At 33.0% G+C, this 72,089-nt stretch overlaps 3 protein-coding genes across 6 annotated transcripts; 1 reads left to right on the top strand and 2 right to left on the bottom strand.

Annotated features, from left to right (window-relative positions):
- Positions 1 to 40,906: 40,906 nt before the first annotated feature.
- Positions 40,907 to 45,076, bottom strand: LOC131634856 (serine/arginine-rich splicing factor SC35-like). Of its 4 annotated transcripts, none has more exons than XR_009293684.1 (10): positions 44,891 to 45,076; positions 44,725 to 44,803; positions 44,559 to 44,638; positions 44,407 to 44,473; positions 43,475 to 43,546; positions 42,584 to 42,838; positions 42,274 to 42,490; positions 42,094 to 42,166; positions 41,360 to 41,781; positions 40,907 to 41,215 (listed from the first exon to the last, which is right to left on the bottom strand). XR_009293684.1 is itself a non-coding variant. In XM_058905480.1 (8 exons), the coding sequence occupies exons 1-8, from the start codon at positions 44,964 to 44,966 to the stop codon at positions 42,161 to 42,163; spliced, it is 852 nt and encodes a 283-aa protein (XP_058761463.1). In that variant the 5' UTR covers positions 44,967 to 45,075; the 3' UTR covers positions 41,918 to 42,160. The 4 variants fall into 4 exon arrangements, 1 of the variants encoding a protein (XP_058761463.1); XR_009293685.1 differs by having other exon boundaries at positions 40,907 to 41,198; XR_009293683.1 differs by having other exon boundaries at positions 40,907 to 41,781.
- A 6,992-nt stretch (positions 45,077 to 52,068) lies between these two features.
- On the top strand, positions 52,069 to 59,626 carry LOC131634869 (potassium transporter 7-like). Its single transcript, XM_058905494.1, has 10 exons — positions 52,069 to 52,599; positions 53,775 to 54,003; positions 54,121 to 54,369; positions 54,565 to 54,615; positions 54,926 to 55,186; positions 56,941 to 56,993; positions 57,092 to 57,206; positions 57,291 to 57,545; positions 57,899 to 58,421; positions 58,707 to 59,626. The coding sequence occupies exons 1-10, from the start codon at positions 52,321 to 52,323 to the stop codon at positions 59,239 to 59,241; spliced, it is 2,550 nt and encodes an 849-aa protein (XP_058761477.1). The 5' UTR covers positions 52,069 to 52,320; the 3' UTR covers positions 59,242 to 59,626.
- A 199-nt stretch (positions 59,627 to 59,825) lies between these two features.
- LOC131634870 (alternative oxidase 3, mitochondrial-like) lies at positions 59,826 to 61,652 on the bottom strand. Its single transcript, XM_058905495.1, has 4 exons — positions 61,101 to 61,652; positions 60,880 to 61,008; positions 60,243 to 60,731; positions 59,826 to 60,053 (listed from the first exon to the last, which is right to left on the bottom strand). Exons 1-4 carry the CDS (start codon positions 61,401 to 61,403, stop codon positions 59,994 to 59,996), a joined length of 981 nt encoding a protein of 326 aa, XP_058761478.1. The 5' UTR covers positions 61,404 to 61,652; the 3' UTR covers positions 59,826 to 59,993.
- Positions 61,653 to 72,089: the final 10,437 nt, after the last annotated feature.

Below are 72,089 nucleotides of genomic sequence, written 5' to 3'. Positions count from 1 at the left end.
GCTTCAAAGTTGGTATCTTTTGAAAACTTCACTTAAAACTTCATTTTCTTCAAAGTTCATGGATCTTTTTCACCCATTTCCTTAAAGGTCTTGAAGAAACTTTCAACTAGGGTTTTGAAGTGTGTAATATGAGCTTTCCAAAATGTCCAAGAGCATGAAAAAATGTGGAGTGTAGCTATGGTTTTGAATTTTGACATTAGTGAACTTTTCACTTGAAATTTCAAGCCATTTTCACTAAGTTATGAACCATTTTGCCAAATGATCCAAGTAATGATGCATAGAAGCAATAATTGAATGATATTTTCTGATTTGAAGATCAGAATGGAAGAGGATAAGAAGCTTGAGTTTTAACCATGGTTTGGTCACTTTTAACCATATGCATTTAATGGTAAGATTCCTTTCTATCTCTTAAGTGCCAAATCACCAATTCTTGATCAACTTGCAAAGGTCTGAGTTCAGAATCCATGGCCTATAAATAGAGATCAAAATCACTTCCAAAAACACACCAAAACCTCACAATTATAGGTTTTCTCTCTTCTTTCTTGAATTGCAAGTTTCATAGTTTTCAAAGAGGTAGAAAACTCAACCTCCAAACCCTTGAAGTTATGGCCAAAGTGATGGTTCTAACATCTCATAAACATCATTTGGGATATGTTTGAATCATTCACACACCCCAAAAACACCTCAAACTCAGAATCATCATCTCACCTCCATATGAACATAGAATGAGCCTTATCATGCCAAAATCCATTCAAGCTCAATTCTATCCAAACTAACACTTCCAGCACCTCATATATGTCACATATGAACTATCCCAACACTCATCATCAATCAAAAACTTCAGAATCATCAAGCTCGATTCACACTTGGTTCTACTGCAGATCGGGTTCCATACTTTGATCCAGATGTTTTCAATTCACTCCAAGCATCCAGACACCTTCCATAATCATCATTGAAGCTATCCAGATCATCAGAAAGCATCTGTAACACCTCTATTGCAGAATTCGATTCTCACTTTTGCCGTTTTTGAAGGTAAGCTACTTGAACTTCAAACTCTATGAATCATGCATCATAAATGAAATATGAACATACCATCTTGTTTCTGCACCTATGAGGATCATTAACCCTCAATCAATTGCTACTTATCTTGCACATACACGATTTCATGATCAATCTCAGAATTAGGGTTCTTCGTGTTCATCACAAAATTGATCACCTTAGAGCAAAAATAAATGAATTATGAGGGCACCATCATGATCCTTGTAAAAAACCGAGTGAGATAGACCCTTCACTTGATCAATTTGGTTCAGTTTTCAGAAATTTCAAAATCAAATTGGGGACGTGTTCTTGGCGCCATTTTCTGTTCAGAAATTTCAAATGTTCGTTTTTAAATATAATTAAATGGATGCGTTATACTTACAAGTTGCGCGCGCAGCCCAGTTGGCAAGTGTTTTGGCTGGTGAGAGAGAGAGCGTGGGTTCAAACCCTTGTGGAGACAAAACATTTTTTTTAACACTATTTTTCTTTATTTTCTTCACAAACTTCATTTAATTAATTAACTAACCAAACTAATTCATTTTTTCTTCATTTTTTATACACTCCTCATTTAATATATATATATTTTATGAACATCCAAAAAAATCACAAAAAAAATGTTTATTTAATACTTTTTAATTAGGTTTAAAATGACTTGTTTCTAAGTGTTTTAAATACTTTAAAATATTATTTTCTTCATTTGATTTTTAACATAATCACTTGTAAATATTTTTTGTGATCAAACCCTAATCACTTAGGTCTTAATTAAAATTTGTTTTTAATTAAGTTGAGTTCTTTCAAATTCAAACCATTTTAAAACAAGCGATCACGGTTTTCTTTATAAACCATTTCTTTTTGATTTTTCTTTTCAAAAGAAACTATTGATTAAAACTTTTGATTGATCAATTGATTTTTCAAACGATGTGGGGCCTCTCGAATATTAGAGAGTATAAGTCCCTTTCCTTTTTTCTTTGTACAGTTTTTCTTTAAACAGAAAATTTCTTTCAAAACAAAACTTTCAAACAGTTTTTCAAACGACGAAACAACGCGTCTGTTAATAACAATCAACCATGTTTTATAAAATAAAACAGGGGCCTCCACATAGGTATAAGTCCCATTCCCGTACATGAAATTAGGTATTTCATTGTACATTCACCTTTTTGTACATACCTCGATCAGTTTATATTTAATTTTTAATAACTAATCAAAAATGAAGGTTTTCTTTAAATCTTCCCAAAAATACCATGGGCCTCCACATAGGTATAAGTCCCAAGCCCTTTTGTGAATACCTGTTTACATAGCTTTGAATAAATTCAAGTGGACCTCTCCTCGAGTATAAGTCCCGAGCCCCCGTGTATACAAATGGATCATGCTTACAGGTATATTTCCTTCATAAACTCCATTATATACACACCCTTTGTTATATATATAATTGTTCATACCTGTTCATGTTTGTTCATACTTGTTCATGTTTGTTCATATGTGTGATATGTGTGCTTGTTCAACTTAGTACAACACTAGGTTCCCCATAGCCTCCTATTGGGCTTCGTGCAAAGAATCTCCCTAGTTTAGGTTAGGACATAGAGTATGGTTTCCCGGTGAAATCGCTCTAAGAGCTCAAACCAACTATACCATGCCTCCCCTTGGGCTTTGTACAAACGAGTGACCCTCCCATAGCCTCCTCTTGGGCTTACAATGCAAGGACCCTCGATTGTCCCTCCCATAGCCTCCTCTTGGGCTTACAATGCAAGGACCCTCGGATAGCCTCCTCTTGGGCTTCGTACAAGGACCCACGGGCTTCTTATAAGCATCCCCAATATCCAAAACAAATACCCTAGGAGATTAGACATTTTTCATCTCTATGATAGGAGTATCTCTTCTATATCATCACAAACAATCAATCAATCAATCAAACCTTTTTTTTGCCACAAGGCTGGCTAATCAATCAAACCTTTTTGCCACCATACTGGCTGATTAATCAAAGTTTTTGTCACAAGGCTGACTTCATTGAAAATTTTTGCCACAAGGCTGGCTGATTAATCAAAACTTTTTGTCACAAGGCTGATGTTGAAAGAGTATTGTGGTGTACTTTTCGTTTATATCGTATCCACAGGGATTATTGCGATATCACCGCCGTTCTATAGCCTATTTTGTCTTGAGTTAAGGTTACTTTAGTTTTAAGTTTGCAAAAGATCATTCAATTTTAGTAGCAAAGAGTAAATTAATGAAAGTTCTAAGTTAAAGAGAATGTATCAAGATTCGATTTCATCGACCTAAGTTTGTATGTTTCCTTATAAATATATGCTTATGAACTTGCTAACGATCAATATAATTACGTACCGACACCTATATCGTCCGTGTCCGCAACGATATAGCTAGATTTACCGTATTGTTTAACCGACAATTTCTCCACCGTTTAAACAATACAAATAACGTTTTAAAACCGATACTTAGTAAACATCAAACTCTAAATCCATGTCTGCAAATTATAGTTTGAAAGATGATGAGTTAGGTCTAGATACAAACATTGATGTCTCAAACATTTATACCAAAGAAAAGCTTTAATAAACAAACTAAACCATCTATATTGATCATCACTTGTTCATACACATATATTCACAAGAAAAACATACAAAAGGCTAGGAAGATTACATCTTATCTTGATACAAAAGGGATTTAGCTATCCATGAGAATGGTAGCTTGCACAAGAAGGAAAGGATGAAGATCAACAAGCATCAAAGGCGATTAATCGACGATCAAGGCTTCCAATCTTCAACTCTATGTTTGCTACAGTAGACAAGTGTTCTTAAGCTCTCAAAATCAACCACACACCACAAAATATCTGAAAATCTCTTTATATAGTTTTTCTGAAATCTGTCCAGGGCGCGTCGCGCCCTCCAGCGCGCTACGCGCCATTACACTTATAAAATATAAACCGCCCATGCGCGCGACGCGCGCAGGTCTCTGGATGAAGCTTCAAAATCTCTTGCCCAGGGCGCGACGCGCCCACATGCCCGCGCGACGCGCGCATACTTCTGCCAGGCACTCTCTTGTCAAGCTCAAAACAAGCTCCAAACATCCCAAAATTGGCCAAAACCTACACAATCAAAACTAAAAACACAAATTAACATAAAATGAAAGCTAAAAATTGTAAACTATAAATAATTATCTAAAAGTTCAAAGAATTAAAAGCATACTCGATAAAATCGGTTCAAAGGTGCCACTAATTAAACTAAATATTAACAATATTTGGCACCTAACAACTCTCCTCAACTTAAACTCTTGTTTGTCCTCAAACAAAACAATGATAAATTACCGGGAACACAAAATTTCACAAATGAAACAATCAAGCAGAAACAAGAACAATTGAGTGGTTCAAATTCCAACAGTACAGAAAGATCAATCCTTACCAGTTTCCATCGAAGCACCATGATAACAATGCTAATCCTCATATACAAATTTTATGTCAAATAATTCCACAAGCAAAAGAAGTTCAAAAATGAATCACACTTACGCACTTCCCTCAGAGAGAACAAAAATGGAGGATCCTAACACTCACCAGACAATGACGCAAACATACCGAATTAATTATGAACTCATCTAAGCACAGAATAAATAAAAAGTATATAAGCATGAATCACTAAGGACTTTCGGGTTGTAGCTTGGCTTGGTTAACAACGAAGTGTCATATCTCACGGCCATTGAATCGAAAGGGTCAATACCTAAGAGAGCATTCAAATACACTTACATCCACACCTCTTTATCAACAAATCATACAATATTATTGCTCAAGAGTTCACCTTTTTATTTTAAAGGACTAGCTATATACAAAGCTTTTTTTTTTTCTTTTTCTTTTTCTTTTTCTCTTTCTTTCTTTTTTTTTTCTTGAGCAATCACTTATTTACTTCTCATTACCAATACAACCAAAATTTTTTTTTATTCTCCCCAACTTGAATATTACCACCACATAATCACGAATGCTCTCTATTCTAAGGCGAAAAGGAATCATTCCTAACCACAATTAATGGTGCTCTTCAAGGTTGAAAGAAAATCATCAAGATTCAGATCAAAAATCGGCAAATATAGACAAGGAATTGATACCGATTGAATCTTGGCAAAAACGGCTCAAAATGGTTATCAAATGCACACACACTCACCGGGTAGGTTATATATGGTAGAGAAGTTATACTCGTAATGCAGAACAAAACGCCTTGATCACTTTCATGCTTAACACAATTTAATAATAAATGCAAGATTAATCATAATAAAAACGAGTTAAAACGCACATTGCTGGTATCCAGCACAATTTATTATATATCTACACAGTGGAAAGTCTCCTCACAACTACAGCTAGGCTAAAATGATTCATAATTGAACTAATTTTATCAACAGAAATTAATGACAACTAATTTGTACAATTTAAAAGCATCAGAATCAACGGTACTTGATAAACAAAACGATAAAGGATGTACCTTGCACGTACAGTTTTCAACTTATATCATCACCACTCAAATTGTGTTGCATCACCCAAATTCATCGTGACAACAAAAAGTCGTGTTCCAGCTAATTAATCATCAGGACAACTCATTAAAAACATTAAACTAAAATAAAACTTCTTAAAAATAAATAAATGCAAAAATAAAATAAACTGAACTTAAATAAAGCAAAAACCACACCAAATGGTGTTAACTATCCAAAGGCGTAAACTTAGCCTTTCAAAGTACCTCATCCACCAGGATGGAACAAAATTAAAAACAAAGTAGAAATTGTTCTAACATAAAACTAAAAACAATAAAAATAAAGCGATAAAAATAAAGCAGAAGAACTACTCCGCATCGGAAGTATCCTCTTCATCATCAGCCATCCCCTCCTCAGGATCTAGCCTGCCCTCAGGCCATGAAGCATAAGCAGATAAATCATCCCGGGTACCAACAGGCTGCTGCAGAGAAAGCTGCCGGATAGAATCCTGCAAAAACATAAATGCTCTCTGATGCGCCATATGCATCTGATAGTTCCAATCACTTGCATCACCATACTGAGGACCAGCAGGCGGTGCAGCAGCAACCGGAACAGCTTGAGAAGCATCGGGAAGGTCAGATGCACTTTGAGCAGCACCGAAAGGACGACCTCCAGGTAAACAGTACCTGTTAGCAAAAATATCATCTATAACACCATCCATGGGGATCATGCCACCAGATGGGAACCGGACACCAGCCTTCCTACACAAACCCATTATTAAACCAGGAAAAATCAACCTACATTTCACCCCATCTCCATGAAGAGTCCCATTCAGGGCGACTCTTTTCAGCTCATTTGCCACGATCCGAGATACGTCAATGTTATCACCTTTCAAGATACCCTGAACCAGACCTGCCGTATCAATGGTGAGGGGGGAAGTGTGACTCCGTGGCCTAATGTTGTAAAGGACCACCGAAGTCACCAACTGAGCCTCCTCCGTCAACTGACTACGAGTAAAAGTCTTTGGCAGCCCAGCTTTAGTCAGAGTATAGGTGAAACCAGTCCTGCAAATCCTCTCCCTAATACTCTCCACGTCCCAGTTTCCTCTATTCAACCTGGGATGGTACTGGCACTCTTCTACCAAAGCAAGAGGGTTATCCAAAAAATCAAAAATAGCCTCTTTGCTAAAATCAATGGCCTTACCTCTCACCCATGTTTTAAACGGGTAAGCTTCAGTACCTGACCAACCGCTCGGAGGCAAGGCGTTTGCGTAGAATTCTCTGACAATATCCACCTGATAGAATTTTGGTGGAGTGAACAACTTGTCCCAGCATGTTTCAGACAAAGCAGTCCACGCCCTTTGGAAAAGGCCGTGGTCAATAGGAACCACAGTGCGTTCACTCCACACAACTCGGCTTTCGAGCTCATGGTACCTCGCCTCTTGCTCCGGACCTAGAAACTTCGTCCGATCAAACCTGCCAGCTTGTGAGGAAGATCCCTCACCAGAACCAGTCTTCTTTCTCTTCAAAAAGGGTGCCATTCCTGCACAATTTCAAATCAAACCAAAACACACAAAAATTGAAACAAAGTTAGCATAACCTCTATTTTAATAGCCTACATCAATCCACATTCATCATCAATCACAAAACAGACCCTATACAAATTCACAGAATGCATAAAAAAAAATTCAAAGTTTAACCCAGGGCGCGACGCGCGCTGAACAGGGCGCGACGCGCGCTCTGCGAAACCCAGAAAAATTCCTTCAAAAACTATAAAACAGAAGAGGAGACAAGCTTCTCCTCCCTTCCAAAGGTTCCAGAAAGCAAAAGATACAGCAAACGATTGTTTTCTACCCTAGTTTTTCAAAATTATTCAAAATATTCCTAAATCTAAAAACCTAACAACTAAAACTAGTTTAATGGAAAGAAAGGAGAAAAAGAACATACCTCAGATGATTGATGACAGTAGAGAGACGAGTAATAGTGAGGATAAATGCAAGAATCGAAAATTTTGGGTGTGTGTGTGTTTGGTTTCTTGGCACAAAGAGGAATGGAGGCTATGACCTCCAAAAACCCTAAAACTTACTTCTGAACACGAAACCGGGTCGGGCCCAGCATGGGTGGGCCCAAACAAAATTATTTATTTATTTTTTTTTCAAAAATATGTACAGCGCGCGACGCGCGAAGACTCGGCGCGACGCGCCCTCCTCTCTGCCTGGAAGGGGTCCTTGAGTTCACATAGCGCGCGACGCGCGCATATGGGTGCGACGCGCGCTACACCAGAAACAGCAGAAAAACTACATTGTTTCAGCACGCCCAAAAATACCGGTAGATCGTTTCTGGCTCGACGACAACTCAAAAATCCCACCTGCACAAATAACACAAATACAAGTGAATATATACAACTTGGGGTGCCTCCCAAGAGCGCTTTGTTTAACGTCGGTCAGCTCGACGGTCAAAGGCAATCAAGGATCGCCAAACGATAAAACATAAGTTTCACGATTAAAATCGCTTCCTCGATAAACCTTCAACCTCTGACCATTTACTACCCACTCTTGGTTTGATTTTTGGTCCTCTATCACAATAGCCCCTTGGCTTCTCACTTCTTTGACCAAAAACGGTCCGGACCATTTTGACTTCAACTTTCCCGGAAAAAGTTTTAACCGGGAATTGAAGAGTAAAACTAATTGCCCTACCTTAAAGTCCTTAATTCTAATCTTACTATCATGATAGAATTTGGTCTTTTCCTTGTAAATCGAATTAGACTTATAGGCATGCAATCTCATCTCTTCCAACTCATTTAGTTGGATTTTTCTTCTCTCTCCACACAACTTGTGGTCAAAATTCAAAAGCTTCAAGGCCCAATATGCTTTATGTTCTAATTCTACGGGAAGGTGGCAACTTTTACCATACACCATTTGGAATGGTGTAAGACCGATCGGTGCTTTGAAAGCGGTCCGATACGCCCACAAGGTTTCATCTAACTTCATTGACCAATCCTTCCTAGAGCTAGACACAGTTTTCTCAAGAATTCTCTTAATCTCTCTATTGGTCCTCTCAACTTGCCCATTAGTTTGTGGATGATATGGAGTAGCTACCTTGTGCTTTACTCCATATTGCTCCAACACTTTTTCAAGCGGAGCATTACAGAAATGAGATCCACCATCACTAATTATCACTCTTGGCGAGCCAAACTGCGAAAATATATTTTTCTTCAAAAACTTTATCACGGTCTTACCATCCGCTTTGGGTGAAGCAATCGCTTCCACCCACTTAGACACATAATCCACAGCTACCAAGATGTATTCATTTGACATTGAGGAAGGGAATGGTCCAACAAAATCAATGCCCCAACAATCAAATACCTCAACTTCTACAATACTTTGGAGGGGCATTTCCTCTCTTTTCCCTATTCCACCAGTTCTTTGACAACTGTCGCATGAGGCAACATGGTGGTAAGCATCTTTGAACAAAGTAGGCCACCAAAATCCCGATTGAAGGACTTTTGTGGCCGTTCGCAAACCATTAAAATGACCACCATAAGGCGAATTGTGGCAATGCCACAAAATGCTTTTTGTCTCCTCATCCGCGACACATCTTCTCAAAAGATTGTCACTACTCAACTTAAACAGGTGAGGATCATCCCAAACATAAAAATTAGCATCGTTTAAAAACTTTTTTCTTTGATTCCAAGTTAGATCCTTCGGTATCCAGCCAGATGCTTTGTGATTAGCCATATCTGCGAACCAGGGTCTAACTTCTTGTACCATGTACAGTTTTTCATCTGGGAATTCTTCCCTCACCTCTTTTTCATTGTTTGTCACCTCGGTATTCACTAACCGAGACAAATGATCCGCAATCAAATTTTCTGTACCTTTCTTATCTTTCACTTCAAGATCAAATTCTTGAAGCAAAAGAATCCACCGAATAAGCCTCTGTTTTGAATCAGGCTTGGTGAGAAGATATTTGATTGCGGCATGATCAGTATAACACACAACTTTAGAACCAATGAGGTAAGGACGAAACTTTTCCAATGCAAATACAATTACGAGCAATTCTTTTTCGGTAGTGGCATAGTTAACCTGTGCCTCATTTAAAACTTTGCTCGCATAATGTATAGCATGGAATTGTTTGTTCTTCCTTTGGCCTAAGACCGCACCAACCGCATAGTCACTAGCATCGCACATGAGTTCAAACTCAAGCGACCAATTAGGAGCGACAATTATGGGTGTGGTGGTCAAATTTTATTTAAGTTCTAGGAAAGCTTTTAGACATGATTCATCAAAATTAAATTCCATACCTTTGTTGAGCAAATTGCTCAAAGGCTTTGCGACCTTGGAGAAATCCTTGATGAATCTTCTATAGAACCCAGCATGTCCCAAAAAGCTCCTTATGCCTTTCACATTCACCGGAGGGGGAAGCTTTTCAATAACTTCAATTTTTGCCGGATCGACCTCAAGCCCCTTTGAAGAAACCTTGTGGCCAAGAACAATCCCATCCGTCACCATGAAAGTGCATTTCTCCCAGTTGAGAACCAAATTTGTTTCAATGCATCTCTCCATCACCACATCAAGGTTCTTCAAGCACAAGTCAAATGACGACCCGTACACAGAAAAATCATCCATGAACACCTCAATGCTTTTCTCGATCAAATCTGAGAAGATAGCTTGCATGCACCTTTGAAATGTTGCAGGAGCATTACATAGTCCAAATGGCATTCTTCGGTATGCGAAAACGCCAAAAGGACATGTAAAAGCAGTTTTCTCGTGGTCCGCCGGATTCACTGATATTTGATTGTATCCCGAATAACCATCCAAGAAACAATAGAAATTTCTTCCGGCTAACCTCTCTAACATTTGATCCATAAAAGGTAATGGAAAGTTATCTTTTCTTGTTGCTTGGTTCAACCTCCTATAATCAATACACATACGCCACCCGGTCACCGTTCTCGAAGGAATCAACTCGTTCTTCTCATTTCTCACTACCGTCAATCCACCCTTCTTAGGAACCACATGCACTGGACTCACCCATTCGCTATCGGAGATGGGATAAATCATCCCCGCCTCTAATAACTTCACAACCTCTTTTCTAACAACTTCTTTCATGGTTGGATTCAATCGCCTTTGAGGTTGTGCCACGGGCCGAAAATTGTAACACCCTTCTAAACCCCACGTAAATTTATAAAATAATTTTCAGAGTAAAACATGAAAACAAGGGTGCCACAATTCAATTTAAATCAAATTATCATAAATTCATTGTCATGCTTTCACCAAGGAACAATCTGTCATAATACACAAACATCTCATGTTTACACAGCGGAAAATTTCATCAGACGGATAAGCATAACATCATCTATGCAATATCCCACATAATCTAATACAACAACATGATAGAGTATCATCATAAAACTCTAATCTAACGTTCCCCCAGTGTTACAATATCAGAGCATGACACCTGACGCTACACTAAACAAACTGACTCATGAGCTATTCCTCACCGAGCCAAAAGCCGCTACTCGTCAATCTGAAATCATCAAAGTAAGGGTGAGTCTCATCACAATTAACAAATGTTATAGCATCTTAAATAACAACACATCATAGTTATATTATTCACCCAATTCATCATATTCAGATTATCAGGAACATCCATCATTTACACACACGTCAACAAAACACATCTTTCAAACAGATAAGCATACTCAACATTATTTCAACAAACACACACAACCAACACGTCATCAATATTTATAACACTGGAATACTTCCAATCATGTTATAAACGTATGCATATGTATGGACTGACACTATGCATGTGGTACCAAAATTCGTGAATCATATTCACAGGACTTCTCTCCACGATACTGCCCTTTAATCGCTCACACCCCACATGGGCACACGATTGACCTCATCGCTCACACCCCCATGGGCACACGATGACTGCTTACTAATCTCCGCACAATGGGAATTAGCCACCAATGATCCACTCATCAACGGGATCCATCATCAAATGCATATGAATGAATGCAACATATACAACATACTTATACCCTCGTCAAGTCTAATGAGTAACATCATCAAATACTCATTTCATCATCATCATCAACATCATCATCATCATCAAAGTATGTCTATATACGTTAGCATCATTCAATCCAATCAATCATCATCATCATCATTATTAAAGAACATACAAGTGTCCACATCAATCATCATCAAAAATAAGGACACACATGTATTCACATCATTTCAAAGTAAATCAATCAACATCATACAATTCTCAACAATTCATCACATCATAATGTTTCTCAAAACAACATCTTATATCGTTACATTTCATCATATATGTCAACAATATACCATCCAATTAAACAAATCGTCACATGATTAATATTTCCACATAGCATGTATTTTAACATATCTCATCACATATATGTACAATACATCAATCACCAAGAAATAAAATCATATTTAAAAATAATTGGATCCACACCTCAATTTATCATTTAAACACGTAGGTTATCTCATAAGATTCATCATGCTCGAAACGGCACTAAAAACGGACCTACGGTTCGAAAGTTACACATCATTAACTTTCCCAAGAACAACTAACGTTACAGCACGCGGCGCAACCAATGCTCGCGGCGCGACCTGAACCACACAAACGCGTTCGCGACGCCAACCAATGCGCGCGGCGCGAAGCGAGAAAATAAGTACGCCTTCGCGGCGCCAACACAGGTACGCGGCGCGACCTATGCGTATCACAAATTCCTGGCATCATGCCCACCTGTTCGCGGCGCCAACCCCGTGCACGCGGCGCGAACCGGCGATTTCAGAAACCCCAACCTGCAGAAAACAGCATTCTACACATTCCAACCCATCCAATTCATACCAGTACGAACCTAGGGCAATAGAATGCACAAACAACACAAAAACCACTTCGTAATACATCAATTACACATCAATTGAGATCACAACAACATAGATATCATGGATTCAAACATAGGGATCAACATCATGCAATTCTATCCCAATCCCTAAATCTATCATACGACCCAATTGACTCAACAACATCCCTAATCAACATCATTATCCAAGAACACAATAATAGATGATAACCGGAGAGTCCCCCCTTACCTTAGCCAAGAGTGCTCAATCTTTGGTCTCTCCATCTTCAGTTCTCCTTCGGTTCTTCGTGTTCCCCAGAACCTCTGTTCTTTCACGTTCTTTCTTCTTTCTTTTCCCAAATTCCAAAATGTTTTATGAAAATAACATTTTAATTAGTAAAGGGCTTTACCAACATAGCACCCCCCTCTTTACTAACACCACACTTGGCCCAATAGCCCATCTCATAATTCTTTCCAAATAATTCCACCAAAATACCGAATAATTCCAAATAGTAATTTAATTTCCAATTAAATTAAATTTAGAAAATATGGGGTGTTACAAAAATCATCTTCTAACATAATCTTATGCATACAATAGGCCGGACTAATACCCTTCAAGTCGGATAAAACCCATTCTATTGCTTCTTGATTCTTTGTCAACACTTCCTTCAATCGATGCTCTTCCTTGTTAGACAAACCACTATTAATGATAACCGGCTTAGTAGAATTGTCACCGAGAAACACGTATTTCAAGTGAGACGGTAACGCATTCAACTCCACCTTTTGCTCTTCAACTTTAGGTTCATCCTTCAACACTTCAATTTGAGTTTCAAATGGATTCATCTCATCACAAGCCTCTAAATTTCTCAAGCAATCTTCAATTTCCTTCTCTTGATCTTTGGTGAGAACTTCAAGAGCTTCCATTAAAGTCTTCTCAAGAGGATTCGACAAGTGCATTTGATTCTCCACTTTCATAATAGCCCTTTCGGTAGCATCGATTCTAAAACAATCATCATCATCACTCGGATGCTTGATGGCTTCAAAGAGATCAAGACATAATTCTTCATCTTGGTACCTTAATTTCATTAAGCCATCATCAATATCTATCATCATTCGGGCCGTCTTCATAAAAGGCCTTCCTAAGATCAATGGAATCTCAGGATCTTCTTCCATGTCTATGACAATAAAATCAACAGGATACCAAAATTTGTCAACCTTGACAAGCAAGTCTTCCGCAACTCCATGAGGATGAGCTGTGGATTTATCCGCTAATGATAACGTCATTCTTGTCGGCTTCAAATCGTTGATTCCTAATCTTCTCACCATAGACAATGGGATCAAATTAATGCTAGATCCGGTATCTACCAAACCTTTGCCTATGTGAACATTTCCAATAGACACCGGTAAGGTTACCCGCCCAGGATCATTTGATTTTATCGGAGTAGTGCGTTGAATTAACGCATTACAACAAGAGCTCACCGTTACTACCTCCGGATCCAAGAATCTTCTCTTCTTAGTGATGATGTCTTTGATGAATTTTGCATACATCGGCATTTGCTCTAATGCCTCGGAAAAAGGAACATTGATTTGCAACTTGCTAAAGATGTCCAAGAACCGAGCATAGTGCTTTGCATCTTCTTTCTTTGATGGACCGGGAGGGTAAGGTAATTTCTTCACTTGAATAGAATCTTCCACCTTCTTCTTTCCCTTCTCACTCACACTCAATTTTTTTCTCTCTTTTTCTACAACTTTCTCAAGAGTTTCTTTTTCCACTAATTCTTTCTCTTTCTCACTTTCAACTAAATCACCCTCAACATTTTTTTCTACTTCAATCACCCTATCTTTTTCACTCTCAACAATTTCCTCCTCAACTATCTCTCCTACACCCATATCAATATTTCTACCGCTACGAGTTAGAATTGACTTACAATGCTCACGAGGATTTTCTTGTGTAGTAGTCGGAAAAGGACCTTTGTTTTGATCGGCAAGTTGCTTTGACAATTGCCCGACTTTAGTTTCAAGGTTCTTTATTGCGGCATCCGTACTCTTTTGGCTTGCAATTTGCAATTGCATGAATTGGCTAAGAGTGTCCTCGATTGAAAGCTTTATTTGTTGAGGTTGTTGATTGTAACCACCTTGATAAGGATTTTGACGATTCGATGGGCCCGCATCCAGCCTCCATCCTTGTTGATAACTTTGATTACCTCTTTGTTGGTAACCTTGGTTATTGTTGTAAGGTTGTTGTTGTTGTCTCCCACCATAAACTTGATTAGGATTAGACACATAATTCACCTCTTCACCCGGTGGAGGACAAAAACCTGTTTGATGGTCACCCCTACACAATTCACAACACATCACATGTTGATTTTTAGAAGGGCTCCCATTTATCTCTTTGATTTGTTGAGGGAGTTTTGACATTTGTTGAGTGAGCAATTCTACTTGTTGTGTCAATAACTTGTTTTGAGCAAGTATTGCATCACTAGTATTCAATTCAAGAACTCCCGGTTTTCTTTGCGATGCACTACGGTTGTGTTGCCCTTGATGATCATTCAAAGCCATCCTATCAATGATAGCAATTGCTTCTGCCGCAGTTTTTGACATCAACGAACCACCCGCGGTAGCATCTAAAAGAGTTTTTGGTTGAGGTTGGAGTCCATTTCTAAAGATATGGATTTGAGACAATTCATCAAACCCATGACCTTTGCATTTTCTAACCATGGACTTGAACCTCTCCCATGCTTCATTGAGAGATTCATTCGAACCTTGAGAGAACACCGCAATAGAAGTTTTCGCTTCCATGAACCTATTGTGAGGAAAAAACCGATCCAAGAACTTCTCTTCTAACTCGTTCCAATTTGTCATGACATTATTTGGTTGATCAAGGTACCATTCCTTAGCTTTTCCAATTAAGGAATGAGGAAAAAGTCTCCTGAACACCTGTTCTTCTTGGTCTTCCGGAGCACCAATTGTTCCGGCGATCTCGTAGAACTTTGTTAGATGAGTAAATGGATCCTCGTGATCTGCCCCTGTGAACGGATTTTGGTATAGTAATTGAAGTAACCCCGTCTTCATTTCGGAGTTTCTTCCATTGGCCTGATCACGAGCAAATTGTGCATTGAGACGAGGGCTGTTAACACATGGCCCTCGAGGTGGAGGATCCGCAGCCATTTCTTCCTCAACCAAGTTTTCAACCGGAGTTGAAGAAGAAGATGCTTCTTGTTGTTGTCTTCTTTCCCTAGCTAGTTGTCTCCTCCTACGAGTTTTGCTATTCTCTCTACGAGCAGTCCTCTCAATCTCAGGATCAAAAAGGAGTTGATCTGCAGGTATACGTCCTCGCATAAACTGTAATCTGAAAAACTAACCAAGCAAATTAACAAACACAAGGAAAATAAATTTAGAGACAAGATATTAATTATAAGACTCAATACAAAACAAACTATTGCAATGCTTGCAATATCTAAACAACAGTCCCCGGCAACGGCGCAATTTTGTTGAAAGAGTATTGTGGTGTACTTTTCGTTTATATCGTATCCACAGGGATTATTGCGATATCATCGCCGTTCTATAGCCTATTTTGTCTTGAGTTAAGGTTACTTTAGTTTTAAGTTTGCAAAAGATCATTCAATTTTAGTAGCAAAGAGTAAATTAATGAAAGTTCTAAGTTAAAGAGAATGTATCAAGATTCGATTTCATCGACCTAAGTTTGTATGTTTCCTTATAAATATATGCTTATGAACTTGCTAACGATCAATATAATTACGTATCGACACCTATATCGTCCGTGTCCGCAACGATATAGCTAGATTTACCGTATTGTTTAACCGACGATTTCTCCACCGTTTAAAAAATACAAATAACGTTTTAAAACCGATACTTAGTAAACATCAAACTCTAAATCCATGTCTGCAAATTATAGTTTGAAAGATGATGAGTTAGGTCTAGATACAAACATTGATGTCTCAAACATTTATACCAAAGAAAAGCTTTAATAAACAAACTAAACCATCTATATTGATCATCACTTGTTCATACACATATATTCACAAGAAAAACATACAAAAGGCTAGGAAGATTACATCTTATCTTGATACAAAAGGGATTTAGCTATCCATGAGAATGGTAGCTTGCACAAGAAGGAAAGGATGAAGATCAACAAGCATCAGGCGATTAATCGACGATCAAGGCTTCCAATCTTCAACTTTATGTTTGCTACAGTAGACAAGTGTTCTTAAGCTCTCAAAATCAACCACACACCACAAAATATCTGAAAATCTCTTTATATAGTTTTTCTGAAATCTGTCCAGGGCGCGTCGCGCCCTCCAGCGCGCTACGCGCCATTACACTTATAAAATATAAACCGCCCATGCGCGCGACGCTAGCAGATCTCTGGATGAAGCTTCAAAATCTCTTGCCCAGGGCGCGGCGCGCCCACATGCCCGCGCGACGCGCGCATACTTCTGCCAGACACTCTCTTGTCAAGCTCAAAACAAGCTCCAAACATCCCAAAATTGGCCAAAACCTACACAATCAAAACTAAAAACACAAATTAACATAAAATGAAAGCTAAAAATTGTAAACTATAAATAATTATCTAAAACTTCAAAGAATTAAAAGCATACTCGATAAAATCGGTTCAAAGGTGCCACTAATTAAACTAAATATTAACAATATTTGGCACCTAACAGCTGACTTCATTGAAAGTTTTTGCCACAAGGCTGGCTAAAAAGCATCTTTATCATTCTAAGCACCATAAGTGGCATGGCCCAGGGCTTATAATGAAAAGATTTTCAAACAAAAAACAAACAGATGTATGTGATGATATAGATTAGATACATCGAACATTTAGATGACATTTGTCTCTTTTCCTTTGCTTCCACTAGCATAAGTGGGAACTACGATTGCTCTGACTTTCTCAACATCCCTTTGAGAATACGTAGGCACAAGGTCTTATTCCTTGGCGAGCAAAACTTCTCTCTCAAACCACTCAAACCTTAGCACCCGTAGACCCCGAGCTACAGATGCTCTGATTCCCTATAGGGAATATGTATGCAGAGGATCGCGATGATCTTTGCGAGCATAATCAAACAAACACCTTAGGTCCCACCTATTTCACAACAGAACCTCCACCATAACATAGAATGAAAAACAATAAAGAATCCTATAGAGTACTATAGATACGTTGGGTGCTAATACCTTCCCTTCGTATAACCAACCCTCTTACCCAAGATCTCTCCCCCACTTTTTAGGTTATTGCAGCTTTTTTCCTTTTCCTCCCTTTGGAAATAATAAAAAGTTTGGTCGGAACAAAAGAAAAATCATTTTTTTATGAGCACTCGAGCCCAAAGAAGGCATCAGGTGTCTCATCCCGAAAAAAAGGATAAACGATTTTTCGCCCGCGACAGCTTCGTATACTCCAAGGGAACGAGATAAGTTTGAAGGGAAAATAAGAGCTGTCATTTTCAGAGAGTGAAGGAAGTAGAGAGGTAGTGGTTGTGGTGGTGATGATGGTGATGGTGGAAGTGATGATAAGAGTTACGGTTGGTATTTATGAACTGTGGTTAGTCCCACATCGTTTGCTACAAAACCAGAATTAGTCTTTATATACTAATTAAATATGTGAACATATGAGTTAAAAATAACATGAGAGAAATGGGCAGCTGACAACTATTGAGGCTCAAATTTAATATTTTGTTAAAAATAATTTAATAAATTGTAAAAAAAAGAAAAAATTAAATAAATTCCATGTCATCAAGTAGCTTTTGCCACATCACCAATTAAATCAAAGCTCATTCAGCAGATAAGGTAAAAGGGTGTGGTAAATCCAAGATTTGTGTTTTATAAGGGGCGTTTACTAAAAAAAAAAACTTCAGGGGGGCTAAATCAAAACACGCTATAATGACTGGGGTGAAGTATATTAAACCCTTTTTATAATAAAAAAATTAAAAAGATGTGTTCAAATTAGAAACATGGATAGATAGTAAGCAATAAACATATATTAATTATAATGATGACAATTAAAATTCTACATAAAAGTATTATGTATAAATGTTATAATAAATTATATTGATAATAAAATGGTACCCAATTAAATAGTTTTTATCGTGTATAGTATAATTGGTGATGTTATTCATGATGACAATTTTTGTTAATCATTTCAATTTTTTCAATTAATAAAAAATTTATTTAATATAAATAGGTCTTATCTTCCACCAACCTATGTGGAAATGAGATCAACTTCTCATTTTGTATTGATATTTTTATTACTTTTTCTTAGTTCTCACTTATGTTTTAACTATCTTTTTGGTTTATGTTGTAGATTAATGATTTTGATTTATATTACCGGTCATTGACTCGACTTAATCTATGTATCAACTATTTAAATATTTTATCAATGATATTGTGTAATAATTTGTTTTGAGAATCAATATAATATTTTGTTATATACTTTTATAATTTCTTCTTCTTTTTATTGTTTATTTGGATATGATTATTATTGGTATGTGAATGAAAATAAGAGGATAAAGAAAACTCTTATTGTTTCTACTATTGCATTCATGCTACTTGAAAATCATGAGAAATGTGTATTTGATTTAAATTTATTTATTTAAGTATTGGAGATCTTCAATAAACAAAAATGATAGTGTGAGAATAATCTATTTTTCATTAGAACTCTCTCAATTATTCATGCATTATTATTAATGATTTTGGAGGCACCATTTGCACTTTACTTAGAACAGAACTTTGGGTCATCTAGAATATAAAAGACATCTTATTTGAAAACACTGAAGTTATCCACATCATTTGTGAAAACAAAGAAAATTGCATATTTCATGGTAAAGCTCGCATCCACTAACAACAATCTTTTGATTCACAACTTCCTTTCATCAGGAAGGAATTTAATTTTATGTTTATAGTTTTTTATCTTTCTTTTTTTAAGCATTATAACAAATAAAATAATTAATTTTTGTTACACATCATTTTAATAATATTTTCTTTTTATATGAATAATAAGAATGATTTCTATTTTATTTTATACATCAATTGAATCTTATAAATTTTATTAGTTTTATTTTTATTATTATTTTTTAATTATTAATATTGTTATTTTTATTTATATTAATATGATAATAATTATTAATTATCTCTAAATATCCTTTAAAATTAAATAATTATTTATGAAAAATAAATTGTAAAATAAAATTTAGTTGTAAGTTATAATTGATTTAGTTTTAAGTTACTAAACTATTTAAGAGTTATGTAATGATAAATTATTTGATTTATTAATATTTAAGTAATATGTATTATGAATAATTGGTTTATTTTGTTAAATGGAAGAGAAATATGACATCTAAATTTTGTTATCATAAAGTTATATTTAAGAATCAAAATATCACTATTTAATAAAAAAAAAATTAACATAGATTGGCTAAAAAATTAATAACTTAAAATGATAAATTTTAGAATCATCAATGTTTATAAAATTGAAGAAAAAAACTCTTTAAAGTTTCATTTTAATTTTCAAAATCATTTCTTATTTAATTTAATTATTGATGTGAAAATAATTAATTTATTGAGATGATTATATAAATTTTTTCGATTGATTAATGATATACATTGAACGATAATAAATAATAGTTTTCTATACCCCATGAAATAATCAATCCATTAATTAGGTCACAACATATTTCTTCCACTACAATAAATAAATAAATAAATCATGAAAATATGAATGAAGTTACTTGATTAACATAGGAACACGGAAGAAAAAATCTATATGGTAAGATAGAATATAATTGTAAAAAAATTTTTTTTAGAGAATATATAATTAAAACTTTTTTTGGAATTGACATTGAATAAAAAAATCTTAAGTTTTATAAATTATAGATTAAACTTTAAATTAATAATTGAAATTTATATTGATCTACTCTTATATGTATTATGAATTTAATGATTAATCACAAATAATATATACAAATAATTTTATATAACACTTTTTTATAATATTGCATTATTCGTGTAAATATGACATATCTTTCAAATTTAAAGAAAATAATTGAAATTATTTTATGTATAATTTATTAAGATTTCTCATACTATAAAATTTTATTTTATATTTAAAAAGATTTTCATGATTATAATTAACTATATTGAATTAAATATATTATTTCGTTTTAAAAAAATAAGGTAAAAATTCTAAACAATACCGTGCAACGCACGAGCCAAAAATCTAGTTAATACAAAGTTGAATATTATATACTTTTATAACGATTCGGTTCAATATAATTATTTAATAATGGAACGTTATATGATTATATTTAATTTTATGGTTTTTTTTATAGCGTAATATTTGGTGGTGGACTTGTACTTCTTACCGGACTTTGATCCTCTCCTTCCATCTTTTTTCTCCACTTCTCTCCTTCACTAATTTGTCTCTATTTCTCTTATATTTCATCTCTCTTCTTTAATTTATAATTTTTTATTAATCTTCCCTTTTATTTTACACTTGTTTGAGTGATGGAGGTGGAAGGAGAAGGAGAGAATCCAAACTAACTTCTTACCACTCTAATTTTGGTATTGATAATACATTGTTCGCAAGTTTTTAAAACAGGAGTTTTTTAATATAACATACTAAAAAATTAGTTGTAAGTTGGTGTAGACGAGTCTTATAACTTTTGAGAACTACAAGTTTTTAGTTATAATGCTAGCTTAGGATTACTTATTTTTAGTCTTTTAAATTTATGGTATCAATTCGCTGTCCAATTATTATTATTATTATTATTATTATTATTATTATTATTATTATTATTATTATTATTATTATTATTATTATTATTATTATTATTATTATTATTATTATTATTATTAAAATGACTAATTTTAATAAACCAATTTTATAATTACTCTAATTCTATTAAATTTTATATTTTATTAAATATTTTTCTATTTTTCTTACAAAAAATATTTTTATTATTTAAAAGTATTAACTTGAATTAATCTTTAATATATTTAAATGAATTGATCTTTACTAAATTTAAATGAAATAAATAACTTTGTTTAACAAAAAATTATTTTTATTAATTATTTTTAATTTTATCGAATCCATTTTAGAGTCGATGAGATTAGGTTACTTTTCTTCTATTATAAAGTTATTAGTTTTTAATATCAACACTTTAATCAGAATGGTTGGAATTATATGTATCCATCGTCGGTTGACCTAACTATATGTATTGATTGTACTCGTATTGGTTGGGCAAAAGATTATACCTTAACAATTGCATCCATCTTACGATTAGTTGGTCTAATGAGTCTAAACATGATATAATTTATAATTATGTGATTGAGTGATCAAACACCTATCTTACAAGATATAATCCTAAAATCTCTTATCTCAAACCAACTACTTTTTTTATAGTGATTTTAATTTTTGATATTGTTAATACTATTTAATACACAAGTTTATAAAAAAGTATTTGTTGTTTTAGGATATAAAAAAATACTTGTAAATTAATACTATTTTTTATGATATTTTTTTTGTTAATGTATTATTTTTATTTGTTTAAAAATAAAATTTAATTATAACATAATATAATCTTTCCCATTTAAATTTTATTATATTAATTTTTTAAGAAATGACTAAGTATTATAAATAACTTACCTATAAATAAATATAGGTACATGGGATAAATACGTGTCATTAATGAATTAGTTAAATTTAATATCGTTTTCGCGTACTTAAAATAAAAATGACAATACTATTATTAATTAAAATAATTTTTTAATAATATTGATATAAAATAAAATAATTGTATCACATTAACTATAATTACTTCACTTTTTCTTCAAAGTAGGTCGCTTCACTTCATATACACAGTGCTTTCTCATTTGTTATTATATAATATTTTCTTATTTGTCGTTATATAATTAGTTAAAATAAATAACTTTTTAATAATATTAACATAAAATAAAATAATTATATCACACTAATTATAATTATTTCACTTTTTTCTTTAAAGTAAGTTATTTTTGAAGTTGTTGAAAAGTACACTTCATATACACGGAAAAATATTTTGTTATTTATCAATTTATCAAAATTAAATATATATATATATATATATATATATATATATATATATATATATATATATATATATAAAATTATATTTTTTTAAATTGGATCTCCTCCTGCCTTTTTCCCTTTTGACGCTGCTATCTCTTTTTTTATCAATTTAATGGTTGATTTTTGATAATAAAAAAAATAAAAACATAGAAAGAAATAAAAATATAATGAATGGTTGAGATTATAGCGAAATAAAATCATAAAAATAGGCGAGAATTCAAATCCATATTATTTTATAAATTACATTGACTAGTTTTTACAAGTGATATTTTAAAAAAAAATGAATTACTAATTAAATAAATAGTTGAGTATCGTAAAAAAGAAATAAATAAATAAATAAAAGAAATAGTTGAAGCATGTAAAAGTGAACACGAGACAAATATATATATATATATATATATATATATATATATATATATATATATATATATATATATATATATATATATATATCATTAAATAATTATTTAAAACACATTTTATTTGTAAAAATGTCTAAATAAAAGAAAAACAATTATAATACGCTAATTATATACTGTTTCATACCTTAATTTTGTCACATTATTTTTTATGAAATGAGTAATAAAAAAAGTCAGTGAAGCGTAGAACATAGAATATATAGGCACAATATCTATTTCTCATTAGTAAAATTTAGTATTTTTTAAAATTTTCGAAATAAAATATAAATAATTATAATTAATCAATTAAAATATAACTTAAAAGTAAAACACAAAACAAATATTTATAGGAAGTTATTTCACTCTTTTGGAGCTAAAATTCATATTTTTTTGGTTTCATTTTTTTCACACTTTTGTTATTTTATATTTTTTTCACTTTTTTTTTATCAGGTCTGTTGGAGCATACGAATCATACGAGGCACGCATGATTTTCCATTTTGGAGCATACAATTCATATACGAGGGACACATGATTTGCCATTAGTTAGTTTTTTAAAATATAAATGAGAATAATTAATCTCTCCGTTCCTTTGTAAGTGTCGTTTTAATATAAAATTCTTCAACTAAGATAGTGAATGGTTAGAATTATTTCTCTATTATACCCTCATTTATGTTCTCTTTTCAAATAAATTAAATCATACTCTCTCTCTTTTCACAATAAATAATTAAGAAAATAATTAATTTTATGGAAAATATGAAGTGAAATTAATGATAAAGTAAGAGTATAATTGACAAATTATAATATTAAACTATAAAAACGACACTTAAATAGAAAAAAATCTTCTAAAACGACACTTAAAAAGAAACGGAGGGAGTACTATATATGGCCATGAATTACAGTATTTTTAATTAAAAACATTCATGTATTTTGATAAACTTAAAAGGATATCGATATATTTTAAAAAAATATTTGACATTGATTAATAATAAAAACACAAGATAAACTTTTTCCGTCGATAATTATAAAAAAAAAAATTAAAATATTAATGATGAATGCACTAAAAATCATGAGACAATTAAAAAAAATGATAAACATTTATTACCAATAAATATTAGGTTTAAATATTATTTTTTGGTAGGAGGTTTAGTTTTAGTTTTAGTTATTCGTGAAATTAATCGCTCTATTTTAAACTCAAACAATTTCGATATTTTTTATATTTTTGCACTCAAAATAGATGATATGATGGATAGGACAACCCAACTCACTCGTTAGGTAGCGGGTACTTCATGCTTAAATGAAGAGTGGATAAGAATACCCACAACAAATTAAGGGCGTCCTCCTCCCCCATAATTATGTTATAAGGTGATGAGAAATCTACTACGAGGTATTATCCAACCCGGATGATGCCTCAAGTGTTATATGGTATTTTAACTGCACATGTTAGCTAAAGAGACTGGCCAAGGATTCTTGGAATGTTCGGGTGCATCGAAATCGAGTCGGAGTCTCTCAAAACTGCCTAAAAATAGGACAACTGCTGAGCTTCCAGGGTCTATCAACACACACTTTAGGTCCCAATTTTTGTACTGCGTTGAGATTAACATGTGATCATTTATGAGGGAGGATGCCAACGACATCCTTACTACAGAAGGTGATTTCATACTCTAACTCCTTCTCCAAATCTGGCTCAGGTTGGTGGGTAAGATGCTCGTCGTTAAGGTCTGCCTAGGGTACTTCCAGGATGAAGAACTGGATTCTCTACCACTGATAAAACCTCTTGTGATGCTATCGACGACGACACATGTGTCTTGCTCTGCCATTCTGCTGGAGAAGATGATTGAGGTGTTTGGCGTATGGTAATGAGGGTGGTCCAGACCACTATTATCGGGACCCTACGGCGAGCGAAAATTGTACTTGCTAAAAACGTACAATGAGGGTAGCACTGTATTTGGATTGTTGTCTGTGGTGTTTCTGCGGTGTTTAGGGCTAGTTCACGCAGAGTTGTTAGAAGCTCATGAATGATCGATATCCCTCTTTCTCAACCCCAAGGCTGAGATATTTATAGAGACCTTTTGGGTCTGGATCCAAGAGAGTGGATCGTTCCAGCCCCCTCACATAGAAACGTGGAAAGAGTGGTTTTACCTTTCATCATGATGCATCACTTCATCAATTCGAAGAACAAAACACCCTTACTAATATCGAGCTTTGGTAAATTCCAATCGAAAAACACAAATTCACTTTTTGAATATGCAAGTTGTAAACCACTGATCAACTTGCAGAGTTGCTATATTTTCCTTACGGGGAAGGTGTTATGTGTGAGGCACCGTTAGACACAGAATGGGTAATTGAGGTTGTTACATTGGAAAGAAATAACGGGTTCTACCACTGAATCCTTTAAGGGTAACTTGGCCTCTGAAATCCATAACCCGACAATCCGTGTCTTCCGCCAAATGTTGGCTGACACCATTTTTTGGCCGGGAAAATTCTAATAAATTGAATGCAGAGGAGTTTCTTTATTTGCAAGCGGCACTTACACAAAAGTCGTTAAATTCGGCACCTTTTACGATAGCCCACATGTGTTCCGTTGTGAAAAAGAAAGACGATATCTCTTTTGGAGGGTTGATCACATCCCTTGCACATGCTATGAGGCTAGATACCGAGCTTTCCACATTAGAACCTCTAGCACCCGCTCTATTGACCTTAACCTTTTGCGACATATGAGAGTTTGTAAGGTGAGGAGAGAAGGAGATTACCACCTCATGGTTTGAAATGTAGCAGTTATGAGCATTCACTACAAGAAAATTGGCAAATTACGACGGTTAAATTTGGTAGGTTACGACGGTTAGAACCGACGTAATTCACATTTTACGACGGTTGTAGAACTGTCGCGAACTGTGTGTCGCGAGGTGGTATTGCGACGGTTGTCAAAACCGCCACACCAACACTCACGACAGGTAAGGAACTGACGTAAGCCAAATATGGCAACGGTTATAAACCGTCGTGAATTTCCATTAGTTTTTTTCATTGTTGATTGCGACGGTTTTAAACTGACGCTGATTTTATTTGGTGTTTCATTTTTATTGTTTATTGCGACGGTTTGAAACAATCTACGGAGGTTTATAACCCCCGCTAAATTAATTTAATAAGTTAAATAAAAATCTGCATCATGGTTTTCCATTATTTCTTTTCTTTTGTGCATACTCTTTTGTTTAATACTAAAACAAAATTCTATAACAGCAAAATAGAAAGATACTATCAAATTCAATTGAGTTATCAAGTTGTAAAGAATGAAAATCCTTCCAATAGGGTTCATATTAACAAGTTAAACCAACTTCTGTTCTACAAAATGTACACAAAATATATAACTAGTCAAAAAGTATACATAGATTAACGCCGAGTCATCGGTAATGCTTCAAAATCTTCGTCAGTGGTATGAGTCTCATCATTCTCAGTATCCCCTTCTTCATCTTCTTCAGCTAGTTTTGCTAGCTCTTACTGAATCATAGTCTTTAGAGATGCCTTTTTTGGGGTGAGATCCATATCGAATTGCTTACCTGAACAATGGTCAGCAATTGTGTTTGTCATAAAATTAAGCTTAATAAAATCTCATTATTATTTTCATGAATCGTACAATTTCCTTCTATCTCCAAAATTCTCAGTTACTGATAAATAAGGAAACCTTGCTCTTAAAGCCAAAAAAGTTACTTTGATCTTAAACCAAGAACAAAAAGGTAACATAAGCAAATTATGCATACCGAGTAGCTTCAAAATGTCGGTAAGTGTAGAAGTAAATTTCAATGTTTTTGTAACAACTATCATTTCTTAAGAATCTAAGCATTGAGCTGGCAACAAACAAGTTTTCTTAAGAATCTAAGCATCGAGCTTACAACAGATTAAAAATATAAGAAATTGCGAATTAAATTTTACCTTCATCCACTGATCATCACTTAGAGAAGGCCATATATGACAAGGTTCAGTGACAATAGTTTTGTCCGGCTTCGGTAACATCTTTGCCTTTTCAAACATGCTTGGAAAGGAAGTTGCAACTTCTTTTATTGGGGAAATCCAGCAAGTGAACCTCCAATGGATCCAACATTCCTTTACAGGTAACAATAATTTGCTTTGGCTACTCTTCTATAGGAAGAGACCTACTAAGAGCTGCAACTTTATTTGTTGTATTCCACTTAGCCAATTGGCCACCATGCTTCTAACCAGCCCACACACTTGTATGAATAACCTACAGGGTATGATACCAAACATGAATACCAAACCGAACAACTGAAGAAGCCTAATTAACAAATGGAAAAAAAGCATGGCAGTTTTAGATGTTTAAATAAATCCATGTCCATAAATGGCACAAATAGTGTAGAAGCAAGTTCGACAAAACTTTTCATCTGATAGTCAAAACTCAAAAAGGGGTATTATAGTATGCAACTATTTGTTTCAAGATCATTAATCAAGCATGCGGCATTTGGATCTTAGAAAACACTCATCAAAGTGAAACCACATTAAGAACATGCCCACAATAATGGACCAACCAATACAAAGTACCCAATACCAACTCAAGTGAAATTTTATGTCAATAATCACCATTAATGAGACAATCACCATTCAGTAACTAATCAATTGCAATAACTGACTTTCTCAAATAAAATTTCACAACCAGTGGCATAAAATTTCAAATAAAATATGTGCTCTAAAGCTTGTCTATACTAATTGGTAGTATGACTCACATTTTGAGTAAAGTTATTGACATGTAGTCAGTCCATGTATAATCTTCTGAGCTATCAGTCTTTTGCTTCTTAAATTCCATGTTCTCATCCTAATAATAAAACAAACAAATAAATCAGAGAACTAGATATGAAAATTGGTCAAGAAAACAAGATATAAATTGGTTGAAAATTTTACGCCGAACTTTATATGAAGTTCATAAAATCACAATGAGGTTGAAGCATGAGAATTTAGAAAAATCTACATTGTAAAGTTTTAAGAAAATCATTTTGTCAAGTAGGTGGAGTACATTTAAAAGTTGATTGTAGTTAGAAACAAAGGCTTCAATAATTTGACATTACCATGAATTGATAGTGTTTGAGAGCATGAATTAACCACCAATGTTATCCATCGTAAAAACCTAGACATAATCCATATATCTTCATCCATTTAGTGAAGACAAAATGATAATAATAGGTATGTCTTATGAACTCAACAAGTTGGAACCTCACATATTGACACAGCCATCAAAGACAATCCAAAATCCTCAAAGAACTTTTAACAATAACGCCTAGAATACCTGGCCTCCACCTAGAATATTTGGCCTCCACCAGTCAGATTTAGATAGCTCTTTTGGAATACTTGGCCTCCGCACACACAAATTGATTCTTCATACTCTTCGTTGTTCTACACTTAAATGAATACAAAACGTGTTTTCATTATAAAGAAATATTGAGGATACTTTTTTTGCTTTATATAGATAGAAATCACAGGAAAAATGAAAAACCTCAGTAATAGAATTGTAATCAAAAGTGATCTCACCATGTTGAATTTTTACACGGAAAGTGCATGACCGAAGGAGTCCTTCATTGGAGGAGTCCTTCAAGGGTACTGATGCTAAGCAATGGTTATTAGGTATCATTTTCTCAATCCTTCATTACAACTATATGTATGAAATATTCTTGTTCCTCTCACATCAGCCAGAACACAATCACTAGCCTCGTGATGCAAATCTATATATCATGTCTCAATCTTAATATGGACTAATTAAATAATAGGGCCCTTAATGAGAATGACCCTTAAAAATTGATAAATAGTTTGGAAAAGACAAACAAATTGTAAATATAAATATAATTGTGGAGAGAATCGGTCAAAGTGCGTTCAACAGAAATCCGATCTCTAGCTAACTCCTTTGTATACTTTTACCTGCTGTTAAACATGAAAATTAATATATTTATTGAAACAACTTAAAATGATGTTTCAAGGAAGAGAATAATTACATTTCTTGAGATAGAAAGGACATTGTCCCTGCTTTGCTGCTTCTATTTCTTTTTTCTTATGCTTAGCCAAAACCAGATTTCAACTGCTTATCTTGGAAAAAACACATGTAAATGTGATCAAGTAAAGTAATAAATGTCACACTTTTGGATCAAGAATACAAACTTCCAAAAGACACGTACTTACAGCCCATGATATGTATTCTTCTATATCACTTATGTGCTCTTGGCCAGGGCATTGGCAGAATCATCATTGCCATTATGTTATCCACCTAAATTGCCACTCTCTTAATACTAGAGGCTAAAATAGTTGGTTTATTCTCAACCTTGTTTTGCATTCTATTCATTTTGTGTCATTACAAAATGAAAGTACACGGACAAACTCTTAAAACCAAAATTCATCGAAATAACGATACCAAATTGATAGTTAATTAATAATTAAATTTCTAATGATACACATAACTCCAATAAAGAAAACCATCTATGTCTTTAAAATTTCTAATAATATGTATAATTCTACACATTGAAAAAGAGCATCTTCACAAACATAACAAATTTGAAACTAAATCCATTACAAAACCAGTATATACCCTAACAATCTTAGAATGAACTCAGCTCTTCCTTTGTTAATAGTTTGAAACAAGATTTACCTGAGCATAGTGACAAGCTTGGTCTCCCAAAACATGATCAAGGGTTTTCGATTGAGAGGCGGAGAAATTGAGAGAAGTGGTGACTCGCAATGCTTCGGGTTTGAGAGGAATTAGAATCATGAGAAGAAAAGCTTAGATTCGTGAGAAGATTTGAGGATTTTCGATGGAGATTTGTAAATATTTGGGGTTTCGCAAGAAGGTTTTGAAACATTGAGAGAAACCATAAATTTCTACGAGAGAAGAGAAAGAAAGAGGAAGAAGCTAACCTAAATCATGATATAGTGGAGGACGGCGGACGATGCATGGAGAAGTGAGGACGGAGGACGGCGGACGACGGACGTGAACGGTGGAGGACCAGTGCGAGAGGAAGAATTAAAGCTTCCTGAACGTGAAACGTGATTGTCTTCAAAGCTAATTTTTTTAATATATCTCTACGCTATATTTTTATCTTTTATTGAATATGTATTGATATTGTTATCTATAACTTAACTATCTATAAAGAGGATAGGTGAATTTGGACTGGCCTATTTTCTTTACTATTTTATCCTTAAAAAATCATTGTTATTCCAACAAAGCCACTATCTAACTGCTGCAGATGTCACTATATAGGGAGAGAATTCGGTTACCAAAATTTAAAAACCGAAAAATATCAAACCATCTTTTTTCTCTAGGCAGACAAGGATTCTTTGACCTTCCCATCATCTCTCTTTTCCATTCTCTTATTTATTTCCATAACCTCTTTCAAGCGGATAAAAGATGCAAGAAAGATTAAACAATCATGCCGAAATAGTGGGCTCGAGAGCTCCATGGTGCTTTTTTTTATTCTGACTTCTTCTTTCACTTTGTAGTTTTTGCTAATTCTAATTTTATTTGAGAAGGATCTGTTACACATAAATTGTATGCTTCAATGAAATGAGCATCGATCGAGGGGTTTTGGATTTACGGCACATCAGTAGAGGTTCATGCCCTCTATTTACACTTTCTTTTTTCTTCTTTTATTTTTGTTTGATATGCTAACTTTCTCTTATTTTTTTCCTTGATTTTTATTGTAGGTTGTTCTAATTTTTTTTCTAACTTACCAATCTTATTAACAACAAAGAGAATTATATGAGAGAGTTAAAACAAAATTAAAATTATAGTTTGGTAGAGTTTCATTGCATATAAATAATCCATGGAAAAAGACCGGACATCTTATGAGTTATGACCAATAATTACAAATTCATCTTATTTGTCTTTACTGATAATTTAAATTAGTAATTGTTTTCTTTGTAATGCAATACATTTCTTTATGGTTTCTTTATGGTTTTAGTAGTAGGCTTGGGACTGCCAACATGCATTGGTCTCTCTTATAAGCCTACCGCTCTCATCTTTAACCGCTAAAGTCCTTCACCATGAGTTTTTTTTAATGTGCACAATAGAGAAATAACTAATAACTGCATATATTCCTTTTATGAGATTTTTATTGTACGTCAAAATAAAATAATATTATTTAAACACAATTAATAAAATTAAAATTTAGACGATAAATATATATCTTCAAAATGTTTTAGCAAATTAATTATATATAATAATTTTAATATTTTCTGATATTACATTATAGAGTTCTATTTTAAACTAATAGAATTCGATTGAGAAAGAGTGCCTTTTTTACGAAGGTTTTGTTATACGTCCTATAAAAAATATGATTATTTAAACATTAATATATTGTAATATAACAATATGAAAAATAAAACATTGGTGATTCATATTGCTTGCATTATATGAGAATATTGTACGCAAAAAATATGGACAAATTAAATATAATGAAATCTGAAATAATCTTCTTAGTTATTTTTAGTTATTTATAGGTTTTGAGTTAAAATATTGGAGTAGAATAGGATGATCTCTTTGCAAGAAAATTAATGTTCTCTACTTTTTTTTAAATGAAAACAGAATGTCTCATTTTTATAATTTTTTATAATTTTATCGTAACTAGAATTGATTTGTAATTTTTTTTTGTTGGATTATCCCTTTTCTCAGTGTAAACAAATTGGAGAGCCCTTAATTCTCCTATTTATATATTCTTGCTTACAGAAAAAAAATGAAATTTCTTACACATTTCAAGCAAATTGATCTTTTTAGATTTTTTTTTTATAAGATGGTACTTTTTAGATGATCATGCTCTTGAGATGAAGGAAAAAATTGTGATTTTAATTATTAAATATGAAATCATCTTCTAAGTCATAACTAATGATCTCATGACTTACTTCCAATTTTAATACCAAAATCCTATATAGTTGTGTAGTGAATATGTGAACATCATACTTCAATTACAATCAATTGTGATTATAAATCCCCATAACTTAATTTTATTAATCAGAATCAAATCTAATACAAATATTAGTAAAACTTATGGAGAATTTGTGAGTATCAAAATATATCTTCAATTATAATCAATTGTGATTTAAAATCATAACAATAAGTAAATATGATATAAAAATATCAGTAAAAATTACATATAGAGAGCCCTTTGCATTGTTAAATTCGTAGTGAGAGAGAGAGAGAGGGAAAAGGAAAGGGAGAGAAATAAGGAGAGAGAGAGAGAGGGGGGAGTAGGGGGAGAGAGATCGAGAGAGAGAGAGGGATGGAGAAAGTGTGTGAGTGAGAGAGAGCCCTTTGCATAGTTAAGTTGGTCGTGGGGGAGAGAGAGGGGGAGAGAGAGTGCTCTTTGTATTGTTAAATTAGTTGTGAGAGAGAGGGAGAGGGAGGTGGAGTTGTGGAAATAGGGGAGCGAGAGAGAGAGAGAGGGAGAGAGCCCTTTTCAATGTTAAATTGGTTGTGAGATAAGAGAGAGAGAGAGAGAGAGAGAGAGAGAGAGAGAGAGAGAGAGAGAGAGAGAGAGAGAGAGAGAGAGAGAGAGAGAGAGAGAGAGAGAGAGAGAGAGGTGGAGTGGGGAAGAGAGGGGAAGGAGGGGGAAAGGGAAAGAGAGCGAGTGATAGAGTGTGTGTCTGTGTGTGTGTATGAGAGAGCGCCCTTTGCATTGTTAAAGTGGTCGTGAGGGAGACAGATAGAGAAGGAGGGGAAGAGGGAGCGAGAGAGATGGAGGGAGAGAGGGAGAGAGTGAGCCCTTTGCATTGTTAAATTGGTCGTGAGGATTCCTTTTTTAGTTAGGATTACTCAATAGGGAGGGATAGAGAGAGTAAGAGAAAGCCCTTTGCATTGTTAAATTGGTTGTGAGGATTCCTTTTTTTAATTTTGATTACTCAATCATCCATAGTAAATTACTAAAACTATTAAAAGTTTAAATGTATCATCATTCTTCTATTTTAAATAATTGTAACCAAATAATTATATTTTTAAAGACACATATGTTAAAAACACCATAAGAGGTAAACACACGTTAGCGCAATAAAAAAAGCGGACAAACGGGCACGGGAGTGCCCGTTTGAACGCTAGTTATTATATAATAATACTACAAATTTTAATATATTTAATAATTAGTAATTTATATTATAATTACTATTACTATCTTTTATTATTTTTATAATTAATTAAAAAAAGTGGAAAACAAAACAATGAATGAAAAAAATTGGAAAAGGAAATGAATAAAAAAAATAAAAATTATGATTGGTCTAATAGTTGCGAGAGTTCGCTCTAACAGTCACGAATGTGGAAAAACAGTGGTTCTTACTCAATATGACTAAAAAATCTGCGACGGTTGACCATAATTGTCGTGACAACTGTCGCAGTTCGGGAATAAGGACAGTTTTATAAGAACTGTCGCAATTCAAGTGTCGTAAATCTCCTTTTTTCTTGTAGTGATTGTTTTGCCTTGGCCTGCTCGTATTGATGTATGATATAAAATAAATTGGATTTATAATTTGAATGCTCCACCTTTTACTGGTCCGATTCCACATAATGTTACTGATGGAAATCATACTGATGATGACTATAAGCAGAGGAACATCCCCCTGTTCATAATTCTCCACCACCTCATTTTGCACCTACTCACACCACATGTGGTTCTTCTAACCCTTGTGCAGGTACCCCCTATGGTTTTTATTACACTGAAGAAATGTGGAGGGAACAACAAGCTCGTGAGGAGGAGTGAGATGGCCTGTTCTATGTCATGTATGAGCAACAACAAGATAGGATAGAGTTTGTATGAGAATCTCAATACCAAAATCAAAGACATTTCCAGGTAGTATTGGAAGCTCAGCTCACCTTGGTATCCCAACAGCAGCGCCAACAAGCTTCAATGGCGTGAGACTTTGTTTATGTGCAATCTAATCAAACGGCCATGCTGGGGCACCTACAGATGTTACATGAATCCAACACCTCCTTATCAGAGTGAGTGCAGCAACTCGAGATATCACAGAGTTACCACCACCGCAGTAGGAGTCGTCATCCACGACACCTAGACCAGGGAGGATATAACACTAGCGGCCAGCAGTGACACACACCAGGTTCTATCTTTCTCTTTCACTTATTATCGAAACATTGAGGAAAACGTTCGTGAAATTCTTTGATACAGTGGCGGTTACAACATGTTAATACTGATGTTCCAACATCAGAACATGACATCAAGACAGACACTATCACATTTGATCCTGATACATAATGAAATTCTGGTCTTCAGATTCTAGATGTCATATGGCTTGTTGGGATATCTGATCTGATATAGCATACAAGTAATTGAACACACACGATTGTTAACCCAGATCGGTGTACAACAATACCTACTCTAGGGGCTACCAAGCCAGGAAGGAAATACACTATTAGCATCATCAATTCGAAGCTAAATAACCTCCGGTTTACAACTTCTCACTTAATACCTACCCAGTGCAACTTCTACCTAAGAACTTCCTAGATAAGAAAAATCCCTCTCACTTCCAATCACCGCAGTGATGTCTCACAATAACCTAGTTACTGATATTAACGACCCTTTACCACAATATTCAATTACATATAATACACAATTAAGACTTCCTTAATCAATCTTGCTTAAAATCTTTGAGCAAGAATAGTAGCTTGAACCACAAGCCACATAAACTTAGATAACTGTATCATTGATACCTAAGTGATACACATACATTCAATACTTAACAACTTATAAATGCATGACACAACTTACAACTCAAAAACCAGTCCTACTCTTCTATCAACATAATATTAGAAAGGCTCACGATTTGCATAAAAACCCTAACCTATTCCCGTAATCTCTGATTTTCAATTAGGGTTGTAGTCTTCTATTTAAAGCACACATCTGGACTGGATTTGGGCTTTAAAACACAACAAGGAGAGTGCTAGAATTCTGCACAACTTTCTCCATAAAAATAGGTCTTCAACCATTAGTTTCCTAAATATTCTCCATATTTAGAAGCCATAAAAATCTTCAAAATAGATAAAATTGTTTATCCTCAAATATAGCGCCAGATTGGATTGCATGATATTTTCCAAATATTCTGCATCTATAACAGCCCAAACATATTTCAAAATCCCAGCTTAACACTTAGTCACGATGTTTGATGATCCTGCATAGGACCTCTAATTCGACATGTTACACCAGATGTAGTTGATAGAACATCTTGTTCAACATAAAGTCCAACATATACATTCCGCAGTTTGAACATTCTATCTAACATGTTTCTGTCTAATTTGTTTTGCTAAAATTAATGTCAATCATACAAACTTAGAGAATTAACAATCTCCCCCCTTTGGAAAATTTTGGCTGAAACAAATTTACATATTACAATCAGATTCTAGCAAACATATAAATGTCCAGCAGTGTTCCAGAGTCCTCAAGCACTCCTCAACTATAGTTTTTCCACTTAAGACTTTAGTCGCAGATCTAACTGTTAGAGAGTTAGTCATCTTCTCATTCATATAAAGGTTGTCAGGACTTCGTGTTGGACATCTTTGCACAACATTTTGAATAAGCTCCATTTTTCCACACACTACAGACCAACAATCTCATGAAAGGAGTAGAAAATCCTAAAGTCATTTGGTGTACATGAGAAAGAAGATGACTGACACTCCCTGATCGGTAAAATAGCAAGTGTACTATTTTGCCTCTTGTAATAACAGGGAAAATTCCCCGAATATCGATCTCAGGGACTGTATAGGAATAATGGGTTCAATTCAAGATTCAATTAAACAAAAACTTCAATTGGGTTTTGTTTGGTGATTATCACTTAGCGAAAAGTAGAATAAGCAGTAAATGAAATTGACTCTTTAACAAATATGAGTAATATGCTAGGGATTGTGGATGATTGACTCTGTAAGAACTCTGGAATTTCTATTGCAACAACTTATTTTCAATAATCAATTATCGGTTCTTAAGGTTGTTTGATCCTAAGTCCTTAGTGAAAAAACCTTTGATCCTTTATCCTAAACCCTAAGTCCTTAGAAGTTTACAATGAAATCAAGCAATTAAGTTATCGAGAATATCTGATTGCTATAAGGTATTCCTAGTCCTAGGTAATATCTATTAGAGCATATTCTAATGAAAGCATTATCAATGGTGGTCTAACTTAAATGATAATCATACATCAATTCCAATTTGTCCGAAAGGAAAAGCATTAGAAACATCAAGAGAATAAATTAACAACGAGAAAACATGATAGTTATTGCAATTACAAACTCAGAGTCATTACAAAGTAAAATCAGAGCCACCCCCTAGCATTGGGGAGTTTAGCTACTCATAGTATTCAAAGAAAACACAATAATGAATAAAGACATTACAAGAAATTGGAGGAGATTGAATCTTCAACTGCTTCCGTTTATGAAGATCTTCTTCTCTCCCAAACCCTTGCATTCTCCAATCTTCTATCGTATTCTCTTCTCTAGTCTCTCCAAAAACCTCCTTCTCCTTACACAAACTTCGTTTAAGTAGCTTCAGTATCAGTCTCAGTGTCAGCAAAAAGTCCAAAGTACCCTTAATACACGACAGAGTAAAATAGATCAAAAAGTGAAGTTTCTGTCCGCATCCATCTACACGGGCCGTGTTGATTCACACGGGTGCCCGTGTTAATCTTCTGACTCACGTGGCTTTGTGTTTTGCATCAGACCTATCAACACGGGCCATGTTGATTCACACGGGTGCCCGTGTTGATCCACTGACTTCAGCATTTTTCATGCATTCCTGAAGCTTTTAAACACGGGTCGTGTTGATGCACACGGGGGCCCGTGTTGACCTCCAGATTCTTTAAAAACTTCCATCTCTCAGCCATCCAGAGTCCCCAAAGTCTGACCATTATTTCCTATGATCACACGCATCAACCTGAAACACTAACACTACCAAACGAAGGCATAAAGAGGATCTTTTAACATAAACTCTAAACAAAATGCAACGCAATACCATAAATTAATAAACATGGTAAACTTAACTTAAAAGCAATAACAACAACCAAATGTATTACCGAAATGATGAATTTGTGCCAGATGAAAGACAGAAACTTAATAGAAATGGTGACCGATCACTCCCCCTCAATGTGGAAACCAAGTCTTGCCACTGATGGAAGTACCCAATTTTCCCTACTGATGGATAACATTTCTAGAGGGCATAAGAGGCCCCTTAAGCAGCATAAGAGGAAACTTAAAAAGCAGTCACAAGTCAACCTGTGTAACTCAGAACACATGGCACAATTGTGTTCATAGCTCATATCACAAGACACAAAAACAAACAAGACTCGTGATGAAACATCTTATTTGACATGTTCTTTGTAACCATAGAAATTCAGACACAAGAAGGAAAGCAATCCTAGAACCAGATCCCTGAGCATATTTCTCCCCCTTTTTAGCCAACAATTGACAAAGAACTCCATTATAAACCCATACCCAGACAATAATCACCCAAACCCGAACAAATGCCATAGAATTATTTAGAAAAACAATTATATGACATGAGAAGAGAGAAAGGTTGGCCTCTTTAAACAGCTGGGAAGTTACTTAGGAAGTAACGATCCTAGATAGTAACACTGGTCTTGGTCAAAGAAGAATGTAATTTGAGGAAGATAACATTACCACAAATAACTATACACCATCCAATTCAGATTTGAATGGCTTTATTGACTTTGGATCGGTCCTCCTCGATCGCTGGTTCCAATAAATATGCATGCACATACATGTTTTGCACACTTCTGATATGATTCTTGATTGCACTGTCCATAATATTCCCTTGCTGGTAATGAGAGTCCTAAGTCCTGAACAATGTTCTGACATCTTTTCAGATATTGTTTGCCTTCTCTTGTAATCTAAAGACTTCTTCAGTCATGTAGAAGATGGTTCATAAAGCCATCATGTGACTTGAAGTAAAATATCATGCCTTCTACTGATCATTATTCTATACTCAGTCAGAATCAGTAACATAGCCCAAGGAACTAAGATATCAAGTGTGACATATCTCGTGTTCCAATCTGACTTATTAACTTTGGTTATGGAACCACCAATCACAAGACTTATTAATTTTCACTGAAGTCCTTTCACGCAAGAAGATCTCAAAAGATCACACCTTCAATAATTTCCATACACCAGAAAATCATTGAGAGAAATAAACTCTCATACACTTTTTGAAACTTAGTGTTCAGAATGCAAACTTGTACATATACTTCAGAAAATTACTTAGCTCCCGTCAAGGTACTTGCAATCAATCATATGCAAACCTTCATCAGATTGACACAATTTGTTCTTGTATCAGAGAAAACCATCTCCTAATAAGCGTAGAGATTAGACCACTTCATCTGATACTCCTCCCTTGTACCTATTCGCAATGTTGGTATAAGAGAGTTATTCAATCACACTAATGTAGATATGATCAGGCCTTTTTCCTCCCGCCTTGGAACCTCAAGGGCTTAGAACCCCTTTTTTCAAGCTATTCAACACAAACTCAATGTCCAACAAGAGAATCATGGAGAGAAATAGATTCCCATGCAGTTATCTGGAACACAATGTTCATGCTACAATCTTGCATCAATATCAATATACACAGCTCTCTTAACTGGGAAAGATGTCAAGCATACAAGATCGAACCCTTTCCTTAACATGGTCTTCTGAGGTGGTGTTCCAACATTACTTTTGACATCATTCTAGATCACAGGGAATAACTTTTTACCATGGATCTGGAGAAAACGTCTATCATTCTCATTCCAATGCGTGGACGACATGTGAAATTATCTGTACCTCCTGTTGATGAACAAACACCAGCCAGATATGTTGAGAAAAATAAATTCTCAACACATAGATGTCAAGACATTTTATCTTGCATTTCTTCAAGGCTTTCCAACTTCAGATCAGGAACTTCCCCTTGAACAAGATCACACAACTCCGGCTCCTTTGATCAGAAGAACCTTTCAGACGTCACGAAGGACAACCTTGACATTTTACCTTGACATTCACAAGGAGTATGGTTGGCATGCCAGATTTCCAACAACAACTAACCTCTGTACTCCTATTTACTTGGATTAGAAATAAACTAATCCAATAAATACCAACATGTTGATCAACTCTTAACCAACACCCTTATCTAAGACATGTTTCTAGAAACAAAACTTCTTAGACACACAATCCCAAGGCCACCTTGATCAACAGGCTTGCAAACTTTGCGTCGGAAAAAATATGCAAGCTTCTTTTGGTTAATATCTTCGCTCCAGATAAATTTTCACATTCACTTCCTAATCTTTTTGATTACTTTCAGTCGCCAAGAATTAAATTGAGTATTGTATATCAATATGCTTTGAACCACACTTTTAACAAGCAGAATTCTTTCAGCTATAGAAAGAAGGGATGTTTTCCAAGCTCAAAAATTGGCTTTGACTTTATCTAAAATTGGCTGGAGGTCGAAAACCTTATGTTTCTCTTTGAAAATGAAGATCCATGGGCCATTGGTAGATAAATAGGAAGGATCCAATTTTAAAATCAAGGAAATTTTGAGAAAGTCTAGATGCTAGAATGGATTTTGAGTAAATAGTTGATTTAATTGGATTAGCACATTAACCAACGACTTGAGCATATCTATGTAGAAGATTTGTCATGGTGATACGCTGTATTGACTGGATCTACCGAAAACCATAGTGTCATCGACATAAAGTATATAAAATGGAACTTTCACTAATCATTTTGGATAAATTTGATTAACCTTCTGTTTAAAACTTCTTCTACGAGGGGAAAAAAGGGAAGAGATAAGGTCACCTTGCCAAACCTCTTTTGCAAGGAACGAAGCTTTTGTATTGAGGCTTGTTATCTTTACACTTAAAATCAAACATTTTACCTCTACATCGTATAAAAGACAACAAATACATGGGTTGGTGTGTGTCAGAAAAAAAAAAGTAAAAATAATTATTAAATATTAAAAAAAACAAAACCGTATACAAATACAATGTAAGTGTCATGGATAGTGTAAAAATATCATTTATGTTTTTATATTTTCCATTAGGGAGGTTAGCTGAGTGAAGTAGTCCATTTGTGAAAGACATAACTAAAACCAAAAGCTTTGAGATTCAGAATATCAAAGTTCTTTGTTTTATCCATTTTAAGTGCAATGCTTAATGATCTTGAATTTGAAGTTGGCAATTGCAATAAAACTACTTAATCTATCAATTATCATCTTTTGAAATAGAAAAATGCTCTTTTCACCCATAAGATGCGCCTCACACCTCTGAAAATCTAATCTAATTATATCCAAAAATGCATTTTCGGATGCACTTAAAATCACACCAACAAAGGTGTTGTAAGTGAGGCAACACTTTCCGAACAATTTTTTTAGGCAAAATAGGAAACCTCACTTACAAAGTCATAAAATGTGTATATAAAATGTATCTCCGAATTCTAAAGACAGTTGTGACTCAAGTGTTATGAATTCAAGCAATCCAAGTATTAGCACTCTTTCTTTGCCAAGGTATTGAGGTCCACTTTGTTTATCTTAATACTCATTTATGTTAGATACTATCCATATAGCCTTACTCCATTCCTAGCATTAGTTTTTTTTTCCAGATGTTAATAATCCTGTTTTCATATAGAACTTTGATAATTCAGAGTTCGACTTAAAAGCATGTCATCTAGAAATTGAATTCTTCCAAATATTGTCCTAAAGTAGAGCTCATTAACTACTTGAATCACTTGACTCAAATTTTATAGCTATTTACTGTCGTGGACAAGACTATTATTCATTTAGTTGTAACTATTGATGACTGGAAGATATTTGTGAAAAAAGATTTATTTCCATCAAAAGTAAATTACAAGAGACGATTTACCAGCTTATGACAGATAAAAGTTGAACTGTATCAAATCTACCAAAACCAGACAAATGACAACAGCTGCTCTCAAACTACTGATTCATAAGCCAAACAAAACCTATAAGGAAGACGATGTATAGGAAAAAAGTGACAAGCAATATAATTTATAAAAAAAAAAAAAACAGATATTATGCCCATACAATTGATCAAAGATGAATCAACCAGACATGCTTAATAGTGAAAAGAATTCTGCCAGACGACTTTGGAATCAACAGAAACCAGCAGCACAGCTAAACAACCATCATCAGTACCAACTACCAACAGCTAATAACAATGCAAACACAGCCTCAGCAACAATCAGGTACAGTCATTTGTTAATTCTTCAAATTATTCACGCACATACATTCATTCATATTATAGATGGATCAGCAACCACCTCACTGCTACAATCACGGGGCAGTGTGCTACAACAAGCATCTCACTACATTAAGTAGCAGATATTATAAACATTTAAAGGTTGAAGTTAAATAGGTATCCAATAAAATACCCTAAAAAAGTAATCTTGAATGACCCTTCACTGTGATTTGAATTTCAAAGTAAAATACCAGCAAATTAGAGTTCATACTTAGTACCACTGTTTTTAATTAGTATCTGCGTCTGAATCAACAAATGACAGGTCCAACTCCTACGAGGCATCAGCCACGTCAAAATACACTCTACTTGTGTCCATCACAGCGTCAAGAATCCCTCTCACAACAATTTTAATCGATGAAGACCAATCATAATTACCAGATCAAAAATCAGATATAAGAAAATAGAAAGTGAACAAAAATGCTTACCAAAAATCAGATCATTCACGACAAAAATCAAGTCAATTAAGTGTCATTCTAACCAGCACACTGATAAAACAATCGGTTCTAAAATCAGCATAGTCTTGCAACCAGCACCAAACTCACGAACAATCATCAATGACACAAAAACAGCATCAACAGCAACAATATCAACATGCACCTATCAGGCATCCGTCACTTCTCCCAATCATCATAACTAGAAAACCCAATAAGTTGTTAATTTAAATTAACTGAGCTTAAACCATCCTTGCTTATAATAAAGGAAATGAAAATGCAGAAACAGAGATAAATGCAAATACAATAGAATAAAGCTAAAATGACAAAATCCCTCATAGTGAAATATTAGCTTTGCAACTATAAGGTCCAAACAAAAGTTACCAAATTCTAAAGTAAAAGACATATAGGTCAAAATATATGAACATTCAAACACCAAGAAAGTCCAACCCTACCAAACTGCACTTAAACCATAAAATCCTTTAATGACTCTAATAATACCATTCACACTGACCAAATCGTCTGAAATTATCAAGACAGCAACAGGTATAGTTGTCTCTGGTATATATCACAAAACCCGCTTACTCCTGCAAATGTAAATGGAACTGAATAGTCACAAAAGGTTTAAAAATACCTCCCAATCACGAAGTTGAATTTTCGTCTCAATTTTAAGTTCAAGAATGATATTACTTACATCACCATTTGAATTTCGAGGAGATGGGCTTGGGGAAACATCAGGGCGACCTCGTGGTGAGACACTTCGAGGAGTAAGAGACCTTTCATCGCGGCTACGATTATCAGGACTTTCATGGCGTGGACTTTTCAGGGGAGAAGTACTCCTTTGAGGGGAAATACTCTTTTTAGGAGAAGGGCTCCTTCTTGGACTAGGACTTCGCCGGGCAGGGGATCGGCTGTGGAGAATAAGAAAAAAAAAAAGGCTTCAATAGCTATAATCATGATTGTGCAAAATCAAATTGAAAAGGCCAAGTATCAATAATGAAGACCTTTCTACTGATCTGCTTCGGTTTCTACCACGGCGCTCATCATCATAGCGTCCCCTTCCACGATCCTTGTAATCAGGACTGGCACTACGGCGCTCATCATCATAGCGTCCCCTTCCACGCCCCTTGTAATCAGGACTGGCACTACGGCTTCTGCTTCGGCGACGATAGTCCCTGTCTCTCCCGCCGCGGTACCTATCATAACTCCTGCTGCGACTTCTCCTCCTGTAATCCTTGCCTCTGTAATCATCACGGTGCCTACAGACAATTTGACATTAGTCGATAAAAAATTCTATCAAATTTAATCATGAATCTCGAAACACCACTGGCTATGAGAAATACAATTAAATAACCGCAAGAAAATTATAAAATTAACACATATCATCCCATTGAGCATATTAATCAGAACTCAGAAGATAGTTTGAATGCTAGTTACAGACCATTACAATGGCAGTTAAGAAATTAGACATTTAAAGTACAGTAAAGGGTCTATACTATAAAAGTGGTTACAGCCCCCTTAATCCCCGTGGTACGGGATTTTGCAGATTAGACAAGTTATCATTATTCAGGAGAAAATCAAACTGCAAGATATATCTCGATTGAGCTTCAAATAAATAAATACATCAACTAAAATCAAACTGCATGATACATTTTAATTGAAAACTCCAGAAATGGTTTCCGCTATAAAATTAAATGGTCACACTGAACCTAAAAACAAAGGCTAGGAAATTGCGCGTAATTGAAATAAAACATTCATCTAATCACAGGCAGTCAAAAAAAATTAAAACACAATTCAACAATGGTAATTCTGAAGCTCTCAAGACAAGTAGCCATTAAAACTCCTAATTCTACAACACTCTGGAAGCAGCAGTGACATTAAAAAGTTGTGCGCACCTTCTCCTGCTGGGACTGCGGCTCCTTGAACTCTTTGATCTCGGGGATGTTTCAATAATCCTTCCTTTCTGACTGTAGATTGAAGAAACTAAATTTAGCTACGTACAAGTGCACAAGAATAAAAGCAAACAAGCCGTGAGAAAAATAATAACCAGCATCCACTATCAATATGCCACTTAATAACAAGAAAGATAAGAAAGCTATTGTATTCAAACAAAATCTATTCAACAAAGCTACTCAGTTTGTCCTCATTAAATAAACAACAAGATAAAGAAACAACAACAAAGCCTTATCATACTAAATACTAAGTGGGGCCGGCTACATGGATTAACTTCCGTCATAATGTTTTATCCAGTACCATGCTTCTATCCAAATTGTTAATCTCGAGATCTTTCTTAATAACTTCTTTTATAGTTTTTCTACGTCTTCCTCTACCTCTAGTTGTCTGACTCCTCTCCATCTAACCTACTCCCCTTACCATAGAATCTATATATGCCTTAATCACTTAAGTTTATTTTCCAACATCTTTTCTCCTATATGTGTTACCCCAACAATCTCTCTAATATTGTCATTTCTAATGACATGAGAACACCTAAATTTTTAAATATGACATGACCACACCATTATAACATAACAAACCACAAACAGTCTGAGCCAACTCAGCCAAGGGTTGAAAAAGTTAAATAACCCGGATTCAAACCCTAATAAAGACACAATACTAACATAACAGCTACTAATTACTAACATTTGCCTTTAAAAAAAAAACATGAAAGTTTTAAAAACGGTCCGCGACCGCGAAAACGTCTGCAAGTGCCAATACTGATACCGTTGTTCACTGTTTTTATGTTAAAGAACAAATGGTGGTTAATTCACACTGCAATCAATTTAGCATCATTATGACAAAAACGAACAAAAATAACTGTAGAACTTACATCCTCTCAGCATTAGGGCCATATTTAGCAAACTGCACAGTTATTTCACGACCATCAACCATTCTTCCTGAAAAACCAATTTCTCAAATTCTACAATCAATAAAAACGAAATCAAGAGTAATCATTGATAATCCTGAAACAAATAAGCATACCGTCGAGCCTATCAACAGCCTTGGAAGCCTCATCAGCATACTTATAACGCACGAAAGCAAAACCTCTCGACTCACCAGTCCTAAAAAACGAGAAAAACGATAAAACTTGAATAAACGAAAGAAATAATGAATGAATAAGCGAATACAAAGGGAAAATTGAAAAAACCTTCTGTCTTTGGGGACGAAGATGTCGACGACTTTGCCGTATCTGTCAAAGAGAGGAAATAGGTCGTCGGGGGTTGTACCTGGAGGGAAGAATGTATGGAATTGAATTGATGTTGAGAGGAATCGTGGAATTGAATTGATGTAGAGAGAGAGAAGAGAGGGCTTACGGAAAGTGATGTTGAGGACGAGTAGAGAGTATGTGTCGGAGATGTCTGGAGGACCGGATCTTCCGAAGTGCGACATGGTTGATTCAGAATTGAGAATTGGATGCAGAGAGAAGGAGGAAGATGAGATATGAATTGAGGGGGTTTTGGCCGCGAAGAACCTTCGGGAATTATATAGTCCCTCTATATGTCCCAAAATGAATATTAATTAGAATATAGAATTAAATATATATATATATATATATATATATATATATATATATATATATATATATATATATATATATATATATATATATATATATATATATATATATATATATATATATATATATATATATATATATATATATATATATATATATATATATATATATATATATATATATATGAGGAGGGATCAAATTACACCCGAAGAGTTACACCACGAGTTACACTCGTTCAATAACTACATCTCGAATTAATATTTTTTAAATTTAACCGTTGGATTGAAACATAATATCATATAGATCATACCTATAAAGTTTGAGCTTAATCTATAATGATTTACTATGTCATTGAATTACATCAAAATTAACGTTATATGAAAGTTCATTTTGACGTTAATCTTTGGATATCTTGATGATATAGTAAATCATTATAGATTAAGCTCAAACTTTATAGGTATGATCTATATGATATTATGTTTCAATCGAACGGTTGAATTTAAAAAATATTAATTCGAGATGTGGTTATTGAACGAGTGTAACTCGTGCTGTAACTCTTCGGGTGTAATTTGATCCCTCCTCTATATATATATATATATATATATATATATATATATATATATATATATATATATATATATATATATATATATATATATATATATATATATATATATATATATATATATATATATATATATATATATATATATATATATATATATATATATATATATATATATATATATATATATATATATATATATATATAATTATTATTATTATTATTAAAAATTGAAAATAGTAAATTTTTTTAGATAGTCCCTCTTAAATTTTATAATTAAGAGTTAATTTAACAATAAATTAGATACAGTATTATTCTCACTTAATTTAACATAAAAAAATTATATTATATAATAATATAATAATAATAAATTTAAGATGTTAATGTTTTTTTCAAGTGGATAAAAAAAAGAAAAAAAACAATAAATTATTTAAAATATATAACAAGAAAGTGGTTATTCCAACAAGAGACTCCACAAAAGACCCATACATCATTATCAGTCTCAGATTTTGCTAGATAGTGAGCACAAATATTCTCCTCCTTAAAAGTATGAAATATTTGAACTTGTGATTCCTTAGATAAACTCTTTAATGTTGTAAAGAATCGTGACGTATTGATAGCAAACATTAACAGATTCTAAGATAAACTTGATAGTCGAGTTGGAGTCAGAATAACATATTAGATCTTTGATGTCAAGTTCCCAAACTATATGTAAACAATGATATAACGCCATCAACTAAGCATTGAGGATGTTGGAATAACCAATGTTACTCGCAAAACCATGAACCCAAGCACCGTCAGTATTTCGAATCAATCCGTCAAAACCTAAAACACCCGAGATTATCGAAGCTACTGCCAATAACATTCAAAATCGTATTACTACCTTTGTGTGCATTCCATGTGATAGTTCTGGTTGGATGAGACAAGTTATGCTTGAGAAAACATTTAGCTAGCAGATTAACATAGTTCACTGTGATGAGTTTCAAAGTATATAAAGATACCACATTCTTAAGACATAATTTGTTTCTAACGTGCCACAGCCACCAACAAGAAGCCAAAAAAATATAGCCACCATTGATGTCATGTCTAATCCATATAAATGATTCTCTTGGAAGAATAATGGGTCCAAGAACATCATCAGAAAAAATAAATATGATAAGGGGTCTATTACGAGATAACCTAACAGGTTTCTAATGGCCTTCATCGACTTCCCTGATGATTGTTTGTGACAAGAATTCCAAGCACATAACAAAGAGATAAGGGGAAAGATGGCTACCTTGCCGTAATCATATAGTCAAAACAAAGTTTGGTAGTCGTCTCACATTCCAAAGAATATACATAGAGGAGCTAGTTACATAATGCATAATCAATTTTATAGTATTAGGAAGAAACATGTTTTTCTTCAAACAAAATTCTAAGAAATCTAAATTAACATGATCATAGGACTTTTCAATATCTATTTTGAATATCATGTCAACTTTTTTCTTTTAAATTTACGTATAGAATGAATTGCTTCTTGGAGGATAATGGCATTATCAATTGTCCCTTTACCAGGCAAAAAAAAAACTCTAGATGGGTTCAACTATCCGATTTAGATAAGGACGCAATTTGTTAACCATAATTTTCACAATAAGCTTATAAATAGTGTTGCACAAGCTAATGGGTCTGAATTCCTTAAAATTTTGGGGGCAGTCTACCTTAGGAGTTAATGTGACAAGATTCTCATAAAGAGATGAGTAAAAGCTATCAATCACAAAAGCATTTGATATAAGTTGGACAATATCTTCTTCAACTTTAAGCCAAAAGTGTTTAAATAAAATACCTTGGAATTCATCAAGGCTAAACACCTTGAAATGGTGCATTTGATTCATCACATAAGTAACTTATTCCCTCGTCACTTGTTGATTCAAAGAGTGTTGGACTTTTTCAGTAAGTATCGAAGTCATATTTGAGTCACCCATAGTAGCATAGAGTATAGGAAATGTAGGCAAAAAAGACCTTAAAAAAGTCAGTGTTTCTTTCTTGAGAATAGTATCATGAATGCACCAAACACCGTTCAGAAGATGAAGGTCATGGACTTTATTTCTCTTTCGTATGATTATCATCTTGGTATGAAAAAAACTTAGTGTTACGATCTCCCAAATTAATCCAATCATCTCTAGCCTTTTAATATCAATAAATCCCTTCTTGCGGGAGGATCTCATCATACTCCTGCTGAAGCTCTTGTTGGAGATAAACTAGTATTGTCGAATATATTCTCTCCAAAGAGCATTTGATACCCCTTAGTATATTCTCGATGTTGTGCTTTCGTTTGCTGATATTGCCAAAAGTTTCCTTATTAATTAAAAAGGATAGAATCGTACTTCATATTTTGAAGACAAGTTACAATGTCATATGAGAATTTCCACCAAACAGTCTAGACTATATTAGAGTATTCAAGGTGAGTGATCCGAGTTGCCTTGAACATAAAAGGACGAGAGCCCTTGGTCTTGGAGAGGAAGGCTACACCTAATGATAATGGGGTTGTGATCAAAATGAAATGTATACAACACCTCAACATATGCATTAGAGAAAACCACGTGCCAAGCAACTTCAACCAGTGCCCTATTCAAGTTGCGAAAAACCATTCGATTACTAGTACAAGATCTATTCCAAGTGAATTTCCCACCAATCATGTCTACTTCAACTATATTACATTTATCAATGACATTCAATAAAGCAGTTGCCATAAAATGATTAAACAATTACCATAAATGATTAAAAATGCCTATTTTTGTTCACTCTAATGAATGATGTCGTTAAAGTCTCTAATCAAAATCTAAGGACCATCAATAATGTTCCTCTGGTAAATTAGGTGGAGCCATAAGTCAAGATAATAAGTGTACACGGCATTGGACACGTAACTTCACACAAGAGGTGGAGCCACAAGTCAAGACGAGAAGTATACATAGTTTTGTGTTATATAAATACGAAAAAAATATGTTTTTTATAAATTAGTTTAGAATTATTTTTACTATTTTAAAAATATTTTAATTATCTTAAAAAGAAAAATGACTAGATGTTATAACTTTTAACATTCATGTTATTAGTAAAAGCAATTTTCCAACTTACAAAAAAAATAAACTTAGATAAGAAATTAGTAAAATACTCGTGCCTACACATAAATATTGGTATGATACGCACATTTGTTTATAAAATATAATTAAAAAACAAAAAAAAATTGCTTAACCAAAAGAGTTTATTATTTTTAAAAGAAAGACTTTTTTTTATTTATATTTGAATCATAAATCTAAATGTTCCATATATAAAAATATTCAACATTATACTTTCTCCAATATGTAAATATTATTTTTATTTTGACATTATTTTTAAAAATATTTAGATCAATATAAAATTTGTCCATTTACAAAAAAGAAAATTAAAATTCACTCATTAATTTAAATTTATAAAAAACATATATTTTTTCGTATTTGAATATTTAAACTAATTTATAAAAAAACAAATATTTTTTTCGTATTTGGATAAGTAGTACACCTTTTCCCATAGATATATAGAATTTAAGAAACGTTTATAAATTTTAATAAGCGATAAATATTTACATCATTGAAAAACATTTATTTGGATCACTAATATTTTTTTGCCGTATTTACATCATTGAAAAACATTTATTTAATTATTATTTTAATTATATAAATAAATTTTAATAAATAACATATATTTTTGTCGTATTTGAATCGGTAATATTTTTTTCGTAATTACACTAATGAGACAGATTTATTCTATTATTATATTAATTGCATAAATTTCAATAAATGAGACGAATTTTAATTGTATTAATTTCAATAATAATTGACTCATATTTTTATTGTATTTTTTAAAATAGTATTCTTGAGTATCTTTAATGTCTTATTTTTGAAAATTTTATTTTCTAATATTATTTTTAATATGTTCATTCCCCTATTTAATGACTTTCCATTCTCCTTTAATATTATCAATTAACTATTTGTATATAATTAGCAATTTGTGAAATTGGTTTTCTTTTCAATATTTTTTAATGTCAATATTTAAATATGACTTTCTAAATTGATTTTTTTATTAAAAAATATTTTTAAATACAACATAATAAAATATAATTAAAATCAATTATATAACATAATTAAATATTATTAAAAAATAATAACTAAATAAATTGTTTATTTAGCTTAATAGCTAAATGATAATGCGACATGTGGTTGTGATGTTAAAAATCATGGTTCGTTCCCTTGGATAATAAATTATGCTTTGAAAAATTGATGTCTTTAAAAATAACGAGTTAAATAATAAAAATTGAGTAAATAAGAAAATGATAGTTGATGTGGAACAGTAGATAGAAGGCAACTAATTTACACAATGGAATAGCTGCCTTCTCTTAGATTCTGCACTATTAATTGTCTGCAAACTCAAATATTCAAAGGGTGCAAGCTCTAATGTCCAATGATTCAAATGCTAATCTAAAAAACAAAAGCTATATAAGATCAATTAAACAAACTCTTATGGTTGTAATGTAGATCAGGACAAAATAAGCTTATTGAAGAGTTTGTTCTTAACCGATCAACTAAAAAGTTTGTTCTTATCTATTTTTCAATTTAAAAAAAAAAATCTATATTTATTATTTCTTATACTATTTTTGTTTAATTATTCCTTAATAAAAAATGGAAAAAATATTTATTTCCCATTGTCCTTAATTCTTCTATCAACTTTTATTTTGATATATTAAAAAATATTGTTAGAAACAATTTATCAATTTATTGTTGAAAATAAATCAAAGGATATAATTTTGTACACATAATAAATAAAAAATTCTAGAATTAATATTGTTGTGATAACAAAATTCAAAGACCAGGGGAAAGATTTTTAAGAAAGAAATTTTAGGGAAGTTGCAAAATCAAACACATGATAAAATCAGAATAGTGAAAAGATTTTCTCCAAATCAATACTCATATACATAATCAAAAGCATCTCTTTTACTTTCTTCACAATAACATCACGATAGCGGAAAAAGATCGCAACAACAAATGTGAAACAGAAAAGAAGAAGGATTTTTTTCGATTCCAAATTTGACGATTTTCGTCCACTATATCTCTCAACTTTCCACTCGCCCCCGTCTTTCTCCTTCAAAACCAAACAATTTAGCATCACGCCGTCGTCGCCACGTTTTCGACATCCACTACAAATCTGTGTTGCCCTCTTTCTGGTCTCGCCGCCGCTGCACTACCACTTGTTGATTCATCGTCGTCAGTTTGCTTTCCTTCATCCTTTGCGTCTCTCTATTACTCTTCTGTGTTTCCAGCTTGTTATTTCTTGGTATTAGATCTTTGCTCCTCTACCACTTTTTTTGCATGATGCTTTACTCATGATTGATATGAATTCATTTAAAAATAAATAATCGTATTTGAAAAAAAAAAGACTAAAAAATAAAAGCATAAAGATAAAATAAACTTACCGAGAAGAAGAAGTCCCAAGATGAAGAAGTTGATGATGGAAAACATCACTGATATTTTTCACAAATCTTTAATTTTTCACAAATCTTCAATTTTTCACCAATCCTTCACATTTTTTAGATCTTTTTTGATTTCACATATATATGGAAAATGGAGTTTGAGAGAGAAGATAAGATTGTTGGGAGTAGTAAGTAAAGAAAATCATTGAGATATGCGAGGAAGCAGAAAAATGATTTGTGATAAGACTTCACACATTTTCCAAATCTTAAAGAATAGTAAAAGTTGAAAAAGGTATGGAAAGTTGCGTTTTTGAAGTAGTAGCTGGATGTTGTGTAGGGTGATATCTAAGATGATGTGTATTGTGTAGGGTCATAAAAGTAGGTTCACGGGTGTTGAGACAAATAACTTGTCACAAAAAGTGTACATTAGGAAAGGAAGTAACATTAGGTAACAAACAAATAAGTAGCATGTGAGAAAGTCATTTTAGGGTAACGTGGTGCAATAAAAAGCAATGAGTATTTTAGTCTTTTCCAAAACATAGTTTCTTCTTATGTTATAAATAACTTACAAATTTATATAACAAAAATAAAATGTCCACGTAATCATTTTCATGTCATATGCGAACAAGTCAAACATACAATTACGGAGGAAATCAAATAAATTTAAAATAAATGATAAGGAGAAATTAAAAACCTAATTTTTTTAAAACAATTAAAAAATTTTAAAAATTAAAAAAAAATTAAAACTACATTTAAACCTATATTATAAAGAATATAAATTCAAAATTCAATTGGTTTATCCATTATAAACCAATCACCCACCAACTATCCATTTCTTTTTTATCAAATTCAAACATACCTTAAATGGATGATTTACTTTTCCTCTTTTTTCCCTCTTTTCAAAAAGATTCCTAGGCAATTCCCATGCTTTGCCACGTGAAAATCCACATTTCACAATTATCACCATACTCCAACTTATCACACACGCACACCGAAAGAGAGTGTTGCAACAAGAAAAAAATAAACTGAAAATCGTCATCATCACAATTCACAACCAAACCATCCAAGGGCCCGTGGTATTGCAGTTCCCGAATTCAAACCAATATTCCATTTCAAACAAATTTCAGTTACAATTCTACTTTTTCTTCTTCCACAATCCTTCATTCATCTTCTTCAATTCTCAATGGAAAACCCTAGAAACGGTTATTCAATGGACGAAGACGAGGAAGATCCCGGAAGTGCATTATCCGTTGACTCAACCGAATCACGGTGGGTTTTCCAGGAAGACGAAGATCCGTCTGAGATCGACGAATACGATGCTTCTGATATGCGGCATCAATCTATGTTCGATTCCGAAGACGAAGATAATGCTGACCAGAGGCTTATTCGTACTGGTCCACGAGTTGATTCGTTTGATGTTGAAGCTCTTGAGGTTCCTGGTGCTCATACACATCACTATGAGGTGAGTAATGCTTGCTGTTTTACATTTATTGGTTACGGACAATTATGGATTGTTCATTGATTCACTTCACATGGATTGATTTTCAGTAATTATTACTGATTTGATTCAATTGTTTCTGTAGTAGTAGTACTAGTATTTGTACTTTATTCTTTAGGTGTATGGAGGATCCAAAATTGATTGATTTTGATTCCATACTGTGCATTTGATTTTGCTTGTGAAGAAAATTGATTCTGTGTGAATTGATTCTATTAAATTGTTTCGGACTAAAAGAGAGTAAATTTCAATGTAAAAATCACGTCTACAAATTTTGGTTTTAAGTAGAATCAATTCTGAAAAGCAGAATCAATTTTACTCGAGAGTAACCAAATATGCCAAAATAAATTTTACACATCCAGAATCAATTCTAAGTGCTCATATCGTGAAACCAAACATAGTCTTATTCTAAGTACTAACTTGAAGCTAGAATTTAAAACTTTTGGGTTCTACAATTGATTTTTAGCCTTGAATTCATTTTTCAACTCACTTTACTTAAATATATATCCAAACAACATAAGATTTATTATATAGCTGTGACCGAAATACCAAATACTTATAAGATTCATTATATAGTTGTGATGTGAATTCCGTTAGAATGTGTATGGTTTTAGAGTAGAGAAAGCCAAAAGTGAGTCCAAACACATAAAATTGATGTTGTCTCTGGAATTGGTTCTAACTTGAAGCTAGGATTTGAATTCTACAATTGATTTTTAGCCTTGAATTTATTTTTCGACTCACTTTACTTAAATATATATCCAAACATGAATCTATTTACGTATAACTCATTTTTAGTCAGAATTATTTTTACATAGTCAATTCATTAAAATTATTTTGTGTCGCCGCAGAACCAAACACACATAAGATTTATCATATAGCTGTGATGTGAATTCCGTTAGAATGTGCATGTATGGTTTTAGAGTAGAGAGAGCGAAAAGTAATTCCACACACGTAAAATTGATTTTGACATGTTTGGGCGATGTCAATTGGAATTCATGTTTCTAGAATTGATTCTAACTTGAAGCTAGGATTTAACCCAATTCATATTCAACTCTTTTAACAGAGATCAAGCTTACAAAATCATTTTGTCAATTTGAGTTTGTTTTTGTATCTGCTTTCTTCACCGTGTTGTCCTGTTGCAGGATATGACCATGGGAAAGAAAATTGTGTTGGCTTTTCAAACTCTTGGTGTTGTCTTTGGTGATGTTGGAACAAGTCCATTATATACCTTCAGTGTTATGTTTAGAAAGGCTCCTATTAAAGACAATGAAGATATTCTTGGGGCATTATCACTTGTCTTGTACACTTTAATCTTGATTCCTTTGCTCAAGTATGTTTTTGTTGTTCTTTGGGCAAATGATGATGGTGAAGGTATGGTGGTGAATTTTGTGTTTTAAAGAAATCTAAAATATTCACTCCTATTTCTCTTTTTTCCTTATATGTTCTGTCCTCAATCGCGTGTATTTAATTACTTTGAAACCACTGCAGGTGGTACATTTGCATTATATTCCTTGATTTGCCGTAATGCTAAGGTGAATCTTCTTCCCAATCAGTTGCCGTCAGATGCACGTATATCAGGCTTTAGGCTAAAGGTGCCGTCCCCTGAGCTTGAAAGGTCTTTAAAAATTAAGGAAAGGCTAGAGTCTTCATCGAATCTAAAGAAGATTCTACTATTATTAGTTCTTGCTGGTACTTCTATGGTCATAGCTAATGGGGTTGTTACACCAGCAATGTCAGGTTACTTACTGCTCTATTATTATGTATTTTGTAACTTCTACAGAAATGCTTTGTCAGTATGTTTGGAGTTTGGATTAATACTAATAGTATGTTGTAATCACATCTCGTTGTTTGTGTTCATGGCCAGCTGTTGTTTTCAATAACCTCTTGTTTACTTCATACTAGTTCTTACTTTATAAAATTTTCTTCTTGCAGTACTATCATCTGTTAATGGCTTGAAAGTTGGGGTAAATGCCATTAAGCAAGGTACCGTGTTATCCTATTTACAAACTCTTGTCTGTAATAGTTATTAATACCTGCATTTGATATTACCCACAGATACATCTTGAGAACATAGCTTCTATCTTTCTTTCTCTTTTGAAATAAATAATTGTTGCTTCTCCATTAATAGTTATAGTTTTCAAGGTATTGTAATTCAGTCTAAGTATTCACAGGATGTCATTTCTATAGTTTTGGCTACTCTGGTGGAAATTGGGAAAAATTGGCTAAATATTTCAATTTTAGAATCACTTGTGAAGCTTTATTAACTTTTTCTACTTTTTCCGTGATTATGCAGATCAAGTGGTGATGATTTCTGTTGCCTGCCTTGTTGTTTTGTTTAGTGTACAGAAGTATGGAACAAGCAAAGCTGGGCTTGCTGTAGGACCTGCATTGTTTTTATGGTTTTGTTCTCTTGCGGGCATTGGTGTATACAATCTTGTAAAATATGACAGCAGTGTCTTAAGGGCTTTTAATCCTATTTACATCTATTATTTCTTTGCAAGGAATTCAACTAAAGCATGGTATTCTCTCGGAGGCTGTCTTCTGTGTGCAACTGGTAAACACATATATGCAGGATCATTGATATTGTAGATGTGATAATATATATTCTCTCTTGTCGTGTATATTTTGATTATTTATGTCTCTGTTCTCGATTTTTAAATCAATGCCCTGGTAGCAATTACAATGACTAATATTGATTTTCTCCAATTACTATCGGAGGTTTAATGAAATGCCTACTGTCATCTTTCATGACTTCCAGATTCATTGGGTTGGGTAAGACCTGGTTTATTATATAGGGGCTGTGTTTTTCTTCTGCAGCAGTCCTGAGTATGGGATGCAAATGCCAGCGGCTACCCAAAAATGCGATGCAAATGAGCACCCTAGTGATGCAACGTGTAGCTGCTATAGTATTGCTATTGTGGACCAATGAAGCACGGGACGTATCCGATACGTCACTAATTGAAAAATACATGATACGATACGTTAAAGATACGTATATAAAAAATTATAATTAAACATTTAGTTAAATTATAGTTTAGCAGAACCATATTCATAAGACAATTTTTAACATTACTATATTATTTAAAAATATTAAATTTAAGATATGGGAATAGTATCAATGTCATCTCTTTCTCCATGATAGGTAAATAGAGCAGGTTCCAATTCATCAAGGTGTAGGAGAAAGAAACTTTGAAATAAAATAAATGATGCAAGCAGTGTCATTCTTAGTCAAAAACATTTCATTATAAGTATTATTAATAAATTAATAAATAATAATTAATATGAATTAAATTTTAAATATTAGTATTCATAAGAACTTACGAGAATTAAAACCAATTTTGAAAAATGGTAACTATCTAGAAAGAATTAATTAGGATATACAGAGAATTGCTGGGAATGAATAGTCATTAAAAAGGAGAATAAAGGATGATTAAAAAGAAGAATCTCTTATAAAAAAATAAACAGTCACGTATCTGGGGAGTTTCTAGGCGTATCGCCGCCGTATCAAAATTTTTTTATTTATTTTTTTAAAAGAATAAATTTGGATACTCCTCCGATATGTATCGACGCTGTATCGGAGCGTATCGGTGTATCGGATACGATTCGACTGTGTTTTTGAAGTATTCATGCTTCATAGTTGTGGACTATATATGATTCAAGATTCTGAATAAAATGAATAAAATGCCCCGTGTTCAAGAAACAGTGGTTACATGCATATATATACAAAAGTAGTATTAATTTGTGGGTTGGTTAGATTTTTCCTTGATTACAAATGGAGTATGATTTTGTGAAATTTTACTGTTATTTGAGAAGCATGTATTATTCATGATAGTTGGCTGTATTAGTAGGATTAGATAATGCCGATAAAGTTGTAGTTTTGATTCTAGTCAGGGGTCTTTTGTTGAGAGGTCATTTGTAAGTACCACTGTAAGTTTTTGATGAGGCTTATGACATGTAGGCCTCGTAGCCTGACAAACTCCCCTTGAGGATGAGTTTTGGATTGTTTGAAATAGGATGAAATGTAATGAAATCTTATGAAACATATTGCATTCTATTTCATCCGCTACAAACAATAGAATGAAAACTTTATTCTGTTTATCATACAAAAATATCCGGACAACTGTATGGAGATTTATTTCATTCTACCCCACCATTATATATTTAATTACATGTAGAATAAATTTCTGTACACCAAACAAAAATATCTTAATATTGGGATGTAGTAATTATGCAATTTATATTTAACTATTTCTGGCACGTACAAATTTTTCCACTACCAATTAACATTGTTATTGGATCATGTTACAGGCTCTGAAGCCATGTTTGCAGATCTTTGCTACTTTTCTGTTCGAGCAGTTCAGGTAATGAATCATCTATCATGGCTTCTGGTTAGATTTCTTTTATTTCTTTGGTCATATCAAATTACACATTGATGAAACTGATGCTGGTTTGTTTGCAGCTTACATTTGTGTTCCTTGTTTTGCCGTGCCTACTATTGGGTTATTTGGGTCAAGCTGCATACCTTATGGAACACCATGCTGATGCTGGCGAAGCCTTTTTTTCTTCTATTCCAAGTAGGTGTCAGTGTTTGTGTGTGTATGTATATATTTGTGTTTTGCTTTCCTTACAAGTCGGTGTAATACTGTTCTTGTCTGTAGGTGGTGTATTCTGGCCAACTTTTCTCATTGCTAATATTGCTGCACTCATTGCAAGTCGAACTATGACAACAGCCACATTTTCTTGCATAAAACAGTCAACTGCTCTTGGTTGTTTCCCGCGTCTTAAAATTGTTCATACTTCTCGGAAGTTTATGGGTCAAATCTATATTCCTGTCATAAACTGGTTCTTGTTGGCTGTTTCTGTGGTGTTTGTCTGCACTATATCCAGCATTGATGAGATTGGAAATGCATATGGTAAATAGTTTATTTCAAAATCTTTATTTTATCTCCATGGATATTTTAAATTTATACACATGCATTAAATACTTGTCAAAATGTAAGTGATGCCACAAGTTTAGTGGGATTGGCTATGTAGAATAGGTTCTTGAGAAGCGTATGGTGCTGCAATTAATTGGAAAACACTGAAATTCTCTCTTAATATTTCTCTTTGAATGTCCTTGACTATAGTGGAAGTGATATTGGAGGCGGAGCCTTGTTTAAGAGGACCCGATTCTTTGGTTCTACCTTCAATACTATTGTAATATATATATTATTAACATAACATAAAAGAGTATTTGTTTTCAGCCTGTTCTTTTGTCATCTTTCAGGTATTGCTGAGCTGGGGGTAATGATGATGACCACCATTTTAGTCACTCTTGTTATGCTTCTTATATGGCAGATGCACATCCTCGTAGTGCTGAGTTTCCTGGTAGTATTCTTGGGTTTGGAGTTGGTTTTCTTTTCATCCGTTTTGTGGGGCATAACAGATGGAAGTTGGATTATATTGGTCTTTGCTGCAATAATGTTTTTTATAATGTTCGTCTGGAACTACGGAAGCAAGCTCAAGTATGAAACTGAAGTCAAACAAAAGCTATCAACGGAATTAATGCGAGAATTGGGCTGCAATCTTGGGACAATACGAGCTCCTGGAATTGGTCTACTTTATAACGAGTTGGTCAAAGGAATTCCAGGAATTTTTGGGCATTTTCTAACCACACTTCCAGCAATACACTCCATGGTTATATTTGTGAGCATCAAGTTTGTTCCAGTTGCTATGGTGCCTCAAAATGAAAGGTTTCTATTTCGACGAGTCTGCCAAAGAAGCTATCATTTATTTCGTTGTATTGCCAGGTAACAAGAGCTCAAAGCCTACAAGTGCACAATACTTTTTAGTAACATGCTAAAAATGCTATAGCTTCAAATAAATATCTCAAGGGAATAAGTAAGTGATGTAATATTGGGAAAGTTTACCGAGATATCATATTAGTCACTCTTTTGGGTAGTCAGTTAGTTCATGAAAAGACAATACTTTTAATCTGGGACTATCTTGTTTAGTAATTTTTTCAATACTTTACTTGTCATTAAAATATTTTGGCATCTTACATGTCTGATCTGAACGTTTATATATCTCGACAGGTATGGTTACAAAGATGTTCGGAAAGAAAATCACCAAGCTTTTGAACAGCTTTTAATGGAGAGTTTAGAGAAGTTTATACGCCGTGAGGCACAGGAGAGATCACTTGAAAGTGATGGGGATGAGGATACTGATTTAGAAGACGAGTACTCTGGTTCTAGAGTTCTCATACATCCGAATGGGAGTGTTTACTCACTTGGTGTTCCTCTTCTAGCTGATTTTAATGAAACCTTCATGCCTACTTTTGAACCTAGTACGTCACAGGATGCTCAGCCTTCATCGCCCAAACCCCCTGCGCTCGATGCAGAGCAGGTTCTAGAAAGAGAGTTATCTTTTATACGCACGGCTAAAGAATCTGGAGTGGTTTATCTTCTTGGTCATGGAGATATAAGGGCAAGGAAAGAGTCATGGTTTATGAAGAAGCTAGTTATAAACTATTTTTATGCCTTTCTAAGAAAGAATTGCAGAAGGGGGATCACAAATTTAAGCGTACCACATTCACATCTAATGCAGGTTGGAATGACTTACATGGTTTGACAATTTGGCCATCAATTTTGCAACCCAATAAAAGTTATTAAACAAGTGTCAGGTAGATCAGAATATTCACATTTTGGAAAGTCTCATTTTCAAACGTGCTTAATTTGATCATCATTATTTGGATCCTCACATTGAACATCTTTCCAGCTCCACCTCTGGAAATTGTTTCAACTATCCTTATGAGTCTGAGCATGCGCTGCGGATATATGGAATTGAAATAGATTGAGAACAGAAATAGATACAGATATATGTAGAATTTGAACAAAAGAATGATGTATGTAAAATTATGTTTACGAAAAGAAAAAAGAACATGCAAAAGGCTGTGTATACATTTTGTGGATGTGCAATATCCTCTATTTCAATGCGGTAAACAGAGTTTTGTACATGAGTACTTTATCTAGGATACGTATTTTTCATTGGAATTAATTATTTTCTTGATTTCTTGTGAAGAGGCACTTTTTTAATTCAAATTTATGAGATTCTGTTTTCTTTTTGAAATGTTCATAGAAAATATTTTAGATATATTAATGGTAATTTTTTCTCAATACAACATACACCACTACCCCTATTTCAAATACAACAAATTAAGACATTTCTCTTTTGTATTGTATTGATAAACTTTCAGTTTACAAAATGCACACTGAAAATACATATTATTTTATTGAACAATTCAGGTACAAATTTAAAGTTTAGACAACAAAGACTAGAACATAGAAATTACTATTTGATAAAAAAAATAGACAAACAATGACTCAGTGATAGCCAATAGGAGCTGGAGCCTCTTTCAATTCCTTTCCTTGATGATGAATATCCTACAAAAAGAACATTATGTTGACTGATTTTAGTTACCATATTCTAAATACTGATAAGTATATCATATCATACGTCCCGACATATCAAATATCTCTGTATTCTTTTTAGAGTAACCTTTACGAGACTAAATTTTGATAGAAACAAAAAACAAAAGTTAATATAGTTATAACTGATAAATTGACACTCACAGAAGCAAAGTGATTGACATCTCTATGATGAGCCTCATCAGCACGAATAACAGTAATAACATCCTTAAGAGTTGCATCCTTAGGAAGTCTCCAGTAATCAATTGCAATAGCAGGAGCAGGTACATTTTCAACTTTACCACTTTCAATTGCATTTAAATGTTGTGTATACGAAATCACAGCCTCTTCCTCCAAATAACCAACAAACCTATGCGCTGTTTTCGGCGAGAGAATGTAAAACACAAAGAATGCATTGAAGAAAACACCCTGTGCTGTAATAACCAAAAGCCTCTCATGCCAACTTGGTTTCACAAGCTCAACCATTGTCATCAAATGCATCCTCTCATTCTCTGCTTCCTCAAGTAATGCCTTGATCCAACCACCAGTCTGTTGAAATTTTCTCAGAGATTTCAAATGTAAAAGCATCCCTCCTACCATTCCAGGGACGCCTGCAATTGTTTCCAGCATCATCGCATGGCATCCGTACCGTTCCTGCAGCAATTATAGTTCAAATGAATCAAACACATGACCAATATTACTACTAAGTGTGGTGACCAGGGTTCGAATCATAGTCTCATAACAAGTTATCTTCACATTTAAACCACTAGGCTGTAACACAAATTATAGTTTGAAGTTTTACCTTGAAATACAAATCAGAGAGAACCCTTAGAAACTTGACAGATCTGAAAGCAAACTTGTCAGCAAATGTTTTTGGGACATGATGCTTGGTGACATCTATTGAAACATCTGAACTGTAACTTTCCCATGGCTGCATCAGACATCATATATAATAAAATCATGTAAAACATCATCCATATACATCACCTTGATATATCAAGTTACTCAAAGAATAACACTTACCATGAAACAATTCCATGGCCATTCAGTTCCATCTTCCTTGAGAAGTTTAGGCCTAGCGATCCCCCAATAACTCGAAACAACCGCGTTGCTGTTCTTATTATTGACCTCGTTCTCGTTCTTGTTCTTGTTCTCCTCTGGCTGCTGATCTTTTTTCTCTGGTAGAGTAGACATCCTCTGCAAGTAGAAGCTTCCATACGTGCCGCCGCTATGCTGGTGTCTCGGCTGAGCGATCGCTGCAGTTGAGAAGTTCCGGCTTCTGCGGAGGAGAGCTTGTGCTGTTGACCTGACTAAAAAGTGTTTCATGATGAATGTTTTTTTGGATGAAAAGAATAGCGAGTATGGGAGATTGATTTATAGTTATATAGTTTTGGTATTCAAATTTGTATTTGCTACAAGGTGAAGCAAAGAAGAAAGGTCGAAGAAGGTTGAACTTGAAGCAATATGTGGTTACTTCTGTTGGTTAAATTAGTAATGAATTTGCGTAAGTGAGTGATTGATTAGTTGCCACAAGCCCACAAAGTTGGAATTGAAAATGTTCAGGCAGCGTTGACTGTCTCTCGTGGCAGCTACTGAGTACTTTATATACTTTTCTCTTCCCTTGATTATTATTATGTTTTCTTTTTTATTGGACTATTATTATTCTTTAGCTTGATGCAATATCACCAAAGAAGAAGGAACCAATTTTTTTGGGAATATTCTAAGGGAAGGCTGCTTTCTTTTGCAAACATAAATCTTGTTCTACACGCAATCTATTGCAATGGAGAATTGAGAAGTCAAATATCTATCATATAAGAAAAGTCTACCATTTCCTCATCTCTTAGCTATGCCACATCAGCCTCTCTTCTCACAAAATTCCATATCATTCTTTTCCCATTGTAGGATTGAACTTTAAACCTCCAACCTCTCATGATCTCGCAGTTACAAATTATTTACTTTCTCTGGCCATTCACATTCACAACTGCTTACAGCACTAATTACCTCATATAATGCTTCTGCCTTCCAAGTCCCTTCTGCCTTCCAAGCCCTCCACCTTCCACGTTCCAAAACACTTTTATCATTACTATATATAACCATCATACTTTCACAGTATCTATCATATTCATCAAACCTAATCGTGGAAAATTTTGGTTTATACTATTTTTGCAATTACAGCCATTCCCACGACTATTCATGTGGAAAATTTTGGTTTATACTATTTTTGCAATTACAGCCATTCCCACGACTATTCATGGACAAACCGGAATTTAACATTTTTTTCTTTCTTTTCTTGATAGAAAATATCTTTCATGTTATTTGTAGGTTGAATTTGTAGTGTATGATTCTGAAGTACTAATTGGCGTTTCATGTTATTTGTAGGTTGAATTTGTAATGTATCATTCTGAAGTACCAATTGGCGTCACTCCATAGTATATGGTTCGTTTTTTACATGGGTTGTTTCCAATCCCTATTTTCTATTTTTTTTAGTAACAATTTAAATATTGTCCTAATATGTGTTTTGAATTTTTTTCTGGTGCAGACAGTAGAAAACATCGTCTATACGATTCGTTTGAAATAAATATTCTTCTTTGACTGTCCCGAAAGTTTGAGCTGTAGAAGTAGAAATCAAGTTGGCTGGTGTCAATATACAATGGAGAATCTGCTTGAAATATTATGCTTGCGCAAGTTTTTGTCAAAAATGTAGATATTATACTATGTAAATAACATGATATTTTATATTAATTCATAGAATGAATTTTAATTTTTTATATTTTAAGTGCAAATATTAATAAATAAATCTTAATTGATTGATTTTATGTTTGAGTGATATTTATATTAAATCTTAGTAATTATAGAAATTGTAGATATTATAATATGTAAATAAGATAATATTTTATATTAATTCATAGAACTAAAGAATATTTTAGTTAGGTCAAATTAAGAAATTAAGGTTATCAATATATACAAAGTTAGTTTTATAAAATATTATTGATATTTATTTATTATAAGGTCGAACAAAATAAAAAATAAAGATAAAATATTACAAATTAAAAATGTATACATAATTTTGAAATTTATAAGAAAATCGAATCAAAGAGTAAAGAAAAAAATATTATATTTGTTTAGGTAAATAAAGAGTTTTGAAATGAAAAGACATAAATCATTTACCTATAAAAAAATTAAATATCATAATTATTTTACTTGATTGCAACTTTAATTTTTGATTTAATCTGATTGCAACTTTTGATTTATTATTTTTAATTTTTTGATTTAATGTGATTACAATTTTTAACTTCTTATCCATAATAGTAGCTATAAAAATTATAGATATTATAATATATAAATAACATAATATTGTATATTAATTTATATAACTAAAGAATATTTTAGTTAGGTCAAATTAAAAAAATTAAGTTTATCAATATAAATATATATATATATATATATATATATATATATATATATATATATATATATATATATATATAATTTATAAAGTTAGTTTTATAAAATATTATTGATATTTATTTATTCTAAGGTCGAACAAAAATAAATAAATATAGAATATAATAAAATATTACAAATTCAAAACATATACATAATTTTGAAATGTATAAGAAAATATAATCAAAGAATAAAGAAAAAAACAGTATATTTTTTTAGGTAAATAAATAGTTTAGAATGAGAAGACATAAATCATTTACTTATAAAAAAGTTAAATATCATAATTATCTTTAGTAATCATTGATCGATTGATTGCAACTTTTAATTTATGATTTAATGCATGTGATTGCAACTTTTGATTTCTTATTTTTTTAGTACTTACCATATGTATATTTAAATTATTAGATTTGAGAAAATATTGTACTTTTATATCTTACGAAATTATATTGTTTTTACAATATTGTATGATTTACCTAAAAATAATATAATTTTGAGTAAATATTGTACTTTTGTATGATTTACCTAAAATTATCTAACTTTGTAAGATATAAAAGCTTTTTTAACGACCCATACCTTAAAATCAGTACGTTGGGAATAATTTAATTGATATAGAATCAATACATTAAAATCATATCAATTACTTACCAATATCTTAATTGGTATAAAATAAATACGTTACAAATATATTTAGTACTCCAATTATATTGATGTTGTATCACCAAAAATAGAGTGAATCATATTATTATTAAAAATTAATAAATATAATTTATCTCACTTGATTTCCTTCAAAATTATTTAATAGAAACTTTCCAAAATAATGAATTTATCAACATAATTTTGAAACCAAATTTCATATGGTTAGAAGATTTTTAACCTCTCATTTAACAAAAGGATAAATATTATTAGATACATATTTTAATAAAATGTTTTAGGCATATCATTGCTTTTATATATTGTATGGAGTTTTTTGATAAAAAATTCATAGATATTATTATAAAAATAAAGTATATTTTCAAAATATTTAAAATACAACATGTGCCATCGTCATTCTCTGTATAGAAAAACTAACTACTATTTTCTATTTTCACTTTAATAATATTTCTTACTAATACTACTAAATTATTTAAAATATAAAATGAAACATAAGTACTATTTTCTATGGGTGTTATTTAAAAACTAACTACTATTTTCTATGGGTGTTAATAAGCATAAGTAATCGAATGAAACATAAGTATTGTATGAATAAATAGTAATAGAATGAAACATAAGTAATGTATGAATAAGTAGTAATAGAATGAAACATAAGTAATATATGAATAAATAATATCAAAATTGTATGATATTTTTTATTAATCATACAATTTGTTTGTCATTTATAAAATTTAAAATTTGATTGAACAAGTTCATCAATAATCAATATATATATATTTATCTATAATAATATAATATAATTGAAATATTACCATTAAAACTTTAATGGGTCAATTATATCCAAATACAAAATAATATATTACGGATACACACGGGTAATTATATGGTACTGATATTAACACATTTAATTAAATGTAATAACGAGAATAAGTTCACAATTGATTTAAATAGTTGGCTTAATTGCAACTTTGGTCCCCCTATTTTGTCTTTTTCTCGATTTTAGTCCCCCATTTTTAAAACCACGATTTTGGTCCCCTTTTTGAGTTTTCTAATGAAAAAGAGACAGGGATAGGGACTAATTTTATAGAAAAAAACAAAATAGAGGGACGAAAATTGCACAGAAAACTTAAAAAAGGACTAAAATAGTGATTTTTAAAATAGAGGAATCAAAATCAAGAAAAAGACAAAATAGGAGGATTAAAGTTGCAATTAAGCCTAAATAGTTTTATAAATAATTCCAAAACAAAAATATTTATATATAGGAATAATTAACTATTGATTCAAATATTTTATATATGGAATAATATATTTGATTTGTAAATTGAGTTTAATCAATTATATTAAATATTTATTATTAATTATATTATATAATTTGATAGAATATTTCTTCATTATAATTTGTCAATTTAAGATTTTTGTTATTATGCAAAAATTTAATTATCATCAAATATTTTTAAACAATGTTAAAATTAATTTATTTTTGTTTCAAAAATATCATCAAAATATTGAATATTAATAGAAACATAAAGTTACTGATAAAAAAATTGAATATTAACGGGAACATGTAGTTATTAATCAAAATATTGAATATTAATAGAATTTTTTTAAATATTAATGGGTACATGAAGTTACTAATCAAAATATTGAATATTAAAGATAATATTAAATTACTGATCAAAATATTAAATGTATTGAATATTAACGGAAACATGAAGCTACTGATAAAAAATGGCATGTTAACGAGAGCATAAAGTTACTAATCAAAATATTGAATATTAACGAGAACACGAAGTTATTGATCAAACTATTGAATATTAACGGGAAAACAAAGTTATTGATCAAACTATATTGAATATTAACGGGAACATGAAGTTATTAATCAAAATATTGAATATTAACGAGAACATGAAGTTAGTAATCAAAATATTGAATATTAACGTGAGTATTAAATTACAGAGCAAAGTATATAATATTAACGGGAACATGGAGTTACTGCTAAAAATATTGAATAATAACGGAAACATGGCGTTATTAATCAAACTATTGAATATTAACAGGAACAAATTTGAAATATTAACAGAAACACGAAGTTAGTGATCAAAATAATGAATATTAATGGGAACTTGAAGTTATTGATCAAAATATTAAATTTTAACGAGAACATGAAGTTACTGAACAAAATATTGAATATCAACAAGAACACGAAGTTACTGATCAAAATATTAAATATTAAGGGGAACATGAAGTTACTGGTCAAAATATTGAATATTAATGGGAAATGAAGTTTATTGATCAAAATATTGAATATTAGTGAAAACACGGAGTTACTGATCAAAATATTGAATATTAACGGGAGCACGGAGTTATTGATTAAAATATTAAATATTAATGAGAGCACAAAGTTAATGATCAAAATTTTGTATATTATCGAAAACATTAAGTTACTATCCAAATTTTAAAAGTTAACAGGAACAAATTTTGAATATTAACGGAAACACAAAGTTACTAATCAAAATAATAAATGTTGACGGGAACACGGAGTTATTAACAAAATATTGAATATTAACAGGAACATTAAGTTACTGATAATTTTTTTGAATATTAACGGAAACGAATATGGAATATTAACAGGAACACGAACTTATTGATCAAAATAATGAATATTAACGGGAACAAGGAGTTACTGATCAAAATAATGAATATTAACAAGAACATGAAGTTACTGATCAAAATTTTGAAAATTAACGTGAAGAAATTTGAAATATTAACGGGAATACGAAGTTACTTATCAAAATAATGAATATTAACGGGAACACGAAGTAACTGGTCAAAATATTTTTCTATTAATTATGCATTTTGAATGAATCATTATTATAAATGGAGTTTGTAGTGGTTTCTCATTAGCCTACCAGACAGAGCTGATAGTTTGAGATTGGGCTGATAGTTTGTAGTTATAATTGAGCCAAAATAATTAATTTTCTCCTTAGCTAGCAAAAAATAATCGATTCTCCTTAGCTGATAGTTTGAGATTGGGCTAATAGTTATCACTAATTGAATTATATAATTTGATTGAATATTTCTTCATTATAATTCGTGAATTTGCGATTTTAAAACTTTTCCTTCATTATAATTTGTTAAATAAAATATTACTATTTTTATAACTTTTTCAATTTTACCCAAAACTTAATCTTTTACTAATATCTTTTATTTTTCTCAATCACAATGCGCGAAAATGATGGGTACCCGTGCGAACGCACGGGTAAGACACTAGTTTATTTAATTATCTCACGCAATCTATTGCAATCGAGAATTGAGAAGTCAAATATTTATTTAATTATCTCTACTCGATTATATTCTAATAGGAATTAGAAATGAAAGATAAGGTAAAAAAGTTGTATTTTTTAAGCAATGGATATGTACTTTTGATTGGCGAGAGAGAACCGACCTGCAAAATTAGCACTTTAATACTCAAATCAGTGAGGCAAATCAACGTGTGAGTGAGAATGAATTTTAATTTTTGAAATGACTTGCTTTACCTTTATATATTAAGAGCGGTTGAAACTGCTTGCGTATGATGCAACATGTTTTGTGGACAACCGTCGGATTGGATCAAATGTTAAGAACGAAATTGCCTACTTCTAGTTAGTACAAAGGTCTATTTGCTATGTGTTTCTTTCCATTTGAGGTGTGCTCTTATGCCTTTTTCTATGAGGATTACGAACGATCCAAATCAACTATCCCTAAGTCCTTGTTTTATTCTGTAGAATGAGGGATTTGTAATGTAATATGTAGGCCGAGTGTTTAACAAAAGTAAGCGAGGAGTCTTGACGAGACTTCATTAACATTGGAAACAAATGCATTAAATATCTCTTTCTTGATTAACGAGGTTTCGCAGGGAGTCTCTGACGTGTGTGCCTATGTCTAAACAGCCCCTAATGAGTTCTTGACCGTTAGTGGCGTGGTTTGCACTTTCCAATGTGGTAGGTTGCACGATTCAATATAGTGGAAATGCATATAAGAGGCTGTTAGGCCGTTAATCTTATTTTTTTCGCTGCCTGTGAATTTGAGAAACTCTTACTCATTTCATTGTTTGTGATTTCTTCTATCTTCATCCTCGACCAGTTTGTGCCCTTTTTTCAGCGTGTGAGCCCAAAATCAGTCCCTTTTAAGGTAGCACCTAGATTTCCCATTCTTTCAACCTTTATTATTTTATTAAGCTTTATGGATAATAAGGTCTTGGGGTTTGAAAGAGGAGATAGTTGTTGATTGGTGGCTTATTTTGCATACATTTTAGCAATAACACTAGACATGGCTTTGAACTTGCCTCGTATTGCTATTTGTATTCACTTCTTTCATGTGTTAACTTGATCCCTTATAATGGAGGACATCCAACCTGAAATTCGAAATTCCACGTGGGACAACTCATCGGTATGGGTGGTTCGAGAGACACTAGATATTGCATCTGATTTTGTTCGTGAAGGCGGTCTAGACCACTCCTTCACAAAGGTGGAAATTTTTAAAAATTGCAGGGGTGATTCTCTCTTAAGAAGACAAGAGGATATGCAACAATTGTGACAAGTGTGTCGTTCCCTTTCATGAATGCTTATCCTCCTTGATAGGTATCCTCCTCCCCTTTAATGATTTCGAGGTCGTCATGTTTAATCATTTATTAATCGCTCCTTCGTAATTGCATTCAGTGAGCTAAATTTATATCAAGGTCTTTTAGTACTGGTGTTAATACAAGAAGGGTGCGTTGACCACGACACTCTTATTACATATCTTTAAAGCTCAACACAACTCTGTTGATTCAGCATAGGGTCAAGGTTTTATGTCTCTTAAGTAGTGTATCAAGATGTTAGAGGTTTACTCGGAGAGTGTGAAACACTTCAAAGATATGTACTTCTTGGTTACTCCATTCAATAAGGTGATTAATGTCAACATGTGTATCATAAAGCCTAGGCTACCTTACCAATATTTAGGTAGGTTATCCATAATCTAGTGCTAGAGTAGTTTCTTGGATAATTTTGAATCCTATGTTTACATAATAGATGATCTATCTCAAGAGGAGATTTAAGTGAAAAGGAAACTGGTAAATTTATTTGAGGGACTGGAATATGACGATGGCATTGTTCCTTCTGATGTGGCTGCGAGGAAACAAGGGGAGGAGTACATATATACATGCTTGCTGGTGGATTGAAAGAGGCCAGGTGTAACACCCCATTTCTACCCGGTAATTACAATAAAAATTAGAGTATAAAAATTTCAACCAACACATGGGATATCACATTTGCAACTTAATAACAACGACATAAACGCATTCAATACAGATACGTAACACTTTTAAACGGATAACTCGTATTCAACCTGTTTAGTCTCTTTAAAATAAATCAACTTTAATTAACCACACAACGGATTCACAACTTTAAACTTCAACTAAACATAGCATCTTATTTCGACATAAAACAACTTCAAAAACAACAAGTCTTAAAGGAAAACAACTTAAAAATTCAGCAACAGACACAAATCAACAATAAGGAAAACATGCGTTCATCCCCCCGAATGCTACGTATCAGAGCGACAACACCAACTCGAACAAATGAAGGTGACAACTATCCTTCTTGATTACCTGCACGTTACCAACATAGGGGTAACATTCAAACAGAAGGAGTGAGATATCGAACCATATAATTGAGTGTATGATAAATAATATATTAGATTACATTCTAAAATCACCGCTTCACAACTTTCAAACAACATAATTCATCACAATTCAACAACATACAACAACAACAACAACTTAATCATGCGACACCGGATGCGACTCGTATAATGCACATGCATGTGGTACCAATGGAGCAAAACTCCTAACTTAGAAACCGCCAGTTAATAGAGGCGTCAACAAGGCATAAGCCTTCAACTTAATATTTGTCAATCCAAGCCAACTTACCGAGCATCAGCTCCAACATGAATATGTTATGTATGCGACAACAACAACACAACAACATAACAACAACATCAACATTGACCATGAGCCTACAACATGAGTTTGCCAATTGATAGAGGCAACACAACAACAATCATTTCACCTGCAATTTACAACAATAGTATACACGTACAACAACTTATACAACTCACCGTCTCAACCGAATTATTCGTGAACCGCTCGGTATAATTATTCGGGTAATCCGACTATATTCGGTTAATTAATTTTTCTGCTAACTTACTGTTATTTTCTGCATTTTTCCTGCTAAAAAAATTCCCAGAATACTACTGCTATTAAACATTGCCTACTATTTCAGTCATTCAATTATTAACTTGCCCTACTGATTGCTGTATTATTTACTGTGGCATTTTTCTGTTAATTATCCTCTGCTACTGTTGCTAATTCATTTAACTAATTAAATTAATTTAGTCTCCAATTAATTACCAATTGTCATTATCAATTGTACTATGGTTAATTAGAAATGAATTATCCTAGTTACATGCTACATGGTACAGGATTACATGGTACATGATATATTATATAATTAACTAATACTTTAATTGTGTGAGAGGCAATCACTAGAGGCACTCTCTAGAGGCAATCACGCTTGCTTCACTAGTACTAAGAGGCAACCGCCTCCTCCCCCCATCCCACGAGGCTAGCGCCTCACTTCACTTAACATGATGAGAGGCAGGCGCCTCTCATCTTTTTTTCTTCTTTCTTTTCTTCCCAGGATTTCTTTTAATCACCCTTTTCCCTGCAATTTTTACCTCTCGGACTAACTCACAAAAACAAAGCAACTACAATAGGTTACAATTCATGACAGTCAAGCAATTTTCCAGAAAACAACAATTCAATTTCACGTCACAGTGATAAACAGATAAGAAATAATTCATCGACTCGGTATAATCCACAACAGCAAATCAAACACAACTATAATTATACAGACCCAATCCCTACATAATGCTCATCATATAACCTATTATAGAGTTAGAATCCCACTCTTACCTTGGATTGAAGGTTGCTCTATAATTTTTTTTCGATCGAACCTAGCTTTTTGCTGTTATCTCTCAATCTTGCTTCCTTTCTCTGCAACTTTCTCACGTTTGCTATTTCCACTAAAACTTAATTCTTACTGCTACTTCAAATCATCTTTTTATTCTAATTAACCAATATAATAATAATACTATTTTTCTATTCTATTTGTCTTATTGGGCCTAATTTCTACACCCCACTTTTACTACTTCTAACCATTAAATAAGCCCACGCACTTAATCTCTTATACTATTATTTAATATTGTTTCAAACATTAATAATACTAAATAACATTATTAGAAATCGACTGACTAATCAACCTAACTAATCGACTTAGCAACTTAATCACAACAATTCACGACAAATACTCAAAAATAATTTAATTAAATTACGGGCGTTACACCAAGCATATCAATTTTGGTAAGCAGTATGGGGAAATCCCCTTTCTTGAATAGCCTTTTAGTGTTTTACTATCTAACCTATATATTATTGGCTAAAAATAAAAGGGCTCCTCAGGTCATACCTTTCATGTGGGCGCTACCAATGCTCCAACTACTAGGAGGTTCAAACCGTTGGGCCCCATGTCTAGTTAGTTACTCTCTACTTACCTACCCTGGTGCAGGCGAAGGTTCGTGATTCCCCCAATCCTGTCTTAGTGGAAAATGGTATGTGTTCATTGTTGTTAGTGGTTGCAAGAAGAAAGCAAATTTGTTCACCGACATTAGATACTTGAACAAGACTTGGGGGAACTTGGATCTACAGGAGGAAATTTATCGACTTTGGTGGTTGTGCCCACTTTGCTTATTGTTCACCGTGTTACGCGAATAGTCGAGGAATCCTAAGCTTCTATTTCTAAAGAGGAATACAACATACATCTAGAGCAAGGCTCAAGTTGTTCT

The sequence above is a fragment of the Vicia villosa genome, unplaced genomic scaffold (genome assembly GCF_029867415.1).
Source record: "Vicia villosa cultivar HV-30 ecotype Madison, WI unplaced genomic scaffold, Vvil1.0 ctg.001374F_1_1, whole genome shotgun sequence".
NCBI classification, from domain to species: domain Eukaryota; kingdom Viridiplantae; phylum Streptophyta; class Magnoliopsida; order Fabales; family Fabaceae; genus Vicia; species Vicia villosa.
This window is presented reverse-complemented; position numbering and strand designations above follow the sequence as displayed.

What these genes read in the sequence shown, in the direction of transcription:
- LOC131634869 (XM_058905494.1), top strand. Translation starts at nt 52,321, where the DNA reads ATGGAAAACCCTAGAAACGGTTATTCAATGGACGAAGACGAGGAAGAT. An exon ending in TTTCTGTTCGAGCAGTTCAG is followed by an intron (nt 56,994 to 57,091) that starts GTAATGAATCAT and finishes GTTTGTTTGCAG; the next exon opens with CTTACATTTGTGTTCCTTGT. An exon ending in CTTTTTTTCTTCTATTCCAA is followed by an intron (nt 57,207 to 57,290) that starts GTAGGTGTCAGT and finishes TCTTGTCTGTAG; the next exon opens with GTGGTGTATTCTGGCCAACT.
- LOC131634856 (XM_058905480.1), bottom strand. Translation starts at nt 44,966, where the DNA reads ATGTCGCACTTCGGAAGATCCGGTCCTCCAGACATCTCCGACACATAC. An exon ending in CGTCCTCAACATCACTTTCC is followed by an intron (nt 44,804 to 44,890) that starts GTAAGCCCTCTC and finishes TCTTCCCTCCAG; the next exon opens with GTACAACCCCCGACGACCTA. An exon ending in GGCTGTTGATAGGCTCGACG is followed by an intron (nt 44,474 to 44,558) that starts GTATGCTTATTT and finishes TTGGTTTTTCAG; the next exon opens with GAAGAATGGTTGATGGTCGT.
- LOC131634870 (XM_058905495.1), bottom strand. Translation starts at nt 61,403, where the DNA reads ATGAAACACTTTTTAGTCAGGTCAACAGCACAAGCTCTCCTCCGCAGA. An exon ending in TCTCTGATTTGTATTTCAAG is followed by an intron (nt 60,732 to 60,879) that starts GTAAAACTTCAA and finishes TAATTGCTGCAG; the next exon opens with GAACGGTACGGATGCCATGC. An exon ending in ATGTCAATCACTTTGCTTCT is followed by an intron (nt 60,054 to 60,242) that starts GTGAGTGTCAAT and finishes TTCTTTTTGTAG; the next exon opens with GATATTCATCATCAAGGAAA.